Below are 72,089 nucleotides of genomic sequence, written 5' to 3' on the forward strand. Positions count from 1 at the left end.
GTAAATCTACTGTCTCTGTCTGAGATGATAGTCCGTGGAACTCTATGCAGTCTGACGATCTCCTTGAGATACAACTGAGCTAGCTGCTCCATGGGGTAGGATATCCTGATAGCTAAGAAGTGGGCTGATTTAGTTAACCTGTCAACTATTACCCAGATGGTATCAAAACCATTCATGGTTCTGGGTAATCCCACTATGAAATCCATGGAAATATCTTCCCACTTCCATTCTGGGATCTGGATAGGCTGCAGAACTCCTCCTGGTCTCTGATATTCTGCCTTGACTCTCTGGCAAGTCAGACAGGTGCTAACGTATCTAGCGATGTCTCTCTTCATCCCAGGCCACCAAAAATGTTTCCTTAGGTCCTGGTACATTTTGGTGGAACCAGGATGCATCGCATAGGGAGTCCTGTGAGCCTCATCTAAAGTCTTTCTTCGTAGTTCCTCCTGATCTGGAACATAAAGTCTGTCACTAAAGTACAATACCCCACTATTGGACATTCTGAACTCTCCACTTTCTGATTCTGCTATTCCTTGCTTGATTTTCTAAATTTCAGGGTCATGTTCCTGAGTTGTCTGAATGTCACCAAGCAGGTTAGGTGCTAATGTCATAGTAGAGAGTTGTCCCACTATAAGTTCGAGACCAAAATCTGTGATCTCCTTCTGTAGGGGCGGTGACATGGCTGCTAAGGATAGTAAGGTAGCATCGGACTTTCTGCTAAGTGCGTCTGCCACCTTATTGGCTTTTCCTGGGTGGTAGAGGATGTCTATATTGTAGTCCTTGACCAGCTCTAGCCATCTACGCTGTCGTATATTCAGATTCTTCTGAGTGAAGAAGTACTTCAGACTCTGGTGATCTGTATACACTCTGCACCGAGCTCCATACAAGTAATGTCTCCAAATTTTGAGAGCGAACACGACTGCTGCAAGCTCAAGATCATGAGTAGGATAATTCCTCTCATAGTCCTTGAGTTGTCTGGAGGCATAGGCGATCACCTTACCATCTTGCATCAGTACTGCTCCTAGTCCCAATTTAGAGGCGTCACTATAAATATCAAAGCTGTCTGTGTTTTCAGGTAGAGCCAGAATAGGTGCACTGTTCAATCTCCTCTTTAGCTCACTGAAGTTGTTCTCGCAGTTCTCTGTCCACTGAAATTTTCTGTTCTTCCTTGTGAGAGCTGTCAGTGGGGAGGCTATCCTGGAGAAATCCTCTACAAACTTTCTGTAATAACCTGCTAGTCCCAGAAAGCTTCTAATTTCACTGGCATTCTTAGATCTTTTCCAGTTACTCACAGCTTCTATTTTACTGGGGTCTACCATGATACCATCCTTTGAGATGATGTGACCCAGGAAGGACACCTGATCTAACCAAAATTCACATTTCGTGAACTTGGCGTATAACTGGTTCTGCTGAAGGGTCTGCAATACTATTCTCAGGTGCTCTACATGTTCTTCCTGAGTTCCTGAATAAATAAGAATGTCATCGATAAACACAATAACAAATCTATCTAGGTATTCCCTGAATACCCTGTTCATGAGGTCCATGAAAGTAGCTGGAGCATTTGTCACGCCAAAGGGCATGACTATGAACTCATAATGTCCGTATCTAGTCCTGAATGCTGTCTTGGGTATATCCCCTTCTTTAACTTTCACCTGATGATAACCTGATTTGAGGTCTATCTTAGAGAACACTGCTGCTCCCTTTAGCTGATCGAACAGGTCATCTATTTTGGGAAGAGGATACCTGTTCTTAATCGTGACCTGGTTTAATGCCCGGTAGTCTATGCACAGGCGCATGCTCCTGTCCTTCTTCTTCACGAACAATACAGGTGCTCCCCATGGTGAGTGACTAGGACGTATAAAGCCCTTGTCAAGTAGCTCCTGTAGTTGCTCATGAAGTTCCTTCAGTTCTGCTGGAGCCATGCGGTAAGGTGCTTTGGAGATAGGATTCGTACCGGGAATGAGTTCTATCTCAAATTCAATCTCCCTGTCTGGTGCTAGGCCTGGTAACTCTTCAGGGAAGACCACCGGGTAGTCGCATACAACTCGGACCTCTGCTAGCTGTTGGTCCTTGTTCTGACTGGTATTGACTACATGTGCTAGGAATCCCGTACATCCTGAATCCATTAATCTCTTTGCTTTTAGAGCTGAGAGGAACTTCCTGACCTTTCTCTTTGGTTCTCCGATGTACTCGAACTGTACTTCTACTTCAGGTTGGAATACGACTTTCTATTTACGGCACTCGATAGAGGTACCGTATCTGATCAGGAAGTCCATTCCAAAAATGACATCATAATCAGTCATATCTAGCACTATCAGATCACAAAAGAGTTCTCTGTCTGCTATAATGACTGGCACTGCTCTGAGCCAGTGCATGGATGCCATAATTTCTCCTGAAGGTAGCGTCGTCAGAAACTGACTACTGAGTACCTCTGGGGGTATCGCTAACTTTTCGAAAAACATCCTGGATACATAAGAATGGGTTGCCCCAGTATCGAACAAGACAGTTGTACTTTGCTGTAAAATACTAATCTGACCTGTAACAACTGTCGAGGCATTTGCTACGTCCTCTTTGGTGAGTGAGTAAATCCTCGCATTGGTCGTAGCTGGAGGGGCCTCTAATATTCCCTGGCTGATGTGTGGACCATCTAGAACGGCCTGCATCTTATGTAGCTATGCTGGCTGGCCTCCGTACTGAATCAGCTGTGGTTGAGGAAGAATTGTCTTGTTTGGGCACTGCTTAGCCATATGCCCTTCCTGTCCACATTCAAAGCATCCTCGTGTACCCTTGCGACAAACTCCAGGGTGGAATTTCCCACAAGTAGCACATTTGGGATAACTAGGCTGTTTACTAGCTGGTCCTCCTTTCGGGTAACTCCCTGGTTTGCGCTTACTGCTGGAGTTCCCTTTCCAGTTAGAGCTGTGGCCCTGTTGTTTCTGAGTACCTAAATCTCCTTGCCCTTTGGACTCTGAGAGGACTTGCTTCTGCTGTTTGATATTGTTCTGGTAGTGCTCGGTGGTCAGAGCACTGCTGACTAGTTCTTCGGTGGTTTGCGGCCTATGAACGCCGCCAGCCACGTTCATTGCTATTTCCGGCCTCAGCATCTTGAGCATCAACCGGACTCGTTCTTTTTCTGTGCTGACTAGCTCGGGGTATAGACGAGCCAGTCTATTGAATTTCTTCACGGTTTCCTCCACTGATAGGTTGCCCTGACGAAACTCAGTGAACTCGTCGTAGTGGCGGTTTGTGACCCGCATGTGAAAGAACTCCTCGAAGAATTCTTTCTCGAAGTCAACCCACGTCATCTGGTTCACTGGGCGCTTCGCTCTAATTCTCTCCCACCACATACGTGCATCTCCTGTCAAGCAGAAGGAGGCACATTTCACCTTCTCATGTTCTGGCCAGTCCAGAAGCTCCATCATACTTTCTAGTGTTTTGAACCAGGCTTGAGCATCCCATGGTTCACTAGTGCCTGAGAAGTTCTCGGGCTTGACTCTCTGCCACTGGATCAAATAGGCTTCTCTCTTTGCCTCTGCTGCCGGGGCTACTGGTGCTATAGGCTGGACTGGGGGAACCTCTATAATTACTGGGGTTGCTATGTTCGGTTCCGGGGTGACAGTGGGAGTATTCTGCTGATTAGCCTTTAAGGTGGCTATCTCTTGTTGCTGTTCGGCTAGCTGCTTCTGTAACTGAGCCACTACCACCGTAAGGTCTGGGGGAGGCACTGAACTGCCTGCCTCATGCTGGGGCTCAGTAGCTGGGGCCCTTCTAGCTGGGCGTCCTCGTGTCATCTCTAAAGGAACAAAGGACATACATAACTAAAGCATCATGTTTACATAGCTAATACTATCATGTTAGTTACTATCACAGATAAGCATACTTTAGTTATCTACAAACATGAAAGCAATAAACATAACAAAGTGAGAGGTATTCTTACTTGAAAGCTGCAGGTTCAATGCTGATGTGTGTGTAGGAAGTATAGAATTTTCTGCTCTGATACCACTCTGTAACGACCCGCCTTCTACTGGCTAGGCTGTAAGGCCGGACCGTCACATTATGCTGTGCTAAGCTATATCCATGACCATTACTAAGTCTAGGTACGGAAAACTGTACCAATTTAAAACTTTACCAAGCTAATACAAATTCTTGGTCCTACATGTGTTGAAGGATGCAATCTAAGGTATACATGACGTATCCTACATCCCTTATGGTCAAGGAACTGAATTACAAGGTCTCGGGGTCAAACCCAGCTTCCCAATCGATCCAGATTGAACTTGATCGATTGCAAGCCATTGGATCGATTCATGGATCGATTCAGATTGCTACTGTGCTCGGGATAATATTCTGGATCGATCGTCTGATCGATCCAGACTGGATAATCGATCCAGTGATCGATTCCAGAGCTCTCTGTTCGCGGGAGCGATTTCCCGATCAATCGAACGATCGATCCCTGAACTCTCTGTTTGCGACAGAATATGACTGGATCGATCGGCTGATCGATCCAGAAGCTTACTGTTCGCGGAACCAGGCTCCCAATCGATCCGCTGATCGATTGAGGGCCCCCAATCGATCAGCTGATCGATTGGGGTTTCTGATTTCACAGCAAACCTCTGATTTCAGCACTGTTTCGTGCCAAACTCACCTACAAGAGTTCTATAATAGCTGGAAACATACCAATACTACATAACTAAGAGTATGAGCATAAGTACTAACAATCTAAGCAAGTCGTTCACGATTCAAGGCATGGAAATAACTAGTAATGCGGAAAATAACATTATATAAAACTAAAGTCTTGGTTTGCTGATTTCTCCAAGATCTTTATTCCAGGTTCCTTCCACACACATCTTCATCTCATTGACCTCCAGCCTCCGCTAGTCCATCTTTCCCTTACCTTTATCTGCAGTATAAGGAAAGAGTATCTGTAAGTTTTACGCTTAGTAAGAAACCATCTATCTCACAAAACATGCATATGATGTAATTTATGCTTTTAAAACATGCTATTTGAAATATATGCTGAACAGGTGAGAGCATGACATAGTATCATACAACATGGAAACCAAAACTAATCATAGAACTATCACATGTATCAATAATGAAAACTACACTGATACCAAAAAGCTGAGCTAGGCTAATGCTAGACAAATGCTGAAGCTATACTGAATTCACATAACTATCTTGTCAGAGTTTGAAAACTATATATATATAATAGATGAAAATACTAATCATGCTGCTGATGGGCCCCGCAACTGTATTTTCTGTGCGCGCATCCCTAACTAAACCCGGGGTTGCAAATTCCGAATCTAGTAGAGTTTACTAGGTTAGCTGAACCTAGGGACGACTGTGGGAGCCCAACCCAATGGATATCTAATCCTGTACAGTTCCACTGGTAAAATAAAATACTGATTATAGCTGAATTTTGCTATTCTTGCTATTTCTAGGTTATCTGAGCATAGAGCTAGGTTATCTGAACCTAGAGGCGACTATGGGGGCCCACCCATTGGACCGTAGTCCCATATAAGCTGTACTAAAGCTAAACATACTGAATGAATGCTTCTATTGCATTTAGCTAAGCTAGTAAAATGCTTAAGTTACATTTTAACCGTGCTAATAATTTAATCGAACACTTGGTATGTACTAATTCGCATCCTTTGTGTCGAAAATCTACATACTACTAAACTGAAGCATAAAAATTCATACGGAAGCTACTTATACTGCAGGTGAGGGGTTTCTTACCTCTTGCGCTAGTTTTCTTACGAATCTAGTCGCTAGTTTTCCGGTGGAGACGATCTTCTCGACGATCTCCTTGCGTCTACGTGTTCCTCTCGCGGAGAGGAGCGTCCTTGCGCCTTTGACGTTGCCGGAAGATACTCCTATGGCCCTAGGGATGGAACGCTAGGCGTGCTTGTGGTTGGCGCCGAGAGAAGAAGAGGAGAAGGGGTCGGCGTGTAAGGGTTTAGGAGAGGAAAAGTTACGAATAAAATAAATAACTCCTCTCTCAATTTCCTATTTATATTAAGGAATTAATTCACCCAACTCTAACTTAAATAAAATTGCTTCCCTTTCCTTTCAGCACGGCCCTGCTGGGTTCTCCTGGTTACTAGAGTTCACCATAAGTTGTAGGACCCAATAGGTCTCGGGTTCAATTCCCGCGTAGGCTATTTTATGGTTCTATTTGTTTTTGCTACTTCCGCTACTCTAAAAATTCCGTAAAAATATCCTAAACTTCCAGAAAAATCATAGGATATTTCTAATAATTATTTTGAGAATTTTCGGGCGTTATAGATGCCGCTGCCTGTTGGTTAGTCCTAGGAAAAATGTACCGGTTCCACTGTACAAAAATTTTTTGTACAAGTGTCGAACCTTTCCTTAAATAACCTATTGTGTTCTTTAGAAGTTAAATTAGGAATCGCAGACGGAACTTAACATCATTGATTCCAAATTTAACTTATCTGTTCTTAATGATTTATATTTGAATCGCAAGCGGAACTTAACACTATTGATTCAAATCTACCTAAGTTATTAATTCCATAAATATTAATTTCCAAAATTGGCTTCCAGGACTGCATTGTGAGGCACATGACCTTCTTGGATATGGGAGCAACCACCACCGCCTAGGCAAAGCCTTTTAAGGAAAGCTAATATTTATTTCCTTAAATAACTCTAGGTTAATAAAAAAGAACAATCGAATCACAAATTTGAAAAAGAAGAAAACACAAACTCGAAAAACTATTTCAAAAAACTAGATCTAATTGACTCTTGTATTTAGAATTCTTACAAAGAAAATAACTAGTATGATGCGGAAGAAAATTACTAGTTATACCTTCTCTTTGTAAGCTAATGACCTCGAGATCTTCTGCCGTATTCCTCGCCTCGCCTTGGACGTTGTGTGGGCGACGATCCTCCAAAATGAACACCACCCAAAAGAACTTCTCCTCTAATTCTAATATCCGGCCACCACCACCACCAAGGAGAAGAGAGCAAAGGGAAAGGGAGAAGGGAGAGGGTCGACCACCAAGAGGTCTCCAAGCAAGAGAATAAGAGTTGTATCTCATGAAGCCCCCTCACCCCTTCTTTTATATTACATGCCCAAGGCAAATAAAGAAAAACTTTTTACAAAAAATAAAATCATCCAAGAGTTGTTCCTTTTCCCTTTTAATTTTTCCTTTTCTTTCCTCCTGATTGAATCAATCACCAAATTTAATTTTGTGATGATTTTAAATAATTTAATATGGCCGGCCACTTGCTTGGGCACCAAGCAAGGTGGCCGACCACCTCATCAAGGGGAAAAAGGAATTTTATTTTTATAAAATTTTACAAGAAAACTCTTATAAAATTTTACAAGCTCTATTTCCTAAAGTAGGAGTTAAAAAAGGAAAGTTCTAAAAATTAAAACCATGTTTTAAAATTTAAAACTTCTCTTTCAAAATTTCCTTTTTTAACATGATGATAGAAAATTTTAATTTTAAAACTTATCTTCCTTTTTTTTCTTAAACCATGAGGATGGTTAAAAAAGGAAAGTTTTAAAACTTTTAAAACTCTCTGTTAAAACATGTGGCCTAAATCAAATAAGGAAAGTTTAAAAAAATTAAAATCTCTCTTTTAAAACTTATAGTTTTTTACAAAGAGAAGATTTTAAAAATTCAAAACACCCCTCCTATTTGAATTAATCTTGGCCGACCCCTACAAGCTTGGTCACCAAGCAATAGGGCCGGCCCCTATAAGAGGATGTGGCCGGCCATTGCTTGGTCACCAAGTAATGGTCCGACCCCCTTCTTAGACACCAAGAAGAGCCTTACATTTGGATGAATTTGAGGCTATAATGAGGCTACGACAGGGACCTAGAGGAGAAATTGGTTTTGGCCTTCCGATGAGCTTGAGTATCCCGTGCTCGCCCCGAACACACAACTCAACTTCATCGATAATAACTCATTCCACTAGAGAGTTATTATCGCACTACCGCACCAATCCCAAATTACATTATGGGCTCCTTCTTATCATGAGTGTGTTAGTCTCCCTGTGTTTAAGATTACGAATGCCCACTAATTAAATAAGTTACTGACAACTCACTTAATTAATATCTAGCTCCAAGAGTAGTACCACTCAACTTCATTGTCATGTCTGACTAAGTCCACCTGCAGTGTTTAACATGGCAATCCTTATGAGCTCCTCTTGGGGACATTCTCAACCTAGATAACTAGGACACAGATTCCTTCTATAATCAATAACACACATTATAAGTAATATCATTTCCCAACTTATCGGGCATATTGATTTATCGAGCTAAACCTCACCCTTTGATAAGTCAAAGAAATAAATATTAAATATATGTGCTTGTTATTATATTAGGATTAAGAGCACACACTTTCATAATAACTAAGGTCTAGTTATTTTACTAAGTCAGTACAAAAAGAACATACCTAAATGGTCCTACTCAATACACTTTAAGTGTATCAGTGTAATTTATTAGTTAAGATAAACTAATACTTAATTGCACTACGACTATTCTGATGGTTTGTTCCTTTCCATCTTAGTCATGAGCAACTTGTTTATAATTTATAGAGAACCGACAACATGATCTTCTGAGTGTGACACCACACTCCATGTTATCTACTATATAAATTAATTGAACAATTACATTTAACAAATAAATGCAGATATTGACTAATGTGATTCTTTTATTTCAACAAATAAATGTTTACAAAAGCTAAGCTTTTAGTATACACTCTAACACTGCCAACATTGGTGAGCTACCTCTCGAGCGGTCCTCTTTGGTGCCTGTAACGGTGCCTTCGGAGTCGACGACTTCCGTGGAGTCGTTGATTCAACCCTAATGCTACAAAAGGCTCCGAACGGAGGCTCCTACCCGCTCGGCCACTTCTATCCCTAAAACTTTTACCACTGCGTCCGCCCATCGACTGCCTTTCGAATGGGAGAGAGCTCCACTTTTGCCTCCACCACAAAAACAACAGGCGGACCAACTCCCCCATCTTTCGACCAAACGCCTTCCCTCTCCGAGCTGTCGTTTAGTGCAATAGTCGTACGCCCCATATCTTATTTTCCACCAATGCTGGCTGGCTCTGAGGCCCATTTCTCCACCATCAGCTCTACTCCAATGCCGAAATCCAAGGGCAAGGCCAACTCGAAGCCGATCGCCTCTAGTTCACACAAGCATGTAACCATCATCCTTAGATTGCCAACAGACGAGTAGCGTTACCTGATCTAGAAGAGTCATACGCACCTTAGCATAAGATAAGGATTTAGGGTCCCTTGGCCCAGACCTGGGCGGAAGCCAGAGCTAGGGTGGCGACCATCCCTCTTGCCAAGTTGGTTGATCGGTTCAACCAAAATTCTATAGGGATAAGTTTGTGTAGTATTTTGAATGATTATATCTTCTGCTCAGATTAACCTAACCACTTTCTTTATGTAATAGTTTTGGGTGGACGATCGGACTCTTTACCAAAGGCTAGCCCAGTTAGACCATGAGCTCAAGTAGGCACAAACTACGAGCAGGGACGTGATGCTTCCTAAGTCTTAATCGAATGCTTAACTGCATATGCGACACAAGTAAAGGAAGACTTGAAGAAGCAATCTGAGTAGCTCCTCAGATCTGAGCCGGCCTTGACCGTGGAGCAGGATAAAAACCACAATAAAGCCATCGAGCTAGAGAAGCTTAGGAAATAAGCCCATAATTTTGAGGCAAAGATCAGCTCGGCCAACACTCGGAAGCTCAGGACCATCGAAGACCTCAACTTCAAGAACAAGGAGGCTCGGGCCTTAACGAAGAAGCTAGAGGAGGCAGAGGCAACCTTGGCTACAGAGCAAGTTAGCCGAACGACTGAGCAGGTGAGCCATGAACTCCAGCATGGCAAGCACAAAAGAATAATTGATGAGAAAGACATTGAGCTGCGAGCAATGAAGGCCAAACTTGTTAAATTTAAGGAGGAGGAGCTCGGCCGGTTGGAAGCTTACTGGGTGGAGTATCTCCGCTCCAAGGATTTCAATCAGTTGCTCATTGATCGAACCATCAAGCTGTTTGGCTATGACATTGATGGGACTATCAAGCATCTAAAGAAGATGACTATCTCTCCACTGAGGTTCCTCCATCCTTTATTAAAAGGCAGAAGATCTTGGAGGTGCTCCCTGATGATGTGATTGCAGACCTGGCATAATTTTCTATAAAGTCTATTGATAGTTCTTGTAGCAGCCAAGTAATTTTGTAAAATTCTTCTAAGTTTGGTTCAATGCATGCCCGTTCTGCGTCTTAGGGTTCTCGTTCTGTGGATACACTAACTTATAGCTTACCTCTTTTCTTCTTTGAGACATAGCTTTCCCAATCTACTCGAGCAATACTATAAAGAACTTCTACCGTAGTGGTCTCCTATGTCCCTAGGATAGTTTTCACACTTAATGGTAAGAGCAAGTTTACTCATAACTTAGCTGCTCAGTCTAACTCTCCTTAGATGGCCAATCGGCTCGCTTGAGTGCAAGAGCTAAGCTCCCTTATAACTTGGTCGAATGACGCAAGAGTTTGAGACACTTGGTGCGAGAGCTTAACTCACTTATAACTCAGCCGAATGACGTGAGAATTTGGGAAACTTGGCGCAAGAGCTTAGCTCTCTTATAACTTGGCCGAACGGGGTAAGAGTTACGTTTGAGACACTTGGCGCGAGAGCTTAGCTTGCTTATAACTCGGTCGAACGACGCGAGAGTCTGGGACACTTGGTGCGAGAGCTTAGCTCGCTTATAACTCGGCTAAACAATGCAAGAGTCTGGGACACTTGGCATAAGAGCTTAGCTCGCTTATAACTCGGTCGAACAACTCGAGAGTCTGGGACACTTGGCACGAGAGCTAAGCTTGCTTATAACTCGATCAAACGGTACGAGAGTTTCGGACACTTGGCACGAAAGCTTTGCTCGCTTATAACTCGGCCAAATAATGCAAGAGTCTCGGACACTTGGAGTAAGAAATAAGATTGCTTATGACTCGGTCGAATGGTGAGAGAGTCTGAGACAGTTGGTGTAAGAGTTTTGCTCGCTTATAACTTGACTGAGCGACACAAGAGTCTGGGACACTTAGTGATTTTTCATTTAAATTTTTCTACATTCATGGAACAATAATTTTCACAATTTACATAAATTTAACACAAACTTACTACACAGCTCGATAGCGATGTAGATAGTTTACCCTCCATGACCGGTCCAGGTTTCTTTCATTTTCATCTTGCAGATAATAAGATCTTGAGCTGATATTTTGTATCATTTTATATTGTCCACACTATGGAGCCTCTAACTTGCTGACGACGCCAATTAATTTTATTCTCTTCCACACTAAGTTGCCGACTTGAAAAGATCTTGGGATAATCCTTCTATTATAATTTTGCTTTATCTTCTGCCAATATGCCATCAGCCAAGCGGTTGCTTTATCTTTGATTTTTTCTATTAAGTCCAACTCCATAAGACGTCGCTTGAAGTTTTCTTAGTCGTATAGCTATCTCCGATCGGACCCCTCACCTATTTTGATCGGCACTACTTCTTCTCCTCCATACACAAGGTGGAACGGGGTTATGTTAGCGGCTTCTAGAGGTGTGGTGTGATACACCCATAACACACTCAACAATTCGTCGACCCAACTTCCTCCAAGGTGGTTGAGCTGGGTTCTAAGTTCTCTGATAATTTCTCTATTGGTGACATCCACCTAGCAAATACTCTGGGGATATGCTACTGAAGTGAATGCCTGCAGAATACCATAGCTTGCACACCATTCTTTAAGCCTCCGTCCTTGAAATTACCTTATGTTGTTAGAAACGAGCTTGTGAGGAATGCCAAACCGACGCACAATATTTTTCCATAAGAATTTGATAACCATCTTCTTGGTTATCTTAGCGAGCGACACAACTTCCATTCACTTAGAGAAGTAGTCCACAACTATGAGGAGAAATTTTCTTTGACGGATCACCATGAAAAAAAGTCCAAAATATCCATGCTCAACTGGTTGAACAGGCAAGAGACAATTGATGTCTTCAGCTATTCTGTAGGTCGGTGTGGTATGTTTTGGTCTCTTTTACACCATAAGCAAGTGACTACTATTTAAGCTACATTTTCTTGCAGGGTAGGCTAAAAATATCTAGCCAATAAGATTTTTCGAGCCAATGAATGACCGGCCGATGACTACTAGAAGAGTCTTGATGTACTTCTTGCAAGATGTATTGGACGTCCTCCGATCCGACGTATTTAAGCAATGGCCTAGAAAAGACTCTTTTGTTAAATGATCCCCTATAAGCGTGAACTGTCTGACTCTCTTCTTTATCAACCGGACTTGCTCTTGATCGGTGGAACTCTATCAAAAACATCCTCCAATCATTTTACACTTCTATTTCCGCCGATCTCTTGATATGAGCCACCAACAATACCTGCTCGATCAGCTTGTCCAATGCCACTAGGCTTAAAGAGCTTGCTAGCTTGTCCAACTCGTCTGCATATTGGTTTTCTGCCAACGGATCTTATGCAATGCTACTTTTTGAAATCCTACCTTTAATCTGTCGAACGCCTTGGCATATAATTTCAACCTCGCATTATTTATTTCAAAGTTGCCCCAGAGTTGCTGGGCTGCTAGCTGCAAATCAGAATAAATAAGATCTTGAGTAGCTCTCACATACTTAGCTGTCTTTAGATCGACGATCAGTACTTCATACTCTACTTCATTATTGGTGGCTCGATAGTCTAGCCGAGCGGACAACTGCATCCTGTCTTCATGTGATAATATCAGAGTATCTCTACTCCACTACCTTGTCGAGTGGACGATCCATCCAAAGAGACTCCCACATTTCATCCAGCTTGGGATTCTGAATTTCTGTCACAAAATTAGGTAAGACTTGTGGTTTGATGGTCGCTTGGGGCTAGTACTATATATCAAATTCACTCAATTCCATTATTTATTTGATTAGCCGCCTGGATGCCTTAGGGTTGAAGAGAACTCGGCCTAGTGTGTTGTTAGTTAACACAATGATAGGATGAGAGAGAAAATAAGGACGTAAACTTTGAACGACTAAAACTAACCTATAAGCCAACTTCTCGAGATAGGTGTAGCGACATTTAGCATCTTTTAATAAATAATTTAGAAAGTATGTCAACTGTTGTTCGTTGCTATCCTGTCGCGCCAACATTGATCCGACAACCCACTTGGTAGAACACAAATAAATCTAGAGTGACTCACCAATGATGGGCTTTGCAAGTACATGTAAAGAGGATAAGTAGTTCTTGAGTTCTTCGAGCACTTTATCGCATTCGGCATCCCACTGGAACTTGGTGACTCGACATAGGATTTTGAAGAATGACATGCTCCAATATGATGATGTTGAGATGAATCTTGACAGAGTCATAATTCGCCAGGTCAACCGTTGATCTTCCTTCAAGTTGCACGGCGGGGGCATGTCTTGGAGTGCCTTCACCTTGTTGGGATTGACCTCTATTCCTCGCTTAGTCATGATGTAGCCGAGGAAGAGTCCACTCTTAGCTCCAAACAAGTATTTGTTGGGGTTAAGCTTGACTGCATATCTTCTTAAGGTTTGACATGTTTCCTAGATATCTGCACACAAGTTGACAGTTCGGAAGGATTTTATTAATATATTGTCGACTATACCTTCATATTTCTGCTAATTTGCCACTGGAACACCATGTTCATAAACCTCTGATATGTGACCCCAGCGTTCTTCAATTTGAACGGTATGACATTGTAACAGTAAGTCTCATCTGTTGTGATGAAGCTGACTTTTTCTTGGTCCTTCCTAGTGAGCGAGACTTAATGATATCCTTGATATACATCCAACATACATATCAAATCGCATCCGGCTATAGAGTCCACCATCTGGTTGATGTGCGGTAGAGGGTAATAGTCTTTTGGGCAGACTTTGTTTAGGTCTCTGAAATCGATGCAAACCTGCCACTTGTTTCCTAGTTTAGATACCAACACCACATTGACAAGGCAGGTCGAGACTGTACTTCTCGAATGTGTCCAGCCTCGAGTAGCTTTTTTACCTCCGCTCGGATAATCTGATTCTACTCTGAGCCGAAGTCTCTTTTCTTTTATTTTACTAGTCGGGCATCCGATCGGATGTGCAACTCATGTTACATTATTGTTGGAGAGATGACCGGGAGTTCGTGGGTAGCCTACGCAAATACATCATGATTCTACAGTAGGCAAGCAACCGGCTCGACTTTTTTCTCAGGGCTTATATCGACCGCGATGAATGTGATGGCCTCCGGTCAGTTAGGGTGAACTTGGACTTCCTCCTTTTCTTCATAAATCATAGTGGGAGGCACCTCCTGAATTGTGTTGACCTTAAGTCATTGAGCCTTTCGAGCGGCTCGAGACTCGGCTCTGATCACCTCCACGTAACATTTGTGTGCCACAAGCTGGTCACCTTTAACCTCGTAGGCTGAGTCGTTTACTGGAAACTTGATCTTCTGATAGAATATTGAGATGATAGCTCAGAACTCATTTGATATCGGTCGGCTAAGTATCACGTTGTAGGCCGAAGGTGCGTCCACCATAATGAAATTCGTGCAGCGAGTCCTCATAAGTGGTTCCTCTCCTAGAGATATGACCAACCAAACTTGGCTGATCGGTAAAAACCTCGTTGTTGGTAAAACCATATAATAGAGTCGTCATGGGTTGGAGCTCACTTCTCTCTATTTGCAACTAGTCAAATGCCTTCTTGAATATAATGTTGACTGAGCTGCCTGTGTCAGTAAAAATACGGTGGATATTATAGTTAGCAATTACAACTTTAATGATTAAGGTGTCATCGTAAGGAATTTCAACACCCTCCAAATCTCGAGGGCTGAAACTGATTTCTAGCCCTTGTGCCTTTTCCGCGCTGCATGGATCTCCAACCTCCGTGGCTGTTGTTGGAATGTATACTAAAAGCCTAGTTTTTTGTATAAACATTTATTTAGAAATAAAGAATCACATTGGTCAAATGTCTACATGCTAAGTGTAGTTGTTCAATTAATTTATATTATAAATAACATGGTGTGTGTGGTGTCACACACAGAAGATCATGTTATTAGTTCTTTATAAATTATAAACAGTTGCTCATGACTAAGATGGAAAGGAACAAACCATTGGAATAATCGTAGTGTAATTAGGTATTAGTTTATCTTGACTAATAAACTACACTAGTACACTTTAAGTGTATTGAGTAGGACCATTTTAGGTAAGTTCTTTTTATACTGACTTAATAAAAGAACTAGACCTTAGTTATTATGGAAGTGTGCGCTCTTAATCCTAATATAATAACAAACATATATATTTAGTATTTATTTCTTTAACTTATCAAAGGGTGAGATTTAGCTCGATAATTCAATAGGCCCGATAAGTTGGGAAATGATATTACTTATAGTATGTGTTGTTGATTATAGAAGGAAACTGTGTCCTAGTAATCTAGGTTGAGAATGCCCCCAAGAGGAGCTCATAAGGATTGTCATGTTAAACCCTGCAGGTGGACTTAGTCCGACATGACAATGAGATTGAGTGGTACTACTCTTGGAATAAGACATTAATTAAAATGAGTTGTCAGTAACTCAGTTAATTAGTGGGCATTCGATATCTTAAACACAGGGAGACTAACACACTCATGATAAGAAGGAGCCCATAATGTAATTTGGGATTAGTGCGATAGTACAATAATAACTCTATAGTGGAATGAGTTATTATTAATGAACTTGAGTTGTGTGTTCGGGGCGAACACGAGATGCTCAAGCTCATCGGAAGGCCAAAACCAATTTCTCCTCTAGGTCCCTGTCGTAGCCTCATTAAAGCCTCAAGTCCATCCAAATAAAATCCCATCTTGGTGTCCAAGAAGGGGGTTGACCCAAGGCTTGGTGACCAAGCCAAGGGCCGGCACCATCTCCTCAAGAGGGTCGGCCCTACGCTTGGTGCCCAAGCAAAGGAGGGGTCGGGCACAATAATTCAAAATAGGAGGGGTGTTTTGAATTTTTAAATTCTTCTCTTTGTAGACATCTACAAGTTTTAAAAGAGAGATTTTAAAATTAAAAACTTTCCTTATTTGAATTAGGCCACATGGTTTAAAAGAGAGTTTTAAAAGTTTTAAAACTTTCCTTATTTAACCATCCTCGTGGTTTTTTAAAAGAGAGTTTTAAATTTAAAACTTTCCCTTTTTGAAACCATGTTAAAAAAAGAAAATTTTAGAAGAGATGTTTTAAATTTTAAAACTTTCCTTTTTTAACATCCACTTTAGGGAATTAAAAGAGAGCTTGTAAAATTTTATAAGAACTTTCCTTCTTTGCTTATAAAATTTTTACAAGATAATTTTTCCTTCTTTTAAGGGGTCGGCCACCCTTGCTTGGTGCCCAAGCAAGGGGCCGACCAATCAATCTATTAAAAGGAGATAAGGAAAATTAAAAGGAGAAAAGGAAAAACAAGAGGAAGATTTTAATTTTTGTAAAAATCTTTCCTTATTTGCCTTGGGCAAGTATTATAAAGAAGGGGAGGAGAGGCCTCATGGTGCAATCTATTCTTTTCTCTCTTCTCTCTAGTCTTCTTCTAACGGTCGGCCCTTGCTTCTCTTCATGCTAGGGCCGGCCACCTCTATGTGGTTGCTTTGTGTGGCCGGATACAAAGAGAAGGAGAAGAAGAGGAGAAGTAGGGTAGACATCAATTCTTATTCTCTTGTTGGACACTACAACAAAAACTGCAAACGACAACTGATATTATCCGTTGTCGTAGGGTCAAAAAATCGTTGTAACTGAGGGTGTTGTAGAATGTATTGCCCTACGACAATGGTTTTGAATCCGTTGTCTTTGTAGACATTTGACAACGGTTTTTATCCGTTGTTGTTTATATGCTCAAAATGTGTTTACGAAGGATACAACAACGTTTTAAAACCGTTGTGGTAGACTTTTTTTACAATAGATATAAACCGTTGTGGTAGATAATATTTACTCGTTTTGTTTTTTTTAATATAAGCAAACCATCAATACAAAACTAAATATTTACTACATTAAATTCAAAATAAACATCCATATATAATTCATCTTGTAGCCACACATATACAAAAATATAAAAAAATGAGTTGTTACTCATCAAAATACACATGTTTTCCATTATTGTTCTCCATATACATTAAATCACATGTTTTCCATTTGCTGTTCTCCATATGACTTTTAATTTACAAATTAGCAAGGCAAGCTACATCCTAACAAAGCTCACTTCTTGCATAAAAAAAACTCAAGCCTCACGAATTGCCTGACCTGCAAGAGAAAAATTTAACAAAACTTATCAAATATCAGAATTCCATATTATAGTCTACATGACAACACGAATTTATGAAAAACAAGCAATACAAGATAGAACAGATATTAGGTGTTGTATCATGCTACACAAGTCAAACAAAACGATACAAATCAGTGTGTATCAAGAAACAATCGGCAACATCCATTCATGCGGGACAAAATTCCATTATACTCAACACAAAAGAAGGAATGATATTTTCTTCCTTGAGAATTATACCTCCTTGTCACTCGTTTGACGAAACTAACATGCAGTATATAGAGCGAACTATTCAGAAATCAAACTGCAGTATATAGATGTTTTCTATATCAATATACTATGGATCATACACGAAATGCCTTTACAAGCTCTTCATTTCATTCTCAATCAATCACTAACATGCATAGGGCAAGCTCATAGGGTAAATCAAGGTTTCACATCTGCCTCAGAATATGCTTGTTTAGTGAAAGGTATTTCATTTGGTAAAGCATACTTGCTATAAATCTCTATGAATAATAATATTTTAATATTATCATACAGAACACTGTGAAATGCAGATCTCAGTATTAGTGGAGAGAGAAAAATGACAATCCAAGTCATATTCATGCCACATGAACAAAATGACATTTAGTATTATAACACTATGATTCTCTATATAGGTTCCATCGGATTTGAAATTCTTTGTTCAAATCAAAATATTTTTTTAAAAAATACTATTTATCTTACATGGAGTATATACAATCAAATCCAGCATAAATATGCACAAGTACAGGTAAGATCACCTTAAGAAGAAATGAATCAAGTTTAAATGACATCCAGATAAAAATGAAATAAACTTACTTGTGGTATTAGACTCTTAAGATGCACTTCCCAAATTTCTTCTCCTTGTGCAGTCCATGCTGCAACATTTCAATGAGTGTCAACTGTCACTATTTCAATTTTGCCATTATCATTAATATCAGCTGCCACAGCTGGTGCTTGAATCTCAGCCATCTCAAGAGAAAATTTGTTTCTCACTTAGCCTACACGAAATTGCTTTCAAAAATAAAATCAAGAAATTGAAGCTTTGTGCTCGGTTCTGATAATTTAAGATTACATAATTGCATATTTGAGATAGAGAAAGAGCAAGAGACATGTTAATAATATCCTTTAAATTTACATTGTCTTCTCTTTTTGAAAATGAAATACAAGAGATATTAATGTCACATAAGTGCCACATATAGGAAAGTCTTAAGTAAATAAAGGCACGAGTTTGCCATTAGACCTAGTCCATTTCAGTTCAAGATTAGTGAAACTTGGTGAGGACCCCAATTCCCAAACATATACCACAAACTCTGATGTCAGCAACTAAACTAAATCCACCCTTAGGATACACAATCACAAAATTTGATCTCATGTTAAATTCCTATTTCTGCTAAATAATTCACTGGCTTCTATTCAGAGAGGTTTCAGTTTGTATTCTAAATTTCTACAAGTTCTAACAGAAAATCCTACTCAAACTGCAAAATTTACCACAATAGTAAAGATGCAATTCCTCCAATATATATTGGGTAAATTACAGTATATAAACATGAAGATGTTGCAGTTAATAACATTACAAAGAACACATTGACTTACCAAAGATAATAATTACAACTATAAAATGAAACCAAAAAAAATTACCATGATGATCCAAAATATAAAACAAGCCATAGGAAGTGCCAACAAGAATGCCCAATTTTCCATCACCATCCAAGTCAACCACAGTAGGAGAAGAATAAACATATGCACGGAAATTCTCCGAATCGACACTTAAATCAAGATCTTGAATCCATTTGACTTGCTTTGTATCAAGGTTGAAAACTACAATCCCACTTGCTACATATTTTTCAATGTTGATAACCCCTAACTCAGCTGAATGCTCTGGATTATCATAATACCTGCCAACTTATCAACTGTAATAAGAAAGAATTGAATGCACAAACAACCTTAGATATATATGTCATTCACCAAAAAAACCAGTACAAATGCATTAAATATACAAGAACAAAATGATAGTAGTATCTCAGTTGAATACAACCATAGTTTGGGCGGATGAAGAATCAATTAGACAAGCCAACATTGTGAGAATCATGACCTAAGACTAAGACCAGTAAGAATAATTACACACGGTTCGCATACAACCATTAAATTTCTGAAAATTGCATGAAAAGCAGTGTAAAAAAGTATGTTGATTCTTCTTGTAATAAACTTCCATCAATATTGAGTTGTTATTGTAACATTGTAACCTACATAAGATTAATATATCATATGTCAGATGTATAAAGTATCAAATTAGTCTATGACTTTGGCACCAATTTTCATTTCAAGAAACAGAATGTCTAGGAAGATGATATCATCGTACAAGAAAACTTTTTAAACAAAAAGCAGAGAAGTTGCTTACCACAAACTTTTCCACAGAATAATTACATCCAAAAGAAAGTACCAGAAATAGTTTTCGTATCATTATAGGAAATTTTTCATGTAAAAATACCACAAATGTATAAAGTAAAAATTCTTACTCGCGGTCAAAGAAGTATGAAACAGCCACAACCATTTCTTTAGTACCATCATTATCTATGTCAGCAATTACCTTCATAGAATATTAAAAATGTGGGTCAAGCTTTTAGGAATTAAATTCCCTGATTTTTTCCTTTTTCTGTATGATCAACTCCAATGGAACTTACTGGAGTGCAAAGTATGTGTGAATCTATGCTAACATAATCTTCTGCTGTCTCATGGCTCTCTTCTGTCCAATTTTCATCCCCCCACATTGATTCATCAATATAATCATCATAGTCATAATTATACTCATCAGCTAACTCATCTATATCTCTAAACAAATCAAAAGATGAATCAGCTTCTTCTTCCAGTTCTTGGTCATTTTCCACAGTTGCTCCTTGCACTCCATCACCAGTGTTATGGTCTTTCGAATGTCCATCGTGGGCCCCTTGATTATCAATTTCTTCAAGAAGCCTTCTTTGCGTTTGTGTTTGATTTTCCTCTGTACCATTTTCCAATGAAGCGCCCCTTTTGATTGTGTCATTAAGATTGCTTGACACTCCATTGTATTGACTAGTTTGGGCAAAATCAAGTTTTCCTCTGTCCTCAAGCTTGGATGTATTCATTGAGAGGTTGTTCACAATGTTTGTAGAATCATAATTATTTGACCCATTCATGCTCCCATTTATATCTGGATAAAAAGCAACAGAATTTTCCTAATTTGATTCATAATCAGAATTTCAAAAAGGAATATGTGATACTTGGAATATTAGTTTATAAACTCATATGCTAATTTCTCAATCATCGTATAACATACTTACAAAATTTGACATGTTAATCCTAATATATTTACCATAGCAAAGCTATTTAAGACATCTTAAATATGTTATAGGAGTTGCAAAACACAATGTTTCACATTTAAATATGTATAAAAATGCAAACGCAAAAAGTTCACGAACAACAACAATCAGCACAATTATAATATGGCTAATTGGCCAACATCCTCAGGAAATAGAAATAAAAGCAAAGGTGATTGCAGTTGGGTTGTGATCACATATGAGATATTGAGTTCTTAGCAGAAGCCTCCTTGGAAATTGAATCATCATGGACATCTGGATGTGAACGATCCACTGGATCTGGATCCAAGCCAGCATACCAGTTTTTACGAACCTTTCTACGAGGTACTTCTAGTTTATCCATAATTAGATGGCCAGAGACCCTATTATAGCCACCAGATTTATGTCAACGTGCAGCAATCCACCAAACAATTGTTGAAGCTACTTACTTGAAAAAATTTACAACTCCATCATAGGTAGCTAACACTATTTCTCTTGTACCATCCTTGTCTATATCATATAAGAGAGGGCTGGAATGGACTGTCGATTGGTGAAAAGCAGGCCATCCTGATGAATTTGGAATTTTCACATCAATGGAAACTATATGCTATTATGTGTTGAGTAACTACAAAAAGCATGCAAAGGAGCTACCAACAAGATATTGAAATTTATTGATAAATGACTAGATAACAGAAATAACATTAAAGAGATACCTGACATTTTATCACCATCAGAACCCTACAATACTTCGAGGTAATGGACAAATGATGGTACCACTATCTCTAGCTTGCCATCACTGGAGTTGCAAGAATACAACAATAAGTCAACCTCTCAGTTAGCACAGATACGACTGTGCCCACTATTCCAATAAAAGTGGCGAGCCGTGCAAGACCTAGGAAACCTATCCGAACACACTATTTCGACCAATAAAAGTGAATAATAAACAGAAATCGATGCTTAAAACTGACACCTTCAGAGATCAAACACCACAAACTTTGACATATGAGAAGGTAAAGAGCATGATGAAACAAATCAAAAGCTAAAAATAAGAAGAAAAGAGAATGTTGCGCTTGCAAATATAAGCATAGTGGAATCAAAAGTAGGTTTCGTTTTTTGAGACAAAATTTATGAACGAAGACAAGACCTAGGTTATAAATCTACCTTGACTATGGCTCTAGCACAAATCCAAAGAAGACAAGACCTAAGTTATGAATCGACGGAGTAGGAGTGCCACCTTTGGCGAAGAAATACACCTCGTCCGATCAAAAGGTTCCACGAGTGAAAGAAGTAGCAGTGGAAGGTCAGAGGGCCTCATTGAACTCAGAAACCCGCTCACCAAGAAACGAGAGGAGCACACCGTCGTGGAGGAAGATCCAGCGGAGGCTTGAAGAGATTGTATGAGGAGAGGGAAAGAAAATTGCCTTAGGTTCGGGAGCGCGAAGGAAAAACACAACACCGAAAAGAAAACAGCTAGGGAAAGGAAAACAACGAGGGGGGAAAATGACCAAATTCAATTACAACGGTTTTTTCAAAACTGTTGTCGTAGCCGCTAAAAACGCGGATAAAGATAACGGTTTATAAAACCATTGTAAAAAGTGTTGTCGTTTAAAAAAAAAAATCGCTCAATGACAACAGTTTTGCCAAAACCGTTGTCTTTTATATTTAATGGGGAGCTCAAAGACAACGGTTTTGGCAAAAACCGTTGTCTTTGAGCAAATACGCAACGCTTTCTCTTAAAACCGTTGTCGTAGGGGTGTTGTCGTTTGCAGTTTTTGTTGTAGTGGGAGCTCTTCATTGTGGCGGGCCCCTCTCCCTATTCCTTTCCCCCTGCTCTCTTTTCCTTGGTGGTGGTGGTGGCCGAATATTAGAGAAAGAGGAAGAAGACTTTTGGGTGGTGTTAATCTTGGAGGATTGTCGCCCACACGACGTCCAAGAGGAGGCGAGGAATACGACAGAAGATCTCGAGGTTATTAGCTTACAAAGAAGAAGTATAACTAGTAATTATTTTTTGCATCATACTAGTTCTTCTTTGTTGGAATTCCAAACACAAGAGGCATATGATTCTAGAGTTTCAGATTTGTTTCGAAGTTGTATTTCTTTTGTTTTGTTTTTTGGATTTGTGATTCGATTGTTCTTTTCGATTAAACCTAATGTTATTTTAGGAAATTAAATATTGAATTTCTATTAAAGGCTTTGTCGAGGCAGTGGTCGATGATCCCATACCCAAGAAGGCCTAGTGCCTCGCCATGTTTGACTTGGGAGCCGATTTTAGAAATAAACATTTAATCAACTTTATAACATAGGTGGATTTGGATCAATAGTGTTAAGTTCCGTTTGTGATCCAAATCTAAACCATTAAGAACAGATAAGTTAAATTTGGAATCAATAATGTTAAGTTCTGTTTGTGATTCCTAATTTAATTTCTAAAGAACACAATAGGTTGTTTAGGAAAGGTTCGACACGTGTACAAAATTTTTGTACAGTGGAACCGATACGATCTTCCTAGGACCAATCAACAATTGGTATCAGAGCTAGGATTTGACTCTGTGTGTTTGGTTTTCAATTTACTTATGCACATGTCATACATAATTTAGGCAGGATAATAGTAGGATGTGCTAACTTTGTGGTTATAGACTCCAACTATTATGACTTATAGATGTTGTGTGTGATTGGACCCTTGGACATGTCAAGGGTATTATTTTGTGTGTGTATGATTGTATGTATCAAATACAGCAGGAGCTGTATTATTTTTAGAATTTTACTTTTTTGTTCGATCTAGAATACATGTACATTCCTTTGTGGAATATAGGATCGATATATGTAAAATTCTATTTTTATCACGGATTGTATCCTTGCGAGGCGTGGTGCTATTGGAGGACCAGAGGCGCAGCAGAAAAGGAAGCTCGATGGACCCGACGACATGGACCCGATGGCGGTGGCTAAAGATGGCAGCAGCCAGGGTTGGAGCACACGGAGAACAGTGATAGAAGAAGCCATAATAGTTGGAAAATTAATTTCCATATTTATTGCTTTTATTTACTATGATGTGTGTGTGCATGTGATGTATGCTTGATAGGTTAAAATTCCTCACCTTAGATAACTAAGTGGGAGAGGGATTAGTAGATAGATTCCACGGTCTCCATTGCTGGTTTGTAAGTGATGCAAATAAACTTGCATGTTGGCTCTCAGTGCCTTCCTCCATATCGGATGAGTTTGTTTGCGGATCACTAGATCAAACTTCCTTTATGGATGGTTATAGGAAATTATTTAGGAGCGTGTGATCTTCCCCATCGGAAGGGGCACAATCCTACTTAATGGACTTAGTATCAAGTAATGGTATACACTTAGACGCATTTAATAGTATCTTCCCCATCGGAGTCACTGCTATTATTTGTGTGACCAAAGGAAAACCAACTATTAATTTGTCATAAAAATAGGTTGACAAGATAATAAAATTAAAACCCCTCTTACAAATGTTTGAATTTGTATACGTCCACACTATCGTGGCATACAAAATTCACGGTATTTGAGATAATTTTATTTGTCATAAAGATTTATTAACAAGATAATTAATTGGTAAAACTCTCCTCTTACAAATGTTTGAATTTGTATACGTCCACACTATCGTGACATGCATAATTCCCGTTGTTTGAGGTGTTGGTGAATTTAAATGATATTGTTTTGAGGAATCAATATTATTTTAAATTCAAAGTTTTGACCAAATATTTGATCAAAGATAGACAAACTATTAATTTTGTTTGTCATAAAGTTAGGTTGACGAGATAATAAAATTAATAGATAAAATCTCCTCTTTGATTTTGTATACATCCACACTATCGTGCCATGCAAAATTCATGGGGGTTTTAAGGTGTTGGTCTTGACCAAATATTTTGTGATTCTTAGGATTTTAAATATTTGTCAATCCCCTAGCTGTTATACTATAGAATAGACTTAGTAGTCCTAATTATGATTGGAAACAAAACTTGGACTTTAAGGTGGACTGTCCTCTCAGAAATGAGAACAATAAAAGTGTATTTAATTCATTAGTTGTTGAAACATGTTTAATGGTGTTATCTACTGGTACCTGGTGTGTAGATATAAGAGCCACTGATCATGTCTAAAATTCATTGTAAGAGTTCCAGGAAACCTGACAACTATATGAAAGGGAAAATACCGTCTACATGGGCACTGCTGCAAACATAACAGTTGGATTTTGAGAAATTATCTTTACGTACTAAGTTTAGAAAGATTTTGATTTCTGTTTCTAAACTATTAAAGAATAGATATTCTGTCTATTTTGGTAACAAAGTTGTTATCAAGAAAATAGGAAAGTTATCTGTTCTGGTACATTGGTTGGCAATTTAAAATCCAATAACTCCCACGATGCAACAAATGAAAATTAATAACTCATCTTCTAACTCTAATAAGAGAAAGCAACCTTCGGAAATGGACCAATCATATCTTTGGTATTTAAGGCTAGGTCATATTGACTTGAATAGGATTCAAAGGATAATAGCCGATGAACTTTTGGGTTCATTGGTAGTGGAAACCTTTTCAACCTGCGAGTCTTACTTGGAAGGAAAAATAACCAAGAAGTTTTTTAAGTCTAAGGGGTATAGAGCCAAAGATGTGTTGGAATTGGTTCATTCTGATTTGTGTGGATCTATGACTATCCAGGAAAGAGGTCGTTTCGAATATTTCGTCTATTTTATAGATAACTATTCAAGATACAGGTACATTTACTTGATGTGTCACAAGTCTAAGTACTTTGATAAGTTCAAAGAGTACAGGGCTGATGCGGAGAAACATCAAGGTAAAAGGATCAAAACACTACGGTGAGATCGTAGTGGCAAGTACCTCTTAGGAGAGTTTAAGAGACATTTATCAGAAGTCGGGATTAAATCCCAACTGACTGCACCTGTTACATCCCAACAGAATGGTGTGGCAGAAAGAAGGTATAGAACTCTTATAGAAATAATTAGATCGATGATGAATTATTACCAAATTCGTTTTGAGGATAAACTCTGGAAACGAAAGTGAACATAGTACCTTCTAAATCAGAACCCTCTACTCCCATAGAATTGTAGAATGGGCATAAGCCTAGTCTAAAGCATATTCAGATTTGGAGTAGTCCAGCACATGTGCTGAAGGGAGACACTGATAAGTAGGAATTAAGAATAAGAGTTCAGTTGTTTATGGATTATCCTAGAGAAACGAAAGGAGGTTTATAGTCCTAAAAATTAGAAGGTCATTGTTAGCATTAATGCCCGATTTTTAGAAAAGGACTATGTAATGAACCACATGTCCATAAGTAAATTTGTTCTTAAGGAAATAATAAAGGACACGTCTAATCTAGTACCAACTGTACAAGATGAGATATCACAAGAAACTGCAACACGTATCATAAATGATACACAATTGGACAAAGTGCTTAGTCATAGTGGGAGGGTTGTTAGGCAACCTAAAAGATTCATGTTTTGGGAGAGTCTTTGGACTAGATCCCTGGTAAACATAAACCTGATCCCTGAACATATGACGAACCACTCCAAGATAAAGATGCAGTATCTTGGCAAAGAGCAATGAATACAGAATTAGAATATATGTATTATAATAAAGTTTGGGAGCTTGTAGAATAACCAAATGGTGTAAAAGCCATTAGGTCCACAATAGAAAAAGAAGGACAGACAGGAAGGTTGAAACTTTCAAAGCAAGACTTGTTGAAAAAGAAAACTTTTCACTGGTAGCCATGCTTAAGTCTATCCGGATTCTTTTATCTATTGATGCTCATATGGATTATGAGATTTGACAAATGGATGTCAAGACAGCTTTCCTTAATGGAAGTTTTGAAGAAAGCATCCATATAAAGCAACCAGAAGAGTTTATTGCAAAGGGCTAAGAGCATCTAGTATGTAAGCTCAATCGGTCTATGGACTGAAGCAAAAGCTTTAAGATCTTGGAACATCCGGTTTAATGAAGTAATCCATACCTATGGATTTATTCAATGTTCAGATGAGTTTTTGTGTATACAAGAAGTGTGATGGAAATATGGTGGTATTTCTTGTACTATATGTAGATGACATTTTTGATAGTTGAAAACAATATCAAAGTGTTGTCAGAAGTAAGGGTATGGTTGTCCAAGCAATTTGATATGAAGGACTTGGAAGAATGCACACATATTCTAGAGATCAAGGGATCACAAGAAAAGAATGTTGTGCTTATCCCGAGCTTCATACAATCCTAGCTTGTTTTAGCATGCAAGACTCCATGAAGATTTTCTACCTTTTAGACATGGAGTAACTTTATCTAAAAAGATGTCTCCGAAGACATCAAAGGAGATAGAGGGCATGAAGGTAGTTCCTTATACTTCGGCTATCGAAAGCCTAATGTATGCTATGCACGAGACCGGATATCTGCTTTGTCGTAGGTATGGTTAGCAGATATCAAAGTAATCCAAGATCGGGACGTTGGACTGTCGTAAAGCATATATTAAAGTACCTTAGAGGGACTAGAAATTATATGCTAGTTTATAAGACAGATGATTTGTTCCCTATGAGTTACATGGATTCAGACTTTCAATCAGACAGGGATAATAGTAAGTCAACCTCGGAGTTTTGTGTTTGCTTTAGAAGGTGAAGCCATAACAATGGAGGAGTGTTAAGCATAGGTGCTTTTTCAGACTCCACAATGGAAGCTAAGTATATGACAACCTCTAAGGCAGTCATAAAAGCTGAATGACTCAGTAACTTCATGATGGACTTAGATGTGATTCCTGGTTTGCCGGAAATTATTTGATGCAATAGCAAACTCGAAGGAACTACGAGCCCATAAGATAAGTAAACACAATAGAGCGCAAGTACCACCCAATACAAGACATTGTATAACAAGGAGAAGTTGTTGCCGCCTATATTGCATCAGATGATAACCTGAGAGATCTTTTGACTAAGGTCCTTAAGGACATGTTGAAGGGTTAGGAATCATATGTATGACAGGATATATGACAGGATAGTCTTTTAGTATAAGTGGGAGATTGTTGGAATGTATACTAAAAGCCTAGCTTTTGTATAAACATTTATTTAGAAATAAAGAATCACATTGGTCAAATATCTACATACTAAGTGTAGTTGTTCAATTATTTATATTATAGATAATATGGCGTGTGGTGTCACACACAGAAGATCATGTTATTAGTTCTTTATAAATTATAAATAGTTGCTCATGACTAAGATAGAAAGGAAAAAACTATTGGAATAGTCGTAGCGTAATTAGGTATTAGTTTATATTGACTAATAAATTATACTAGTACACTTTAAATGTATTGAGTAGGACCATTTTAGGTAAGTTCTTTTTATACTGACTTAATAAAAGAACTAGACCTTAGTTATTATGGAAGCGTGCGCTCTTAATCCTAATATAATAACAAGTATATATATTTAGTATTTATTTCTTTAACTTATCAAAGAGTGAGATTTAGCTCGATAATTTAATAGGCCCGATAAGTTGGGAAATGATATTACTTATAGTATGTGTTGTTGATTATAGAAGGAAACTGTGTCCTAGTAATCTAGGTTGAGAATGCCCCCAAGAGGAGCTCATAAGGATTGTCATGTTAAACCCTGCAGGTGGACTTAGTCCGACATGACAATGAGGTTAAGTGGTACTACTCTTGGACTAAGACATTAATTAAAATGAGTTGTTAGTAACTCAGTTAATTAGTGGGCATTCGATATCTTAAACACAGGAAGACTAACACACTCATGATAAGAAGGAGCCCATAATGTAATTTGGGATTGGTACGGTAGTGCAATAATAACTCTCTAGTGGAATGAGTTATTATTGATGAACTTGAGTTGTGTGTTCAGGGCGAACACGGGATGCTCAAGCTCATCGGAAGGCCAAAACCAATTTCTCCTCTAGGTCCCTGTCGTAGCCTCATTAAAGCCTCAAGTCCATCCAAATAAAAGCTCATCTTGGTATCCAAGAAGGGGGCCGACCCAAGGCTTGGTGACCAAGCCAAGGGCCGGCCACCATCTCCTCAAGAGGGTCGGCCCTACGCTTGGTGCCCAAGCAAAGGAGGGGCCGACCACAATAATTCAAAATAGGAGGGGTGTTTTGAATTTTTAAAATCTTCTCTTTGTAGACATCTACAACTTTTAAAAGAAAGATTTTTAAATTAAAAACTTTCCTTATTTGAATTAGGTCACATGGTTTAAAAGAGAGTTTTAAAAGTTTTAAAACTTTCCTTATTTAACCATCCTCATGGTTTTTTAAAAGAGAGTTTTAAATTTAAAACTTTCCCTTTTTGAAACCATGTTAAAAAAGAAAATTTTAGAAGAGATGTTTTAAATTTTAAAACTTGATTTTAATTTTTAAAACTTTCTTTTTTTAACATCCACTTTAGAAAATTAAAAGAGAGCTTGTAAAATTTTATAAGAACTTTTCTTCTTTGCTTATAAAATTTTTATAAGATAATTTTTCCTTCTTTTAAGGGGTCGACCACCCTTGCTTGGTGCCAAGCAAGGGGCCGACCAATCAATCTATTAAAAGGAGATAAGGAAAATTAAAAGGAGAAAAGGAAAAACAAGAGGAAGATTTTAATTTTTATAAAAATCTTTCCTTATTTACCTTGGGCAAGTATTATAAAAGAAGGGGAGGAGAGGCCTCATGGTGCAATCTATTCATTTCTCTCTTCTCTCTAGTCTTCTTCTAAGGGCCGACCCTTGCTTCTCTTCATGCTAGGGCCAGCCACCTCTATGTGGTTGCTTTGTGTGGCCGGATACAAAGAGAAGGAGAAGAAGAGGAGAAGTAGGGTAGACATCAATTCTTATTCTCTTGTTGGAGCTCTTCATTGTGGTCGGCCCCTCTCCCTATTCCTTTCCCCTTGCTCTCTTTTCCTTGGTGGTGGTGGTGGCCGAATATTAGAGAAAGAGGAAGAAGACTTTTGGGTGGTGTTCATCTTGGAGGATCGTCGCCCACACGACGTCCAAGAGGAGGCGAGGAATACGGCAGAAGATCTTGAGGTTATTAGCTTACAAAGAAGAAGTATAACTAGTAATTATTTTTCGCATCATACTAGTTCTTCTTTGTTAGAATTCCAAACACAAGAGGCATATGATTCTAGAGTTTCAGATTTGTTTCGAAGTTGTGTTTTTTTTGTTTTGTTTTTCAGATTTGTGATTCGATTGTTCTTTTCGGTTAAACATAATGTTATTTTAGGAAATTAGATATTTAATTTCTATTAAAGGCTTTGTCGAGGCAGTGGTGGATGATCCCATACCCAAGAAGGCCTAGTGCCTCGCCATATTTGACCTGGGAGCCGATTTTAGAAATAAATATTTAATCAACTTTATAACATAGGTGGATTTGGATCAATAGTGTTAAGTTCCGTTTGTGATCCAAATCTAAACCATTAAGAACAGATAAGTTAAATTTGGAATCAATAATGCTAAGTTTCGTTTGCGATTCCTAATTTAATTTCTAAAGAACACAATAGGTTGTTTATGAAAGGTTCGACACGTATATAAAATTTTTTTACAGTGGAGCCTGTACGATCTTCCTAGGGCCAACCAACAGCTTTGACTTTCTAGCACGGTTGGAGTCATCATTGGTCAGGTCGCATACTATCATGCTGATGTCACCCTAAGCTGCATTACCACAATTTTCTTCTTCGCGATCCGAACGGCAAGCTGGCTGCTCGGTTGATGCCCGGTTGGGCCTTTGATTATTCCTTTATTGGGGTTGTCACTGATTCTGCTCGGCTGGTATGTTGACTTGATTTGGGGCTCCCAGTCGGCAGTGGTGCTGATGGGTCAGAGAGGGAGATCATCGATGATATCCTTGAAGGGCTGGTCAGCGAGACCTCATACTAAAGTGATAGCAGTCCTTGGTGTTGTGAGTCGTCGAGCGGTGGTAGGAGCAGAACATTAGGGTCCATGGTCGAGGCTCGATGGTTCTTGTCTGTTCAACTTTCACATGCTGGATGATATGCGATCGAGAGTCCTAATGTTGTTGATGGCCAGCTCAGGGCCCTTTTGGGGGCACATTGCTATTGGCAGATCGACGCTCGTGAATAGCAACCGGCTCGGGGATTACTTCTTTCTTTCGAGCTGACTGAGTTTCCTTCACATTGATATATTTTGTGACCCATCCGAGCATATGATCAAAGTCCCTCAGAGACTTCCTAATGAGGGATCGGAAGAAGTCATTATCCACAAGTTCTTGTGACACTTACCAGAATTTCTTGAGTGACTGATGGGACATTCATGACCACTTGGTTGAATCTTTTGATGATGACCCATAATGTCTCCTTGGGTCCTTACTTGAGTGAGAACAAATTTACAATTGTCTTCTGATACCGACAATTGATGGCAAAATATTGGAGAATTGCCGTTCGGAAATCCTTAAAGCTACAGATGGATCTAATCGACAGTCGTTTGAACCATCTTTACTCCGAGCTAGACAACATGGTGAGAAACACTCGTCACTTGACTCTATCAGTTTACTGGTAGAGTGTGGCCATGTTATCAAACTTAAGTATATGATCTTCGGGATCCATCGATCCTCTGTACTCTCCAATCGATAAGGAGCACAAGTGAGCGGCCAGCTACTCGTCCAGAATTTTTTGGGAGAACTGTAGATTTATCCACTCGGGGGAGCTGTCTGTCTGGGGCGCTTTTCCCTTACATGCATCTGGGGTGGGAGCATTTTTGGAGGACGAACCTTGTGTTCTCTTCAATCGGTTGTGTTCTTCTAAAGACGTCCTGAATAATGCCCTGTGGTAAGGGATCGATGCATTGGGCGCTGGTGATAAGTGGATTAGCAGAATCGATGCATTGGGCGCTGGTGGTAAGTGGATTAGCAGAATCGATGCTTGGTGGAAAGTCCCCGTGGTTGGTGGTTGGTGTTTGGTGAGATCCTCCACTCGGATCCCACGTTCAGTATGCTAGCTAGTAGCGGACACGGCCAGGTCGTTCAGTGTTAGACACTCGGCTGCTAATTCCTACTATTGTTGCACTATCTTTGCAGCTCGGGCATTTATCAGTATCTCTAATTCTTCTGGAGTTAATGCCATTGTGGTGAGTCATCTAGCGTCCTCTATCCTCACATCACGGATGCAGATGAAGTTCTCACAGACAACACCAAATATGATCTTGTCCAAAATCAATAAAGGTTGTGAGCTGGACGTAGCTATGCTGTTGACTCGATGAAGACTCTGCGCTGTCCTGCAACACAAGGAGCGTTAGTGTCGAACCAGGGACGGGGTCTCTAACGTTAGTTCTCCAACGCTCAAGTTAGTGCTTGATCTCAGAGAAGAAAGTACTGAACTGCAATGAATGACGTGTGCAAATAAGAAGCATCGTATACCTCCACCTATAGATGGAGACCCCTTTTATAATGTCTTTGTTGTGTTGTGCACGTATCTCAAAGTATTAACACGTTTTCCAAAGTCTTCCTGAGAAAGGACAAATCATAAAGTACCTCTAACACATTTTCTCAAATGAGTCCGCAAATCACTGTGAATTGACAGGCTGGAAGCTTCTACAGGACGATTTGCCGACGGGACATTCTCTGTCCTTTCTGATATAAGCTTCCAAAAGAGTACGATATGACATATATGTCGGTCCTATTGTAGGCCGACTGGCCTCCACTCGGTCGAGATATCGGCAGCTCGACCATACAAAGTGAAGCTATTGACTTGTTCTTCACTTGACTTTCCTGTTGTCGGATAGGTACATTGTATCTGATCGGACCTAAGGCAAGGACGGTAGATCGGGTAACTTAGTATTTGACTCTTAACCTCAACTAGCTGGAAGTTGAGAAGGACAACTATTCGGACGGTCTGGCTGGCCTTTCATGTCCAATCTGTTCTGAAAGTCCACTCGACCAACCTTGCCTGCTCCACAGTTTGCAGTCTCGTGGTTCATCCGACCTTACGATTTTACCTGTTTGATTTTAACCTCCACGTAAACCGATCTTTACTAATTTGACTATATTTTAGACCCATCTTTATCCCCGTATCACAATCATTCCAATAAAAAATTGTGAATATTTGCTACTGTGGACTCAAAATTCATTCGCCTAGATGCAGCACCAAGTCTCTTCATAAGACTTTTAATCATGTTACTTCCTCTGACAAACGAAACGAAACGAAATAGAGAAGCTAGCAATTAATTGTACATGAAAACATGCATGCGTATGGCTAGCTAGCTAGCTAGCTACCATGCGTTCATTGTTGCTGCAGCCAAACGCATCTCATCTTCACTCCCAAATCCCTCAGACTTCCTGCGACGACCGCATTTCTCCATGCCGACCCTCTGCGTGCTGCCGCTCGCCGCAGAGAATTCCATGGCCATGGCCTCCACCTTCATCTCCACCAAGAGACCCGGAGTACTCTTGACTCCTCCGCGGCTCCACTCCGAACTCAACGACCCGAACCTGACGCATCGCCGCATCGACATCTTGGGCGAGGCCAGCACCTCCTTCCAAGCAATCTCCGCCCTTCCCAAGAGCTTAGACCCAGAGGAGATCAAGCTCCCAGCCCTCGGCCGCCGCCGCAGCTCGAACACCGCCGTGTGCGGCTCCAGCACTTCTCCCACTGATCGGCCCCGGCACTCCATGGCGGCGATCTCATCCCAAACCGGGATGACGGACGGGGAGACCTCTCGAGTATCCACCCGAATTCTCTCCCCGTTCCCCGCGACGATGTAGTACCGAATGAAGATCAGGTTGTCGCAGGGAAGGTCGAGGCTGAAGTCGGACAGTCGATCGACTCTGATCTCCAATTTGAGATGAGAGAGATCGCCATTGGACTTGTCCATCTCCATGATAATATATCAATGGGAAACTAAACTTCAAGAAGAGATTGGAGATTGTGTATATATGTAGGAATGTAATGAGAGGGGAGTTTAGTTGGTGTTATATATATACACACCCGATGACAAAAGGTGACTATACTCAAAGCCTCTGCATGTGTGTTATAGGTTGACTCGTGGACTGTGGACAGTGGAATAGTTGGCTAATGGACTCGTTAGAAGGGGGAGCCATTAACAGGCCAGGTGTATCTGGGGATGAGGATCGAATTATGTGGCAACAAGTGGTGGTGGTGGTGGATTCGCTAGCTAGCTAATTTGAGGAGTTTGACTACTGTTTGAGGATTGAGGACGACGTGCATGAACACGCTGATAATAATTAATGGTGATCCACTGAAGAGATTCAGTGCGCGCGCCGTATGGCAACGTTAGATGATTGGCCGCTTCCTGTTTGACTTGGATAGCCATTTGCCTAGTGGAGCCTCGATCAGCATCAAAATGAGTGCCGTTGGTGATTTTCTTTTAAAAAAATTGTGAATCGGGACCAATTGACTGAGTGGTCTAACAGAGGTCAATTTACCCGCTTTCGTAATAGATTTGGTCAACTGCACAATTTTTCCATGCATTCCACATGCTATGTCTGCCTCCTTAGAGTCAACTATTCAGATAAATCTTGGGATTCGGCGGGCCAAATGGCTTTAATTTAATCCGACACACTGAGTAGGTGGGTTTTGACTTTTGACCAGAGATGAAGGTGTTCGACCCAAGCCCATTCTAGAATGTGGATTGGGTCCAATAAGCAAATTATGGGGAAAATTATCTACCTTCGTAGTGCATGTGAGATCATGTATTATGTTTTCTCAGGATGATCTAGTGATTAGTACATAAAATATTATCATCATGATGTATGAGTTTCGAATATCAATAAAGTCGAAATAAATATCTCTCTTATATACTAATCACTATTCTAAAGATTAATAATTATCCGTGATTTACCTCCTCTGTATTGGTCTGGGACAGATTGACGGGAGCACTGAGGATGAACATATTCATCTTTTGCCGCCATGAGATCATGCATTACGTTCGAACATAGCTAAATTAAATCTCATTTTCTATGAGACACTTATGCAGATATACAGTTGAATTAAATAAAGTCATTTAATTAAAATGGAGGCAAAATTAAAAGATGATTAATAAGACTTATAAATGGTATAATAAAACTTGAGTTAACTCATTTACCATTCAATTAATATTATATATATATATAATAAAATTTATTTGATTTAGATAATAAATTATTTTTAAGTAATAATGCATGTCCACATAAGGAGTATGTGATTCGGAATATGATTTCTTTTGAAAAGTGAATTTTCTTAATTAAGAAATTAATGCTTTTTTTTTATAAATTATCCTATAATATTTATCCTGACAAAAATACCTTAGATTTACCAAATCTCAATCCTCCATAAGAGCATATATTACGAGATATTTATCCTCTTGAGATGATCTAATGGTTAGTATATGAGGTGTTGTCATCATAAGGTTTGAGGTTCAAATTTCGACATAGCCGAGGTAAATATCTCTCTTATGTGTTAGTCATTATTCCCAAGGCTAGTAGTCGTTCGTGATTTATCTCCTCCGTATTGGCCTGAGACGGGTTGGCGGGAATGCTGGGGATGAGCGTATTCACCTTTTGCCACCATATATTACGAGATATTTAGAGAGAATATTTCTCTAAATATCTTCCCTCTTAAATAGCCCCATTGGAGGGAGAGCAGATCTCCTGGTCCATAACAAAAGTAGATCAAGGGATGCACCACTCACAATTACGATCGAATTGTGGTCGTGATCCAGTCGCATTTAGTTGCGATCTCTCTCTGTGTTCACTACTCCCACCAAGTTATAGTTTAAGTTAGAGCGGGAGGTCGGAGACTGCCCAGAGGTCGTCCCCTGCTCAGCGCCCGACAACCTAGCCACTTGCCTACTTCCGGTCGCCTTTGGATGGCCTCCGACCGCCCTCCCAGACCCAAAATATAACCTAGGGAGACGGTGAACTCAAGGAGGGATCACAACCGCACTACCCGGCCACAAGTGTGAGTGGTTCATCCCCTGATTCACTTTTTTGTGTATTAGGAGATCTGATCTCCATTGGAGGGGATATTTGAAAGGTATTAGAAAAAATTACCGGCCACAAGTTTGTGTTTGATGATTTCTCTTTTGTGGCATGCAATATATATATATATATATATATAAAGGATTTGTTCTACTCTTGAAGTATCGAAAATCATAGTGAAAAAAATTCTCAAGTTTGTCCTAATCTTCTCTATTCTCAATTTTCATCTCTCACTTAACACTCACCTAATTTCCAATCTCTTCCATATCCCTACATATTATCATAATTTCTAAAGTTATCCTCTCGGGATGGACAGTTAGTTAGCACATGGTGATATTGCCACCATGAGATTTGGGGGTCAAATCTTGACTAGTAGCTGGGTGTCTGTCCTCCCCCATGCGCTATTCAACTATCCAAGGCTAGTAGTCACTCGTGATTTATCTCTTCCGTGTTGGCCTAGGGACGGACTGGCTGAGGCGCTGGGGCGAGTGAATCACCTTTTGCCACCTTAATTTTCAAAGTTATCCAAATTCTTTGAGTGACCATAAAGCTTCGTTTTATATACGCCCGCAGAATATTGATAGAGTAGTCAACATTTCATATAAGCTCAATCTCATGGACTTAATCCACTTCAATCACAAAGGATTCAATCAAATGAATCAAGAAAAGCTAGTGTTGATGCAACTGACAGTGATAAAGCTATAGAAACACATCATGCAACCTGATTCACAATTTCTGCTATTTTCATTTGAAATGGGACTTGATGGTATTATTGTCGATGAAGCAACAGAGACAACAATGAATCAGATAGAGATCATAGCAAGCGAATAGTGTGGACAATAGTAGATGATAAATTCCTTGTAGTGGCCTACACAATCATAAGCGAAGATTCAGTAGTTGGTAATACCCAGAAGAGTAGGTCTTTTTGGAAACAAATGGTGACATACTATAATACCAATCGAGATAAGGGAGCTAAAAAGATAACTACGAATAAAGCAAAATCAAATTGGGCTTCAGTGAAAAAAATCATGAATAAATATAATGGAATCTACAATAAATGTTACAATGATTGACCCAACGGATGAAGTGACAATGATTTGATGGTGTGGGCTCATGAAGAATATAAGAGTACTTTTAAATCTACTTTTCAATGTGAACATGTATAGAAGATTGTGAAAGATAATCTGATGTACGCTCCTCAATCTTCAGAGTAATGGGCTACAAAGAAATCAAGAATATCGAAGTCATCAGATACACATACTGACTCTTCTAATCCTAACACAATTGTTGATGTGGATGATAGAGAATCCCGATTTCGTTCAATGGGACAACATGCAGCAAAAAGGAAAGACAAAGAAAGAGTAGACCTAATTGATGAATTGAATCAGACTATACAATAATCAGTAGCATATTTGACGGAGTATAATAATAGTAAGAAAGTGAATCAACTCATTCAAACATATCAATTCCTCGTAATAGACACACAAGGAATGACAGAAGAACAACTTCAGAACCATCTATCGATATGTAAACCGCTGAAGAAAAGATTAAACATGTAATAAAGTTATTTATTTTTTCAATTCTTTTTCTATTTTATTAATTATGATTTGTAATTTCTATAGTTTATCATTATGTGTTTTATTAATTTAATATGATTTGCAACTCTTTATTTTAATTTAAAATTTGTAAAATATTTGTATTCCTATGATAAGCTATTTTTTTTTAAAAAAAATTGTATGTCTTGTATTGCCTCTTTTTAAATAAAATATTAATATTAAAATAATTATATTAGAAAATTATTGTATTATATTAAATAATATGTAAAAGATATTTAAAATAAATAATAGATGAAATATATGAAATTGAAAAATTGAAAATATAATTAATTTTATTTAAATATAAAATTTGATATAAATTAATAAAATTATTGGAACTTATGAATATTTGGTTGATGAGATATTTGATTGTAAGATTGAAGATATTTAATAAGTGGAATTTATAAATATTTGATTGGTAAAATATTTAATTGTGGAATTTGAAATATTTGAAGAGTGAGATATTTGAAGAGTGACATGGAAATTGTGGGACCACAAATATCTATAGAAATATTCTCAACTATTATGGATGCTCATAACCAAATTCCAGCCGTGTTCCCGACTAGCGAAGAACCTTAGTGTTCCCCACTCGTGAAACCGTCCCCACTCGTGACGTGAACAACCCTAGCGGCATTCCCCACTCATGAAGGTGTCCCACTGGCAAAGGCATTCTCCACTTGCGACAGAAGGGGGAATCATGAAGTGCATGCCTATCACCTATGCTGGCCGACTAGTTGAAGAAGCAAGGTGAGCAATGGATATAGAACTAGTATTAGATGCTAAAATTGCATAAGCTTTTGAAAACCTATCAAGTTCTGAAAATAACTACTATTTTTTTTTCTTCAGATTCCACAATGGCTTCAATTATGACATCTGCACTTTTAAGATCTTCTAAACTTGATGTGTATCTCAAGTGGTTCAACAAATTAGTACCTACAAGCCATAACACAGATGCAACAAGTGCTGGAAAATGGAAGCCTATAAGCTCTCATTTGCAGCAGCAGAATATCAAGCTTCAAGCCATTAGTGGCTAGGCAGCATGAAGGAGAGGGACTATCTAATGCATACGTGTTTAATAAGACTGAGAAAAGAGGGACAATGGCGGAGTCATTACAGATTAGTATGGAGAATAATAGGTTTCTCAATTTTTGCACTGCAGTTCAGATGTACAGTTTCAGAAATCAAATTACTGTCCTGGCAAATTCTGAAGCAGTAGATGTTTTCAGCAACCAGTGAATAGGGACTGATGAGACCATTTATAGCAGCAAATTGGAGGGAAGACCTTCAATGGTGCATACAAATTCTCGAACATCATTCCCAAGGAGTATGAAAGATCCCCCCCCCCCCCCCCCATTACTGTCGCAAATTCTGAATCAGCAGATGTTTTCAGCAACCAGTGAATAGGGACTGATGAGACCATTTATAGCAGCAAATTGGAGGGAAGACCTTCAATGGTGCATACAAATTCTCGAACACCATTCCCAAGGAGTATGAAAGAAACCACCACCCCCCTTTTTTTTTTTTAAAATTCTGATCTCTACATCTGATACTCTACAATATCTAATAACTGAAGCTGATCTCTACATCTGATACTCTATAATATCTAATAACTGAAGCTGCCTTGAGTTATCATAATCAGCAACCATCAACTGACTTAACTTGCCTTGCTGTTTTTAAAGAAAACCAAGAGAGGATTAAAAAAGACTAGCAACCATCGTTCATGAAATTTTCTTCAATTATGTTCAAAGGGAAACGAGTGATTTCGCTACACAAGGCTTGTTGATTTTGGACTATGTTGCTGAAGCGCGAAGTCAGTATGTCAGAAATGTCAATTACACTTGCAGCTAGCAATTCATTTGGGTTTGGCTGCTTCTTCCATGGATAGCACAATTCTGTTCCTGGAAATGATGTGCTTGTAGGGAAATCCAGAAACAAGTCACCTTTGGAGCTGTTAGAACTTAGAAATGAGCTCTATAAAAGACTGCATGGTGCTGCTCTTATCAGATAAACATGAATACACTGTTTTAGGACTGAAGCAAGTTGCATCATTGTCTACAAAGTTTGTGTTGGAGAAACAATGTTTCGGAGATTTTAGAATTAGCTAAATTTAAACTATATAGAATTAAATTTAATTTATCTGTCGCGATGATCATAGCTGATAATCTTAGACTGCCAACAGAGATTAGTTTCTGCTACGTACCGAAAATAGACGACACAATGGCTGAGCAAAACCAATCGCAGATCTGGACGAGTGTCCGACCGGGCAGAGTAGCCGACCGGATAGTGAGGCCGAGTCGCCGAGCGAGCAGAGCAAGCATACGACCTGACGGGCATGTAGTCGGGCGGGTGAGCAGCCGGACGGGCGAGTAGCCGAGCAGATGAGCAGCCGATCGAGTGAACGACCGAGGGAGTGTGCGGCTGGACGAGCGAGTGAAGAAGCAGAGTGAATGAGCGGCCGAGCAAGCAAGCGGTCGAGCGAGTATTCGGCTGACTGGGCAGAAAAATCAAGCGGCCGAGTGAGTAAGCGATCGGGCGAGCGAAGCAGCCAAATGGTCGGTCGGGCAGAGTGGTTGAGCAGACGGTCGAGTGAGTGTGTGGCGACCAAGCGGCCGTGCAACTGAGCGAGTATTTGGCCGGCCAGGGAAAGATCCCGAGCGGGTGAATGAACCGAGACCTGCAATAGTCGCAGTTTTCTTGAAACAGATTCACTTCACCTCCGGTTGTGATTCGAGGTCTACTCGGGTCATTTGTTTCCCAAAATACGACGGTTAACCGTGATTTCCACCAAGCGCTGGTGGTCACGGTGAACTGAGTGGTACCCAACTGCTATCACAGACACTCCACCGAGCAAGAAATGCACGACAGAGGAAGAGGGGAATCGTAGGTGGAGAACTCCAACTTTTTGTGTGCGTAACCTCTTTTACTAATGATCGCAACCTCCTTATATAGGAGCTCAGACCAATGACAACGCCAATACTCATTACTCGCCGAGTGACCATTTAAATTCTACATTAATCTTAATTTAATTTATCCGTTATTGTTCTAATTGGGCAAACTTTGCCTCGATCGGTCAAGCATTCTGCGCGCACAGATCGTATTCGCACATAAGTCAACATGCTTCAGTACAATCCGAGCCCTAGATTTATCCCCCTTGCATGTGAAAGAGAACCTTTTCCCATACATTTATTGACAACATCAATGTATACATCATAATTTAAACAACAATAAAACAAAACAACTTCTAATATAGGACTAATAATTATGCACAATAAAACTTCTTCATCTCCATCTTTTTATTTCATTCACATGTCCAAACGTTTTCTGCCTCATCAGTTACTTGGTTGACTATATTGGAACCAAACAAAGTTGAGCATTTTGAAGGAGCATTCATGCCCCCTAGTCTGCAGATTCATGGTAAATGAAAGCATTTTAGTTCCAATCATACAGGAGCAGCAAATTCTAGTGACAAATTATACTCGAACTTAGGTATCGAAGAGGAGGGCTTCACCTTTCAATTTGATATTTTAATTATTTTGATTCTAGAGTTAAGTTGAATTAGTATGCGATGTAACTTGAGTTAAGATATTTTGATTTTGTGCACCATCTATTTTGATTTATAGGAAAGTTTTCGTCTCAAGTTTGTAAACTTCAAATATAAATCGTAAATATGCATACTGTAAAAATTATCTTATAATATGCCTGAAGTTCTTCACATTAAAAGATTATACTAATCTTTATAATATGTCTAGAATTTCAAAAAGTTAAACTATTTTTTCTTAAATTAATATAATAAAAAATAGAGACATTATAATAAAAATGCTTAAGTTGAGTCCGGATAATATAATAAAATATTAAATTATGTTATAAAATAAAACTTATAAATACATAAGTTTTTATTACATTATTTAAAATTCAATTAAATAAATAAATTTTTATTACATTAATTAGGATTAATTATTTAACATTAAATTATATTTTATATCTCATAATTTTAATTCTGTGATTATAAATTAGGTATGATAATTTGATGTTAATTTGAATCACCCCTAAAATAATAGGGTTGGTTGATTATTTTGAAAATAGATGATAATATTACTATTTTATTATTCATTTTCTTCCGTGCTTTTATATTTGCCTGGTGATTTATCTGTGGGGTCAGACCGTTTATTTGCAGGACTAATTGGACCACCTGGAGTATTAAAAAAAAATCACTCAGCTCAGTTATATATCTGATTAAAGTCCTCGAAAGGGACAATTTCTTATTTAATAGTTGGCATCATAGTTTGCTCTTCCGTTTTCTTCTCCAGATTTTTTTTTCCCATCAAATTTGTCTTCTTCCTATCGATGAAAATCTTTCTTGGATTTCATGTTTCATACTATTCTAGATTCTCAGATTATTAGCGCCAGATCGATGCCCGTCCGGAGCATCCAAGTTCATCCCAGCTGTAAAGTAATACTTTTGAGCGACGACAATTCACATAAAATTTTCAATGTTTTCTTGGTCGACAACAATTCTCGCCGAGTGCATGGAAGACTCTTCAACAGTGTTTGTGGGGCATTTCTACATCTGTAATCTTAGCTTCATTGAAAATTTCGACGCAGGCAGAGAAAAGAAAATTGGGGCCTGTAGGGAGGGGAGCATCTCTTTCAAGGCACTCAATTTCCAAGCAATTAAACCATCTAAAAAGCTAAAGGAATCGATTCCAATTGCAGGAGTAAGAACAAAGAGATGAGCTGTGGCAGGTTGGGCGGTTTGGTGGAAGGCCAGTCAAATGTTCCTTTTCTTCAGTGATGGGGATATCTCTGCAGTAATGAGGACAGGTATGGTTGAAGTTGAGGCTTGGTTGCTTCCTCAAGACGACAGGTCTTTTTCACCAAGGTAAGTTGGATTCCATTTCCGTTTGCTTGTGCTCAGCATCGTTCATATGTTCTTTGAATGAACAGGAGAAGAGAAACCTCAAACATCGATGAATTCAGCACTCTGTGGGATGTGAATGCTAACAAGAACAAAATCCTTTTCTTCAGAGATTATGCTGTAAGTTCCACAGCCAGAACAAGCTGCATAATATGACAGTGCATGAGAAACCAAGATTGACACTATAAACATAACACTTACAGCTGCAAAATATGACAATACTCTTCCTCACTAGCACTGCTGAGAAAAAAACAACCAGCAGAAACTAGCAGGCCGTAGAAACTAGAGAAGACACTACAGACTCACACAGATCCTGAATGACTCTTGTGGACTTGTACTGCAGAAGACTAAGAACATCTGTTGCAGCCCTGCAAATGTCTAAAACCCCATTTGCAGCAGCCATCGGAAATGACTACAAGACTAGAACCGACACAAAGGACTAATAGCTTGAGGAGAGGATGGAATCCCAGTCTATCTCCCAAGATGGATACTTTTTCAGCATAAAGTTCTCGGATTCGTCCCAAGGCACCTCGTTAAAATCCAAATGCTGCATTTCAGGCACCGGCAACGACCCCAACGAAGAGCCCTCGCCCTCTGACGAGACGTCTGACTTGTCTTCCAAGGGCGAGCTGCCCAAGTCGCCCTTAGCAGCCGCCGCCGCCGCCATAGGTGCCTCATCTGCGGTGTCAACTGTGACGGCCTCCGGACTGGGTTTGAGGGCGGTGGTATTGCTAGGAGGCACACAGTTACCTTTTTTGGATGAATTGGCCAAACTTTGATATAGCGTTTGAAGCTTGGAAACGACGGTGGAATGCAGGGGGCTGGGGGTTGTGGCAGCGGCGGCGTGGCAGATGTTGGGGAAGTTAAGCCTGGCTAGGTCCCCGCGGAGCTTGTAGGCAGCCATGTCGTATGCCAGCGCAGCCTCGTCGGCGGTGTCGAAGGTTCCTAGCCAGAGGCGCGTCCGGTTCTTGGGCAACCGAATCTCAGCCACCCACTTGCCCCAGTGTCGCTGCCGCACCCCACGGTAGAGCTTAGTGGGCTTAGACGCGGCGGTGGAACCGGCGTACTTCATCGGCTGGGCCCGAGGGCCGAGAAAGCTCGCAGCTTGCTGGTGGTGGGGGTGATGCGGCAACGACCTCGCTGCAAGGAGGCTCTGCTGCTGCTGGAGAAATAATTGGACCTGGATCTGCTGGATCTGGGCAGGAGTGATGTGGGTGAGCCCGATCGGGCCGGTACTACCGACGCCAAGCCGGTCCAAAGGAAGGAAGCTTTCGGGGACCATCTCGGCGACTGATGACGATGACGAGAAGCCATCCGAGGCCGTACTTTGTGAGGCAGGACTTAGATAAGAGCAGCAGTTTAAGCTCGGACTCTGAAGCGAGGAGCTTGAGAGAAGAGAGGAGGAAAGTAAAGGAGTAGGAGAAAGAGAGGAAGGGAGGTGAGAGGGAGAGGAGTGGCTGAGAATGGAAGAAGACGGGGAAGAAGACGGGGAGAGGGAGGAGGAAGACGCACTCGTCATAAAAGGCTCAAGCGCCGTCATGAGCTCCTCCTCGTCAAGAAATTCTGCGGAGGTAACTGGAAGTCTATCGTACAAATCTATAGCACTAGCCATACAAAATCAATAGAAAAAAAACTAGAAACAGAAGTAGAAAAACAAGAGAGAAATTGAAAACAGGAAGAAGAACAAGATCTTTCAACAATAACCAGAAGAGGGAAGATCTAAAAAGAATCCAATATCATAGAACAAGCAAATGGGCTTCCAGAGACATAGTTCAAAATGCTGACCTCTCTTAGATCTACAAAGAAGGGCGAGATAAAACCTAAAAACAACCACAGGGCACTGAAAAACAACCCTCCCGGTCGATTAAAACCCAAAATCCAGAAGAAAAAAGTCTCCGGATCTCTTTTCTGGAACCTCCGGCACCCAAAGAAGCAAAAGGAGGAAAGATCTCCCAAGGCTTCACTCTTTTTTTTGGCTGAATCAACCAAAAGAGGAGAACAAGACGAGATTTCTGGCTTCCTTCTTCTTCTTACGGAGACAGGAGATTACAGCGAGGGATTCAGAGAGGCGGGAAGAAGAGATCAGATAACAAACCTTTCTTCTTCTTCGGACGGGAATCTCTCAGCCTGACCGAAAGGTGGAAGGGAAAGGGAGGAAGGAAATCAACGGTGGGTGGATCGATCGTTCGTCTCTCTCTAGGGAGAAATAACAAAGGGCGTGTTATTGCGGTATTTAAAGCCGCCTCTTGTTCGCTGGTTTGGTTAACTACCTTGATTAGTCTTCTAAACTATTGTTAAATTAAGCTCGTGATTGCACGCGCCTTGGCCTCGCGTCACCCGACGTCACCACGCGCCCTGACAACCCCCTTCGACCGATGACAGAGCGACACGTGCAGTGGCAAATGAACGGCAGGGATGCTCCTCTTCAAAGCCGTCAGACTTGGTGAAAAAAAAACTTCTTAATAATCAAAAGAGTTAATTTCAAATGTATTATTATCATTATTATTATTTGTTTTTCGTAGTGTATTTTTTTCCCCTTCTAATGGCCTATTGTAACTTGAACGGCCAACGGCCAACGGGCATCATACTGAATGGTCGCTTATCTTCTTTGCTAGATCATTTGATGACGACACTGTTCACGCGCCCACAAAAAGAAGACTAATTTATCACTAGATTGCATCGATCCAACATCACGAGGATGCTCGTCTCTCTTCTCATCGGCTCATGATGGTAAAAAATAAATACGCTCGTTCTCATAGTCTTTGTCAATCTGTCTCAGAAGAGGAGGTAAATCACGGTCTGACTATTAACCTTTAGAATAATGACTAACACATAAAGTAGATATTTATCTCGACTTTGTCGAAATTCAAATCCTAGATTTTATGATGATAATATCTTATATATTAACCACTAGATCCATCCGAGGATGTTCATCTCTGTTCTCATCAGCTCATAAACTTTATCGATGTTGATCACACAGCCTAAATCCGATCAATCAGCTCTATCATGTAGATCTCCATAATTAAGCCTCCACCATTTCAGCAAACAGTAAGTAAATTATTGTTGGTGATGCAAGATGATAATGAATTTCAATCAATGAAGCTGATAAGAAAGCTAAAATGATTGGCCTTTCAATCAATAAATTTAGAAGAAAAAAATTAAGAATGTTGAATAAATCAAACTTTCGAAATTGAAAAAGTATTTTTAATTCCCACGTTGCATTCAAACGTAACGTGGAGTCAAAAGTGCCTCGTTGGCGAAAGCCAAAAGTTCCTGCTTTAATGCGCGAAACTCGATCGTAATGTTGCAGTCAAGCCTCGATATGAGTCTTTGAATCACATTTGTTCTTCATGTCTATATATCTTATATACTACTATTCAAATAGGATCAAGAAGAGTTTGGAATCGATAAGAATGAAGAAAATTGCCCGGTAGCAATCGATCTTGACAACCACTTAATATTTTTTTTTTCCTTATGAACGCCAATGGATACTATAGGTGATGGTCAAGGTGAAAGTGACAATTAGACGAACACTTTGTGGTTGATGGATATTAATTTTGGCCAAAGATCCTAATCACTAAAGGTAAAAACTATCGAAAGAGCGCGCTTTTGTTAAAGTTAAACTAAAAGTATTCTAGCTTTTATTCATTCAATTAGAAGAAAACGAGCCAAGGTTAATGGTAGTTCATCCTGTTGAATCCAGTGTGCATGCTTAATTACCAAGTTTTGACCGAAGGGAAAAGAAATATGGTTAGTTTTTTGATCGACTTATTGCTAAATGAAAATTAATATTCACGTGTGTTAGAAGACTAATAAAAGGTGCTGTGAAGATAAACACAATGGGTTTGGGTTTAGTTTGATGACTAGGATTGAAGAAATTGTCATGCTAAAAGAATGTAGTTGAGTTGGAATGTGATGATTTCTAGAGTTTGGTCCAATCTTGCTTAACATGGTTAGTCTATCTCACTTAGTTTTGTAATTTGAAGTAACCTATTTACGTATTAGCTTGATTCCTATTCACTCAACTAATCATACCAAAAAATAGTAATATTCTATTTGTTATTTAAATATATTTTATTATATTAAAATCATTAAAAACTTTAAAAAAATTATATTTGTTAAATCATATAATGTATAATCTAGCTAACATTACTATTGCAACAGTAGCTAACATTACGCTAAAATTATAATCTAGCTAACATTATAATCTAGCTTGATTCCTATTCACTCAACTAATCATACTATTGCAACAGTAGCTAACATTACGCTAAAAAAAAAAATGTGGAACCGCTACATCAGTGGCTCCCCTAGAGCCGGTGGGACTGGCTCTAGGGGGGCTGCTGATGTGGCGGTTCCACATTTTTTTTTTTAGCGTAATGTTAGCTACTGTTGCAATAGTGTACTATTAGCTATATGTTTTAGATAAATTTAATTATCTTAATATAATTACTCACATTTAAAAGGGTTTAAGTTTATATAATTATCCTTTAATTATTTCAAATGCATGCCTCGTAGATGTCGAGGATGATAACTCAGGTGGATTCGATAACCTCCATCCTCCATATATATATATATATATATATATATATATATATATATATATATATATATATATTAGGTGTCCCTACGGGCTGGATCAGCTGGTAAGTTGCCTAGTTGTTTGCTGAAATAGTCAAAGGTCGAGGGTCGCCAGTTGCACACGGAAATAATATTCTTGGTCTGTTGGTCAAAAACTCCTAAGACCCCAGTCAACTTTCCAGCCCAGCACTCACCGTGATTTACTCTCTCTGAAATCCTGAGGGGCCAGGCTCAGGGGGCCGCTAGGGTGGCGATTCCACCTTTTTTTTTTTTTTCAAATATATATATATTAGGTATCATGAAGTCGTGGGGTCAAAAGTCGTCAATTGTACTCGGGGATAAAATCCTGATCTGCTGCGCTAAAAATTCCTTCGACCCCCAGTCACCTATCCTGCCCAGCATTAACCGTGATTTACTCCCTCTTGAATCTTGTGGGGTCGAGACCAGGGGGCCCCTAGGGTGACGGTTCCACTTTTTACCAATATTAGGTATCATGAAGTCTAGTAGTTAGCATATAAAATGTTAGTATCATGAGATCTAGGGTTAAATGACTCCTTCATGTGTCAGTTACTATTTTAAAAGTTAGTAGTCATCCGTGATTTACCTCCTCCGTATTAGTCTGAGACGGATTGATCGAAGCGCTCACTACAAGAAATTTGAGATTTCCCAACACTTAAAAGACAACGATTATTGTTTAAAAAAAACATTATCTTTTTTTTTTAGGACGTTTTTAAATAGAAGCGTTGTTTATTGATGATTTTTTTTTTTCAAATATTGAAAAGTGTTGTCTATTCATATTTTTTATTTTTTTTTATTAATGACAACACTTTTAAATCTAGAAAGATCTGAACCGTTGGATGCCACACTATAGAATGCCACACTATAGAAGAGAGAAGTCTAAGCTCTCTCTAAAAACAACGCACATCTCTTCAAGCGTCTCCTCTCTCACGTCTCACGCCGAATGCCACAACCCCTCTTATGCCGAACGCCGACCTCAATCCGCCGGTCGACGTCCATCCTCCTCCATCTTCACCGTCGGCCTGCCTTCGATCCACTTCAGCTGCAGCTGGTTGTTGATGTCCACGCTATCGATCTTCACCGCGCCAACGTCCGCATTGTAGAATTGTTGCAGCAGCACAACAGTCGTCGACTTCCCGCTCCAGCTAGTGCCCACCAGTGCCACTGTTTGCCCTGTTGAGACCCGGAGGCTGAAGTTCCTCAACACAGACACCTCCAACCGCGAAGGGTACGCGAACTGGACTGATTCGAATGCCACCTCACCACACATTTCCTCCATTTTCAATCCTTTGGGATCCTCTGCATCAATTCACGGACTCCTGTTGATCCAAACGAGATTACAAAGAAAATAAGCTCCTTTTCCTATCTTTCTTCGCTTAAAGTTTTGATTTTTCACTTAATTTCAGCATTTTTTTCTGTTGGAGATTTGGTTCCCCTTTTCTGTAGCTCCTTTTTCGCATTCAGTTCCATGTAATGCTCAAATAATCGTAGAAAGATTAGTCATTTTTGCTGTTCCGTGTAGGAATCTTCCCTATTTGTATTGGCTCGACGGTCATGGTTAACACTGCTGGTTTTGGCTGGATGACTTGCTGTTTCCGGTGGAAGAGGTAAGATAACTCTTTTTTATGTCGTAGGAAATTTATAGTTTTTTCTCTGATAGAGTTGAGGAATTAGGTATGATTTACTTATTTGCAAACCTCTGAATGTCTGGAAAGGCTAGGGTCCTGTTACCTCTGTTGGGCATTTTGTGTGAAAATTGGTATGCTTCTCTTTACATGCTTTTGATTCAAGATTTGTAATACTTACTCATGGTGGTGAACAGAAATTGCGATCGAGCATGAAAATAACTATCCTTGCTACAATCAAACTATTGACAAGATACTTGTGGAATATGCTTCTGCTGTGAGTATCAATGATTATGTCAACACATTCAGATGTTTTCATTTGGGAAACCTTAAGTTCTTGTCTATGCAAGTAAATTATATGCTTATACACTCAGACATAAAGATTTTCTAAACTCTTTGTTGTTCTCAAGCTGATCTATTATGATTATATGATTTTTTTCTTGAAGTTAATTCCTGTGTTTCACATCCTTACTGCATATCTAATATGTTTGCCAAATAATCCTCCTATTATAGCTTCTTATCTTCATGATCCCTTTGTTAAAATCATATTAATTTTTGAATTGTTGTTAAGCATAGTGGTAGTAGAAAAGACAATATGCTTCTTTTGTTGTTATGTAGGAATAACATATGAGAAAGAAAGCTTTACACATTTAGTATTGCAAAAAAAAAAAAAAAAAAATCAATGTCGTCAGCCCTATAAATTGGCACTTTGGACTTAGTATCGATGTGGGCATAGAGTGGAAAAGAAAATTATGCTTGTGCATTCTTCTTGATGCAATTGCGGTGGCTTGTTTGTTTAAGAATTAATATCTAAGTTGACTCAATAATGACTGTTTGTGTTTAATTGTGGAAGAAAAAAGTTTGACATCCTATATCTTCCAATTAAGTAGCTATGGTAAATATTTTCAAATTACAACTCTCATGGTGTTGCTTCATTTTGTGCACTCTCTTTTCAGATATTTTGAACGTGAATGGAGGTATTAAGAAACTCTAGCTAAACAGCTCGAGTATGGATGATTATAGGAGCAGCAAATACATGCTATGTGACACTGCATCCGAATCTCAAGGGTGTGACTAGAAAGTACTTCGACGGAAAACTATTAAGTAGACTTTGGGATTTAAGCGAGAAAATGGTTAAAGCCAATGAATAAAGAACATTCAAGGCAAGTGGATAAGTAGCATCTATCAAGATCCTTTAAGTTCATGCAATAAGATATAGTCAATAGAAGTAATTTTGAGTGTCTCCTATTTAAAATTTCTTTGTATGCAAGTAATTATGTTTATTATAAAAGTGTAAGGATGGTAATTTGTATATTTATCTTAGTTGTTTATTTAATAATATGTTGTTAATTAAAATAGATTTATTTTCATATATATTTTATTTGTTTTTGGTATTAAAAGACAACAGTTTAAAACTTCCTATCTTTTGCTAAAAAAACAAAGTTTTTTTATGCATTGTGAAACTGTTGCCTTTGTTAAAAAAGACGACACTTTTTATGTGTTGTCCTTAAAAAAGACAATACTTTTTATGTGTTGTTTTTAACAAAGACAACACATAAGCGTTGTCTTTGTAAAAAATGACAACGCTTTTAAAGCGTTTCAAAAACGTTGTCTTTGCTATAAACAACAACGCTTTTAAAGCATTATCTTTGAGCAGACTTTTAACAACATGTACTTTTAACAATACTTTTTCAATCACATGGACAATACTTTTAAAGCGTTATCTATTAATTTTTTTATTATAATGACTGAAGATTAATATAATCATCTTTTTACCACCAACAGATACCAAATATTTATCCTTATATCTATACCTATTAAAAAAAATCAAATATCTTTCCTATTATATGTATATATAATCCTTAGTACCCTCCATTTAAATCGGATATACAATCCTCATCAGGTTTGACGGATATTATCATGCATTCATGCCGGTCGACGTCCCTTCACCCCAATCACAAATTGCTAACATTAAAAATTCTATTATTTTCTTTGTAATGTATTGCACTCGCAGGCATGATGACGCTGCGAAGATCATGCTTCTTTCTTACACTCTTCTTCTTTAATTATTCAAATGTTAGCTGTCCTATCACTTCCTGCTCTTGCAAAGAAATTGGTTAATGTCATTATTAAATGCTATATTTTCATTAATTTTTTTATAATACATATAATAAGTTAGATACGAATAATATATTGATATTTGTTGGTGTAATATTATCCCGGTTGACAAAGTTTACTCCAGTTGAAATTTTAATATTTTGATCAATATATTATTTGGTCAAGTATTTCATAGTCAATCAATATGGCAACTTGGCTACTTAAAAAGTTAAGTAGATTAAGATTGATTATTGGATACTTGATAAGATATAAAAAAATCTAAATGGATCATAATTGACTAGATACCTAGAGGTCAGAAGTCTAACATGGAGTTGGTCCGAGATGAAAAGTTCAAGTGGGTCACGGTTGACCAGACACTTGGTGATAAAAAATCTAATAAGTAGTTGACAATAAAAAAAATCCAAGTGTGTGTTAGGATTGATCTGACACTTGGTGGTCGGAAGTCCAACAGGGAATTAGCATAAGGCGTAAAGTCTCGGCAGGTCAAGATTGACTAGATGTCAGACAACAAAGAAGTCTTCGTATATCAAGATTGATCAGATGCTAGACAACGAGGAAGTCCTGATAAAACAAACTTATGAAGGTCATATCTTTTGACTTGAATATAAGAATGACGTGATCTAAAATGCGAAATGGAGCTTGTTCAAAAATCTATGTTTTACTCAATATCCGTCAATTGGTTTTAACAGAACCAAATAGAAGCAAGTCGATTCGATTGTTCGACTCAACTAATAATATTAATCAACTGATAGTCCATATCAATCGACTGATGACTTCAAAAATCGAACATTAGCAAGTTAATTCTACCATTTAACTCGACTGATGACATCAATTGACTAATAATTGATATCAGTTGACCAATGTCGATCAAGAGTTGAACAAAAATTGATTGATTCGATTGTGAGATTCGATTGATTGCTATTAGTCAATTGATCGGATGAATCAATCAACTGATGTTTAAATAATCAACAAAATTAGATAGATTATAGAAGGTTTAGAGGTCGTTCAATTGTAATAACAATGTCAGAGACCATCAATCGATTGATGGTAAGATGAGTCAACTGATAGATATAAATCAGCCTTGGCCTAAAAGTTTTAAAAGAGAGATTTCGAGGAGATTTTTACAACTAGCTCTTGAAGGTTTGAGGATATATAAAGTGTTGTTACATTTCTATACCAACAAGAAGCATTCTCAAGTAATCAACAATAATCAAAAGTGAGATTCTTCTAAAATTATTTACATTCTTGTATTTTGCTTTTATATCTTGTATTGTTGTTATATTATTGTGAAATCTATTGTAAGAGATTTCTATGCCTCCATAAGATTTCTAAGAAGGAAAAGGTTTAGTGAAGGTGGATCTTTAGGACTAACCTTTGATTAGTCACCTTAAAAGATAAATACTAAGTAAAATCAAGTATTGTGCAAGTGTAGTTAAGTTTGATTTAAGTATTCCATTGCATATTCAAACAATGAGCTCATAATCAAGCTGAAGTTGTAAGTACCTCAGGTTGGATTTGATATGATCAACCGAGTTAAGTTAGACTCTGTGGTTTTGATTCCTTGTGTCTAAGTGTCCAAGGACTTAGAAATACAAGAAGTCGAGCGGAAGATGTAGTGAACGTGAATGATGACACGGGAAGCAAGTCGACGTGCTCCGTGTATCTAAGGGACGAGGAGCTACAGAAGAGTACACCGGCGGATGAGAAGGGCACGTGCGACACTTCCGAGAGACAAAAAGTTTGGGGGGGGGACTGCTCAAGGAGAAGGTTGGAGTTGAGTTCGAGTGAGCTCAACTTTGGAAGACTGGAGTATCACCCAAGCTATTGTGCAAGTCAACTGCTAAGTTGACTTTGTCCAAGCTCGTGGATCAGGTCCAAGCTCCTAGACTCCAAGTGCTCAGACCAGGTCCAGACGCTCGAACTAGGTCCAAGATGTCTTGGCCAAGTTAGCAAGAAGTTGCAGCTAACAACACTAGAGTACACATCAGTCGACTCCATGTGCCTAGACTGGGTCCATGATCCTGGGAAGCTGATAACCTTTGGAAAGAAGGCGTTGTGGAATGTGTTGGTGCGGGTAGCATCAGACGATTGAAAGTTGACCAGATGCTAGGCCGAAGGAATCCCAACAGGTCACGGATGACTGGATATTGGGTTTGGGAACCTTGGACTTGAGTTTAGGCAAGTCAAGGTTGGGGCAATCAATCGGCTGATCGATTGCCCCAAGCCCAATCGATCAACCGATCAGTTGGGAGAGTGCTGTGACAAGCAACGACCCAATCGATCAGCCGATCGATTGGGAGCAAGTGTCGCAAGCACATAGAGTTGCCCAATTGATCAGGCACTTCCAATCGATCAACCGATCGATTGGCAGTTGGTTTTCTCTGTGATCACGAGAAAGTCTAAATCGATCGGTCAATCGATTTAGGCAGCTTCTAGCGAGTACAGAGGCATTCTGAATTGATCAACCAATCGATTCAAGCCTCCCCAATTGATTGGTCAATCGATTGGACTATGACCGTTGCGCAGGATTAAAGTCGTTGGCGAGCGATCACTTCGGCAATTCTTTGCGAGCTTCTTCCCGATTTTCACATGAGCTTCTCCACAACTCTTCGCCAGTTCTTGAAGCTTCTTGGACCAAAGTGTTGCTGCACTTCCAAGGTTAAGAGGCGTTCCACAAGGAGAAGAAGAAGCTAGAGTTTCAGTTTCATGTTATAAATCTTGTAAGATTTTACTTGTATTTGCTTCCCTCTTCTTTCTTCTTGTATTGAGAGTTTGTATAGGGCTTCTCCACCTTTGGTAGTTACCGTAAAAGAGTGTTTTCATAGTGGATGAGCATGTTATGTGTGAATCCTTGGATTAGTCACCTCTTCTTGAGGTGGATACCAAGTAAATCCTCGCGTTAGCGTTGTGAGTCTTGTTTCGAGTCTTTCCGCTGCATATCAACAACAACGAAGCAAGCCAATGAAGCGTGACGAGCTATTCATGCCCCCTCTAGCTACAAATCGACCCTGACAAGTGGTATCTGTTAAAGTGTATACTAAAAGCCTACTTTTTGTAAACATTTATTTTAAAATAAAGAATCACATTGGTCAAAAATATCTACATTTATAAGCTAAGTGTAGTTGTTCAATTAATTTATATTGTAGATAACATGGTGTGTGGTGTCACACACAGAAGATCATATTATCAATTCCTTATAAATTATAAACAGTAGCTCACGACTGAGATGGAAAGGAATAAACCATCAAAACAGTCGTAGTGTAATTAGGTATTAGTTTATCTTGACTATATAATTATACTAGTATACTTAGAGTGTATTGAGTAGGACCATTGAGGTAGTTTCTTTTTATACTGACTAAATAAAAGAACAAGACCTCGGTTATTATGAAAGTGTGTGCTCTTAATCCTAATATAATGACAAACACATATATTTAATATTTATTTCTTTGACTTATCAAAGGGTGAGATTTAGTTCGATAAATCAAAAGGCCCGATAAGTTGGGAAATGATATTACTTATAGTGTGTGTTGTTGATTATAGAAGGAAACTGTGTCCTAGTAATCTAGGTTGATAATGTCCCCAAGAGGAGCTCATAAGAATTGTCATGTTAAACCCTGCAGATGTACTTAGTCCGACATGACGATAAGGTTGAGTGGTACTACTCTTGGACTAAGACATTAATTAAAATGAGTTGTCAGTAACTCAATTAATTAGTGGACATCCGATATCTAAAACACAGGGAGATTAACACACTCATGATAAGAAGGAACCTATAATGTAATTTGGGATTGGTGCGGTAGTGCAATAATAACTCTCTAATGGAATGAGTTATTATTGATGAACTTGAGTTGTGTGTTCGGGGCGAACACGGGATACTCAAGCTCGTCGGGAGGCCAAAACCAATTTCTCCTCTAGGTTCCTGTCGTAGCCTCATTAATGTCTCATATCCACTCATGAAAAGTCCATCTTGGTGTCCAAGAGGGGGCCGACCCATGGCTTGGTGACCAAGCAAGAAGGGGGCCGGCCACATAATTCAAAGTATGAGGGGTATTTTGAATTTTTAAAATCTTCTCTTTGTAGATATCTACAAGTTTTAAAAAGAAAGATTTTAAAATTATAAAACTTTCCTTATTTGAATTATGCCACATGGTTTAAAAGAAAGTTTTAAAAGTTTTAAAAGAAAGTTTTAAAATTTTTAAAACTTCCCTTTTTTAACCATCCACATGGTTTTTAAAAAGAGAGTTTTAAATTTAAAACTTTCCATTTTTGTAACCATGTTAAAAAAGGAAATTTAAATCTTAAAACTTGTTTTAAAATTTTCCTTTTTTAAAACATCCACATTAGGAAATTAAAAGAGAGCTTGTAAAATTTTATAAGAGCTTTCCTTCTTTGCTTATAAATTTTTTTTACAAGATATATTTCTTCTTTTAAGGGCCGGCCACCCTTGCTTAGTGCCCAAGCAAGGGGTCGACCATTCAATCAATTAAGAGGAGAAAAAGGAATTAAAAAGGAGGAAAGGAAAATAAGAGGAAGATTTTAATTTTTTGTAAAAATCTTTCCTTATTTGCCATGAGCAAGTATTATAAAAGAAGGGGAGGAGAGGCCTCATGATGGATCAATTCTTATTCTCTTGCTTATGCTCTCTCTTATGGCCGACCCTCTCCCCTTTCCTTTCCCCTTGCTCTTTTTTGTTCCTTGGTGGTGGTTGTGGCCGAAACTTAGAGAAGGAGGAGGAGCTTTTGGGTGGTGTTCATCTTGGAGGTTCGTCGCCCACACGACGTCCAAGAGGAGGCGAGGAATACGGCAGAAGATCAAGAGGTCGTTGCATATAAAGAAAGGTATAACTAGTAATTATTTTCCGCATCATGCTAGTTTTTCTTTGTATGAATTCCAAACCCAAGAGGCATATGATTCTAGAATTTTGAATTTGTGATTCGAGTTTGTGTTTTTTTTTTGTTTTTCGAATTTGTGATTTGATTGTTCTTTTTTGTTAAACCCAGAGTTATATAAGGAAATTAAATATTAGATTTCCTTAAAAGGCTTTGTCTAGGTGCTGGTGGATGATCTCATACCCAAGAAGGACTAGTGCCTCGCCATGCAGTCCTGGAAGCCAATTTTGGAAATTAATATTTAATTAAATTTATAACATAGGTGGATTTGGATCAATAATGTTAAGCATCGTTTGCGATCCAAATCTAAACTATTAAGAACAGATAAGTTAAATTTGGAATCAATAATGTTAAGTTCCGTTTGCGATTCCTAATTTAATTTCTAAAGAACACAATGAGTTATTTAGGAAAAGTTTGACACTTGTACAAAATTTTTGTACAGTGGAACCGGTATGATCTTTCTAGGACCAACCAACAATTGGTATCAGAGCTAAGATTTGCCTCTGTGTGTTTGGTTTTCAGTTTTAATTATGCACATGTCATACATAATTTAGGCAGGATAATAGTAGGATGTGCTAACTCTGTGGTTGCAGGCTCCAACTATTATGGCTTACAGATATTGTGTGTGATTGGACCCTTAAACATGTCAAGGGCATTTTATTGTGTGTGCATGATTGTAATATTAAATACAGCAGGAGCTGTATTAGTTATTAGGAATTTATATTTTTGTTTCGATCTAGATTATATGTACATTCCTTTGTGGAATATAGGATCGATATATGTAAAATTCTATTTTTGTCACAGATTGTATCCTTGCAAGGCGTGGTACTATTGGAGGACCAGAAGCGCAATGGAAAAGGGAAGCTCGATGGACCTGACGACATGAACCCTAGGGCAGCATACGAAGGACAGTGATGGAAAATGCCATAATAGTTGGAAAATAATTTTCATATTTATTGCTTTTATTTACTGTTATGTGTGTGATGTGTGCTTACTAGATTAAAATTCCTCACCTTAAATAACTAAGTGGGAGAGGGATTTTTAAATAAATTTCACGGTCTCCATTACTGGTTTATAAGTGATGTAAACAAACTTGCGCGTTGGCTCTGAGTGCCTTCCTCCATATCGGATGAGTTTGTTTGTGGATCACTAGATCAAACTTCCATTTTTGGATGACTATAGGAAATTAATTAGGAGCGTGTGATCTTCCCCATCGGAAGGGGCACAATCTTATTTAATGGACTAAGTGTCAAGTAATGGTATACACTTAGGCATGTCTAATAGTATCCTCCCCATCGGAGTCACTGCTATTATTTGTGTGACCGAAGGAAAACCAACTATTAATTTTATTTGTCATAAAGTTAGGTTGACAAGAATAAAATTAATGGGTAAAACCTCCTTTTACAAATGTTTGATTTTGTATACGTCCACACTATCATGACATGCAAAATTCATGGTGATTTGAGGTGTTGGTGAATTTAAATAGTATTATTTGAGGAATCAATATTATTTTAAATTTAGAGTCTTGACCCAAGTTTATTTTGTGATTCTTAGGATGACTTTCAACACACTGGCTATCATACTGAAAGAGAACAAAACTTACTGGTCCCAATTATATAGATTGGAAAAGAAACCTGGACATTGTCCTAACTGCTGAGGGCTATAAGTTTGTATTGTCAGAAGAGTGCCCTAATGTGCCTAATGGTGAGTCTACCCAAGAGGAGATTGAGAATTATAGGAAATGGGTAAAGGCAGATGAGATGGCGCGGTGTTACATTTTGGCTTCAATGTCAAATGTGCTACAACATCAGCATCAGGATTTACCAACAACTTATGATATAATGAACAATCTCAAGGATCTCTTTGGTCACCAGGATCGGGCCGCTAGGAAAGAAGCTATGAGAAAGTTAATGACTACCACATGACAGAGGGGACTCCCATAAGGGATCATATCCTAAAGATGATGGTTTATTTGAATGAAATACAAATCCTTGGAGGAGAAATCGATGGGGAAATCCAGATCGATATCATTCTCCAAACGCTACCCAGAAATTTTGAGCATTTCCGCCTGAACTATAATATGAATAAAAAGATGTATTCATTGGCAGAACTATTGACAGAACTTTAGGCAGCAGAAGGGCTATTTGGTCATAATTCTCAGATTTATTATGCTGAAAATGGTTCTACTTCTAAGTCGAAAGGCAAGAAGAAGAAGAAACAGGTTGTTTCAGTAAAGAAGGTGAATAAACCTCAAGGTACAGGACAAAAAGTTGGAATGAAGAAGCTGAAGGGCAAGTGATTCATCTGCAAGCAGTCAAGATATTGGAAGGCAGACTATCCTCATAGGAAAGAGAACAATAAAAGTATATCTCATTCTCTAGTAGTTGAAACATGTTTAGCGGTGTTATCTACCAACACCTAGTGTGTAGATACGGGAGCCACTGATCATGTCTGCAACTCTTTACAGGGGTTCCAGGAAACCCGACGACTATTTGAAGGAGAAATAACTGTCTACATGGGCAATGCTACTAAGGTGGCGGCTGTTGCAGTGGGAGACGTCTACTTATCTTTTGATAGGAATAGAAGTTTGGTTTTAAGAAATTGTCTTTATGTACCCAGTTTCAGAAAGAATTTAATTTCAGTTTCTAAACTGTATTTGGATGGATATTCTGTTTCTTTTAATAGCAATGTGGTTATAAAGAGAAATAGGGTTATTATCTGTTCTGGTGCATTGGTTGGCAATTTATATACTTTAAATCCAATTTCTTCCACAAAGCAACAGATGGAAATCAATAACACATCTTCTAATTCCAATAAGAGAAAGGAACCTTCGGAGATGAACCAAACATATCTTTGGCATCTAAGATTTGGTCATATTAACTTAAGTAGGATTCAAAGGCTTATAGCTGATGGACTCTTGGGTTCATTAGTGGTGGAAAACTTTCCAACCTGTGAATCTTGCTCGGAAGATAAAATGACCAAAAGACCTTTTAAGGCCAAGGGGTATAGAACCAAAGATGTGTTAGAACTGGTTCATTCTGATTTGTGTGGTCCTATGTCTATCCAGGCAAGAGGTGGTTTCGAATACTTTGTCTCTTTTATAAACGATTATTTGAGATACAGATACATTTACTTGATGCGCTGTAAGCCTGAGTGTTTTGATAAGTTAAAAGAGTACACGACTGATGTGAAGAAATGTTTTGGTAAAAGTATCAAGACACTACGGTCTGATCGTGGTGGCGAATAACTCTTAGGAGAGTTTAGGAATTACTTATCAGAAGCTAGGATTCAATCCCAATTATCCACACCTGGTACACCCCAACAAAATGGTGTGGCAGAACGAAAGAATATGACTCTTATGGAGATAGTTAGATCGATGATGAGTTATTCAGAATTACCAAATTCGTTTTGGGGATACACTCTGGAAACAACAGCGCACATTCTGAACTTGGTACTTTCTAAATCAGTACCCTCTACTCCCACAAAATTGTGGAATGGGTGAAAACCTAGTCTGAGACATATTCGGATTTGGGGTAGTCTAGCACATGTGCTGAAAGCAGATGCTGATAAGTTGGAATCTCGTACAGAAGTTTGCGTGTTTGTGGGGTATCCTAGAGGAACGAAAGGTGGTCTATTTTATAGTCCTAAAGATCAGAAGGTCATTGTTAGCACCAATGCCCAGTTTTTAGAAGAAGACTATATAATGGACCACAAGTCCAAAAGTAAAATTGTTCTAGAAGAAATGAGAGAGGACACGTCTACTTTAGTACCAATAGTACAAGATGAAGTACCACAAGAAATTGAACATGTGTTACAAATGATGCACAGTTACAGACAGTGTCTCGTCGTAGTGGGAGGGTTGTTAGGCAACCTGAGAGATTCATGTTTTTGGGAGAATCTTCGGACTTGATTCCGGGTAAACATGACCTAATCCCCGGACGTATGACGAAGCACTCCAAGATAAGGATGCAGTATCTTGGCAAAAAGTGATGAATTCTGAAATAGAATCTACGTATTCTAATAAGGTCTGGGAGCTTGTAGAACCACCAAATGGTATAAAAGCCGTTGGATGTAAGTGGATCTACAAAAGGAAAAGAGGGACAGATGGGAAGGTAGAAACCTTTAAAGTAAGGCTTGTTGCGAAAGGGTACACTCAGAAAGAGGAAATCGATTATGAGGAGACCTTTTCACCGGTAGCTATGCTTAAGTCTATCCAGATACTCTTATCAATTGCTGCTCATATGGATTATGAGGTTTGGCAAATGGATGTCAAGACAGCTTTCCTTAATGGAAGTCTTGAAGAAAACATCCATATGAAGCAACCAGAGGGGTTCATTGAAAAAGGCAAAGAGCATCTAGTGTGCAAGCTCAATCAGTCTATTTATGGACTGAAGCAAGCTTCAAGATCTTGGAACATCCGGTTTAATGAAGTAATCTAGTCATATGGATTTATTCAGTGTCCGGATGAGTCTTGTGTATACAAGAAGTGTAACAGAAACGTGGTGGTATTTCTTGTACTATACATAGATGACATTTTGTTAATTGACAACAATGTCAAAGTGTTATCGGACGTAAGAGTATGGTTGTCCAAACAATTCGATATGGAGGACTTAGGAGAATGTGCACACATTCTTGGGATCAAAGTTATAAGGGATCGCAAGAAAAGGATGTTGTGCCTATCTCAAGCTTCTTATATACATACAATCCTTGATCATTTTAGCATGCAAAACTCCAAGAAATGTTTCTTATCTTTTAGGCATGGAGTAGCTTTATCTAAAGAGATGTCTCCGAAGACATCAAAGGAGATAGAGGACATGAAGTCAGTTCCTTATGCTTCGGCTATGGGAAGCCTAATGTATGCGATGCTGTGTACGAGACCGGATATCTATTTTACCGTGGGCATGGTTAGCAGATATCAAAGTAACCCTGGACAAGGACATTGGACTGCTGTAAAGTATATATATTGAAGTACCTGAGAAGGACTAGAGATTATATGCTAGTTTACTAAGCAGATGATTTGCTCCCTGTGAGTTACACGGATTCAGATTTCCAATCAGATAGGGACAATAGTAAGTCTACATCAGGCTATGTGTTTACTTTAGGAGATGGAACCATTGCATGGAGGAGTGTTAAGCAGAAATGCGTTTCAGACTCAACTATGGAAGCTAAGTATGTGGCAGCCTCTGAGGCAGCCAAAGAAGCTGTATGGCTTAGGAACTTCCTAATGGACTTAGATGTGATTCCTGGTTTGCCCAAAATCATCATAATTTATAGTGATAATAGCGGTACAGTTGCAAACTCAAAGGAACCACGAGCCCATAAGACGAGTAAACATATAGAGTACAAGTACCACCTGATACGAGACATCGTCAAGCGAGGAGAAGTTGTTATCGCCAAGATTGCATCAACAAATAACCTGGCAGATCCTTTCACTAAGGCCCTTCCGGCGAAAGCTTTTGATCGGCATGTGGAGGGGATGAGAATTAGAAGTATGACAGCGGATATGACAGCTTAGTCTTTTAGTATAAGTGGGAGATTATTAGAGTGTATACTAAAAGCCTAGCTTTTGTAAACATTTATTTTAAAATAAAGAATCACATTGGACAAAAATGTCTACATTTATATGTTAAGTGTAGTTGTTCAATTAATTTATATTGTAGATAACATGGTGTGTGGTGTCACACACAGAAGATCATGTTATTAGTTCCTTATAAATTATAAACAGTAACTCACGACTGAGATGGAAAGGAACAAACCATCAGAACAGTCGTAGTGTAATTAGGTATTAGTTTATCTTGACTATATAATTACACTAGTACACTTAGAGTGTATCGAGTAGGACCATTGAGGCAGTTCCTTTTTATACTGACTAAATAAAAGAACAAGACCTCGGTTATTATGGAAGTGTGTGCTCTTAATCCTAATATAATGACAAGCACATATATTTAATATTTATTTCTTTGACTTATCAAAGGGTGAGATTTAGTTCGATAAATCAAAAGGCCCGATAAGTTGGGAAATGATATTACTTATAGTGTGTGTTGTTGATTATAGAAGGAAACTGTGTCCTAGTAATCTAAGTTGATAATGTCCCCAAGAGGAGCTCATAAGGATTGTCATGTTAAACCCTGTAGGTGAATTTAGTCCGACATGACGATAAGGTTGAGTGGTACTACTCTTGGACTAAGACATTAATTAAAATGAGTTGCCAGTAACTCAATTAATTAGTGGACATCCGATATCTTAAACACAGGGAGATTAACACACTCATGATAAGAAGGAACCCATAATGTAATTCGGGATTGGTGCAGTAGTGCAATAATAACTCTCTAGTGGAATGAGTTATTATTGATGAACTTGAGTTGTGTGTTCGGGGGGAACACGGGATATTCGAGCTCGTCGGGAGGCCAAAACCAATTTCTCCTCTAGGTTCCTGTCGTAGCCTCATTAATGCCTCATATCCACTCATGAAAAGTCCATCTTGGTGTCCAAGAGGGGGCCAACCCATGGCTTGGTGACCAAGCCATGGGGCCGGCCACTTCCTTCTGAAAGGGGTCGGCCTCTTACTTGGTGCCCAAGCAAGAAGGGGGCTGGCCACATAATTCAAAGTATGAGGGGTGTTTTGAATTTTTAAAATCTTCTCTTTGTAGATATCTACAAGTTTTAAAAAGAGAGATTTTAAAATTATTAAATTTTCCTTATTTGAATTAGGCCACATGGTTTAAAAGAAAGTTTTAAAAGTTTTAAAACTTTCCTTTTTTAACCATCCACATGGTTTTTAAAAAGAGAGTTTTAAATTTAAAACTTTCCTTTTTTGTAATCATGTTAAAAAAGGAAATTTTAAATGAGAAGTTTTAAATCTTAAAACTTGTTTTAAAATTTTCCTTTTTTAAAACATCCACATTAGAAAATTAAAAGAGAGCTTGTAAAATTTTATAAGAGCTTTCCTTCTTTGCTTATAAAATTTTTTACAAGATATATTTCTTCTTTTAAGGGCCGGCCACCCTTGCTTGGTGCCCAAGCAAGGGGCCAACCATTCAATCAATTAAGAGGAGAAAAAGGAATTAAAAATGAGGAAAAAAAAACAAGAGGAAGATTTTAATTTTTTGTAAAAATCTTTCTTTATTTGCCTTGGACAAGTATTATAAAAGAAGGGGAGGAGATGTCTTATGATGGATCAATTCTTATTCTCTTGCTTGTGCTCTCTCTTGTAGACTCTCCCCTTTCCTTTCCCCTTGCTCTCTTTTGTTCCTTGGTGGTGGTTGTGGCCGAAACATAGAGAAGGAGGAGGAGCTTTTGGGTGGTGTTCATCTTGGAGGTTCGTCGCCCACACGACGTCCAAGAGGAGGCAAGGAATATGACAGAAGATCAAGAGGTCATTGCATACAAAGAAAGGTATAACTAGTAATTATTTTCTACATCATGCTAGTTTTGCTTTGTATGCATTCCAAACACAAGAGGCATATGATTCTAGAGTTTCGAATTTGTGATTCGAGTTTGTGTTTTTTTTTTATTTTTCGAATTTATGATTTGATTGTTTTTTTGGTTAAACCTAGAGTTATATAAGGAAATTAAATATTAGATTTCCTTAAAAGACTTTGTCTAAGCGGTGGTGGATGACCCCATACCCAAGAAGGATTAGTGCCTCGCCATGCAGTCCTGGAAGCCAATTTTGAAAATTAATATTTAATTGAATTTATAACATAGGTGGATTTAGATCAATAATGTTAAGCATCGTTTGCGATCCAAATCTAAACCATTAAGAACAGATAAGTTAAATTTGGAATCAATAATGTTAAGTTCCGTTTGCGATTCCTAATTTAATTTCTAAAGAACACAATGTGTTGTTTAAGAAAGGTTCGATACTTGTACAAAATTTTTGTACAGTGAAACCGGTACGATCTTCCTAGGACCAACCAACAGTATCAGAGCGAGGTTGTTTTTCACCAGAATCATCACCGGAAGGGGCAACGAGCTAGAGGGAGAAGAAGTTGAAGCAAATTTCAACAAGTCAAAGACTTCAACAAAGGCTCAACTTTAAATGGAATTCCAAGATGGATTTGGATTCGACACGAGGGTGCCTCCACCATTCATATCAATGAGCTTCGATTCTTGGAAATCAAGGATCGAAAATTTTCTCGTGATGGAGATAGAGCAATGGTTTGCTCTAATGGAAGACTTTAAAGCTCCCAAAGATTCAAAGGTAAAATTCTTAAGAGGAGCAAGTGAAGCCAAGAGCAAATCCAAAGATGTGATGTCAATGATAAAGTGACCAAGTTATTGGTCAATCTATTGCCTAGCAACATCTTGAAGCAAGTGGGAGAATTTAAAGATACCAAGGAGCTTTGGAGTAAATTAGAAAGATCCTTGAGATCCCCTCCACTGCACCAAGTCAAGAAGGATCCAAAGAGGGGGACTCATTGAATCACGATCAAGAGGAAGAGGACTCCGAAGTTAAGAGATGCTCAACATTCGAAGAATAAGTCTAAGAAACTTCATCTTCAAAAGAATGCAACGAAAAGGGAAAAGAGGGAGCATACTCTTTGTTCCATGTACAAGATGAAGATGAAAATGCCTCCACCTCTAGGATTGAGGGGGAGTAACGTTCGATGACACCGGACCAAGAAGAAGGAGAAGCTTCTACTTCTGGGTCAAGTGAAAAAGAAGAAGATGGGGCATCCTCCAAAAATCAAGAGACATCAAATGGAGGATTAAGTGTCATCCCTACATGCGAAGGTATAAGTAGTTCAACTAAAAATAAAAATTATATTATATATTTTGAGTATAGGGAACATGGGTACTACAAGAGTAAGTGCCCTAAATTGGTTAAGAAGAAGGGTCAAATGGCACCAAAGTGCAAGGAGAAGCCCATGGAGACCACCCCTACAACAAAGAAGAGCAAGGAGCACATTGTGTGCTCTTCTTGCAACCAAAAAGGACATTACCAGAGCCAATCTCCAAAAGGAAAGAAATCGATCAAGCCTAAAGGAGGAAGCTCAAGTCAAGGGGGAGCTTGTAAGAGCAAACCCAATGTATCATTTATTGAACCAACTCCTTTAAGTAATGGTAACAAGCATGCTAGTTCTAACTTATATCATTTTAATGTAATTTACCATAAAAATAGGAGGCATGATAGAAATGATGAAAATCATGTGGCTCTTCATGCCAAGACTACCTCACCTAAGGTTAGGAAGGTTGATAAACTAGGCAAGAACACTAAGGACCTTAGTTATAAGCCTAGAAATAGAAATGCTCAAGAATTAATGATAAATCAAAATCTAGGGATTTATGGAAAGAAAATCAAGTCTTGAGGTCAAGGCTTGACAAAATTGAAAAGACCCTAAAAAGGATGGAAGGTATCCTTAAGGGGCAAAAAAAGCATAACCTAGGTTTAGGAAACCAAAAATCCTCCAATGACCACAGATGTTTGGGATACAAACCTAAGGTTAAGAAGGATGTAACTTCATATCATAGGATTCTATATACCTATGGAACCAATCCTAAGTCTAGGAGTCAAGTCAAGGATACAAGGAAAGTTATCCCTAGGATTATCTTTGCAACAACAAATGTGACTAAGACTTTTAAGAAGTCAAAGAAAGCCATCAAGAAGATCACAAGGGAAGTTATCCCTAGAGTTGACTTAGAAAAAGTTACCAAGACTTCTAAGAAGACTAGAAAGGTTATTAGAAAGGTATCTAGGGAAGTTATTTTTAGTGAGTACCTAGAATATCCAAGGAACACCAATAGATGTTGGGTTTCTAGGAGCATTTTCTCTATTCCTTAGATGGGTTAGAGAGTGTCAACTCCAATTGGAAGGGTAGTTAACCCAACCTTGATGTAGTTGGCACTTGGAGAGCATTTTCAAAGTTTTTGTTAACCTTTGAAAATGAAATGAATTAATTGTTTACTCTTTGGAAGAGTAAAATGTGCCAAACCTTGAGAAATTATACATAATTTAAATTGACACAACTAAGGAAAGACCAAAGAAATGCCAAGTTTGGGGTTGGCATTTTCTTGAGAAAATATAGGTAAATCTAGGATCAATTTTAGGTTTAGCTAAGGATTAAGAATACTTAGATAGAGTGTCTAGATATATTTTATTTATGCTAAATTAACATGTTTTATTTGCTCATCATATGTCATGGCATCATATTTTGTATTCATGTTTATTATAAAAATTACAATAAAAATACCATGTCATGTCATACATACATCATATAGCAATAGTATATTTTCTTTTGAAAATTATTTCTTTATGATGTATGCTATAAATCATCATGCATTATTTTTAATTTTCTTGTGATTAAGGACAATGACATTTACTAACAAGTGACATCCTAGATGGATGTTTAATATTCAAAATCCCTAGATAGATATGCATGATCCCTAACTTAGGGAAAAACCAAAATATACATCTCATAGACTATAAGATGACTTTTATGTATTTTAGTACACATTAAATACAAGTGAAATGTTAAGGTGATGAACAAGATTCAAGATATTGATTTAGTGCATCTAGTTGAGTTTTGATTTAATCAAAACACATAGTTATGCGTACTCCAATCATTGGGAAAGCTAATGTGCAAGTCATCTGCATTGAGCCCAAATAACATGGTTGGAAATTGATTTTGAATTTTTTTTTTAAATATACTTTGGAAACTCTGGTGGTGAAGGCTATCTTTTGATAGTAATCATCATTGAAAAGTTAGGCACAAACTTGAAAGAAATATTAAAATTTTTGTAAGTTTTTAAGTTTGTGTTAATCTTTGAAAATAAGATGTATTTTCTTAGAAATCTATTTTTCTTTGATAGTATATACCTTAAATAATGTTTACAATAATTTTCATGTTTTTTAGAATTTTGTAAAATTTTTAGGGTATTTATAAATTTTACTGAAATTGAATTTCTGGAAATCAGAGTCCCAATCGATCAGCCAATCGATGTGTTTCCCGTGAGCAGTAGCTCATAGAATCGATCAGCCGATCGATCCATTCACACCTGGATCGATTGGGTCAATCGATTCAGAGGCAATTTTTGCGAACAGAACCTCTCTGAATCGATCAGTGGATCGATTGAGCAAGTGTCAATCGATTGAGTCCCAACCCAATCGATTGAAAAGGCTGATTTTGGCTGGGAAATGCCGCTCGAAAGACACAGCGATTGGAGGTAAACATGATTCTAAAAGAGCCTCCTGTGCTAGTTGATAACTAGTAATTTTATCTATTATTTTGGCTCTTGGACTTTATATTTTTACTTTCTCGTATGCTTAATTTTATGTTCATATTATGTTTTATGAGTGTGATCTATTTTGGATCTAGTTATAATTTTTCTACAATTATGATGCTTAATCTCATATTTTTAATATGGTTTTATAAAAAATTCAAAGCGTCATGGATTAGGGTCAAGCCAGATCGAATTTGGTTTGATTTGGATGTCAAATGGAGGAGATCAAGTAGAATCAGTGTGAACCATTGATCTAGATCAAGAGAAATCTTTTTCCTTCATTTAGATCTAAGCATCCTACCCTTGATCCAGATCTGAAATGATATGGATCATTGGATCCAAGCAAGAAGGTAACTTGATCCAGACCACTCATCTCTTCATCAACTAGATCAAATGGCTTGATCTTCATCCATCTCCCTCATAAAGATGGGCGAGTTAGATCAAAGGAAAAAAAAACCTTTCCTTTTCTTTTATTTTTGCGACGACATAGTGCACGCGAATTCTAGATCACAGCTTCTTCTTCTCTTCGGCTAGGGCACACGAACATAGCACCGCCCACTTCTCCCCTTCTTCTGCCTCCCTCACCATCGGCGGGCGGATTTCCCCTTTCCTTCACTGCCACCGGTCGGCCATCCCTTTCTACTTTTCTCTGCTTACTAATTCCAGGTGGCAATGACAGCAAGCATTCTTCCAGGCTACAGGGAGCTTCAACGATGACTCAGTTCAAGCTTAGCTCACCAGAGAGGTTTCTTCGGTGTTCCCATCTACTTCCCTTGCTCTCTGGAGTCCTTGCCATGGTGACAGTGGTAGAATATTGGTGCAGGGAGTACCAAACAATCAAACATGTATTTTGATAATAACAAAGGATTCAAAGTTAAGTTATCTTACTGTTTAAAAAGTGTGACTGAGCTTGCAAGAAAGTTCTAAGTTGTCTTAGGTAAAAGTTCTAGTGGATTCTAGGCAGGTGGAAAGTCCTAACTACAGTTAGTCAACGAAGTCCTGGTCCGAGGGACTGGGCAAAGCCTTGGCAGTCGAGGACGTTGGGTGAAATCCTAGTATCGAAGACATTAGGTGAAAATCCTGGGGGTCGCGGACACCAGGTGGAAGACAAAACGGGTCAGGATCGGATGTTCATCTCAGACGTTGAGCAAAAGTCCAGACGATCTGGAGGACCGATCTGGTAAAAGGTAATTTATCCTGAGAGAAGTAGATGAGGACACGTTCTCCATTGATGGAACAGTAGGCGTCGGTTCGACCTAAGATTTCCAAGAAATCTAAAAATCAGAATCGGACAGTCTAAAGACTGTCAATAAGTTATATTATTCATATTTTATTGTGCTAACTTTGTTTTACAGGGTACATTTGGTGTTTTGGACTAACATATCTTGCAGAGAGTGAAAAACATTAGATAAGCTCGGATGAACAGTATTCAAGGCACATCCGGGGCTGTTGGAGGCGCCTCGGGTGGCTTGGCCGAAGGATCGGGCGGAGAGGCGCGGAGGCGCCTTCCATGTGCTTGAAGAGACCTTGGATGCTGGATGGAAGGCACCTTCCATGAGCTTAAAGGCGCCTTTGAAGGGATAAACTTCCTAGAAAGTGGAAGTTATCGAGACCGAAGCTGTGGTGGGGATAAGTTTCATAGCTAGAGGCGCCTTCCATGGGGTTGAAGGCGCCTTCATCAGTCCATAAAAGGTTGGTTTGAGTAGATGCAAGAATAGAACTTGAATTTGAGATTCTTCTCCTACGTGTTGCTCTAAAGACGATCCGACGAAATCATAATGTTGATCCAATAACCAAAAGCTCTACTTTCATAATTCTAAGTTGTTGGTATAATTTTAATTATTATAGTTAAATTATTATACTTGTAATTCTCTGATTTATTAGTGAATTTTTCAAAGTAAACACTCAACGAGTGTGAGCCTTAGAGTAGGAGTCGTCACAGGCTCTAAACCAAGTAAAACCTGTTGGAACCCCAAGGTTGTTTTGGTGTGATCAACAAGTTAAGTTAGGTCATGTGTGTTTCTAACCTAGTGTCTAAGTGTGCAGGAGCCTAGGAGCACAGGTAGTCGAGCGGAAGACGCAGCCAGCGAGAAGGACAGCACGCGGTGCGTCCGAGGGACGAGGCGCTGCGGAAGAGTACACCGGCGGACGAGAAGGAAGCGCGCGGTGGTTCCGAGGGATGAAAGCCGGAGCGGAAGATTGCTTAGGAAGAAAGAGACGCAGCTAGCGAGAAGGACGGCATGCGGTGCGTCCGAGGGACGAAGACTGCGGATGAGTACGCCAGCGGACGAGAAGGAAACACGCGGCGATTCCGAGGGACGAGAAGCCGGAGGGAAGCCCGCTCGAGAAGGCCGGAAGTTGGGTTCGGGTAAGCCCTTTTCCGGATGGTAGAGATCACCCAAGCGAGCAGATCCTGAGGAGAAGAACCAGACCGAGGCGGGACTGAACCAGAGAAGAGGTCCCGGACGAAAAAGTCAACACCTGTTGACTTTGGGCTCCGGGGCGCCCGGAGCCCTTCCGGGCGCCCGGACCTTAATTTTGACCAGGATCACGATTTACGCGATCTGAATGTTGGGCGATAAAATTTTATCCCCCCAGGGCGCCTGGAACTCTTCCAGACGCCCCGACCAAGGCTATAAATATAGCCTTGGTCCAGAAGCTTTTCATCAATTCAGAACAACTCATTGTAACAACACTTGTACGCTCTCTCTAATTTAGCTTCTCTAGTTGTGAACTTCACTGTTGTAAAAAGGCTTCTCCGCCAGAAGGAGATAATAGTACGACATCTTCCTTGGATTAACAACCTCCCCGGTTGTAACCAAGTCAACTCTCTGTGAGCCTTTTACTTTCTGTTTTCTGTTTACTTTATTTGATGCAAGTGTTCTGTTAAAAGTTCAAGAAGGGTTTTTTTGTTTTATTTTACAGGGCTATTCAACCCCCCCTTCTAGCCGGCCCAACGGTCCTACAAGTGGTATCAGAGCCGAGACGCTTCAGGAGGACTAACCGCCGAACGAAGCAACAAGATAGTCGGACCAAGCATCCACTAGCCAAAATTCGAGGGGGACTTTGCAAGCTGGAAGAACCACATGGAGGTATTTTTCGGTACCGATTTCGATTTATTACTAACAATGGAACTCGGTTTTGAAGCTCCCGAGGGCAAAGCGAAAAATCAATGGACAAAGAAAGAGCAGGCCGAGTACGTGGCAAACAAGAAAGCAGAATTCCATCTGCTAACCGTACTTCCGTCACAAGAAGTCAACGGTGTCGGCACCTACAACTCGGCAAAAGAGCTTTGGGAGAAGTTCCTTGAATTACACGAAGGAACATCCGAAGCCAAGCTTGCGAAACGGGACTTACTTCGCAACCAGCTCACCAACCTCCGTCTTGAAGAAGGTGAAACAATTGCACATCTACACTCGAGGATACAGGAGCTCATCACCGGACTTTCGAATCTCGGAGAAGAGGTAAGTAACCGAGATTCGCTCAGGTACGCTTTAAATTCCTTCCCTAGAAATTCAAAATGGGCATCACTAGTAGATGTTTTTTACATTTCGAAGGACTTAGAAAAAATTTCATTAGAAGATTTTTTTTCAACATTTGAAGTGCATGAGTCAAGATGTGCAGGAATGAGGGAGCCCAAGAACAACGTCGCCCTCAAAGCTTCGAGAGACGAACCTGAATCGGAATCTTCTCTCGACAACGAGGAAATGGTAATGATGGTAAGAAGATTCAAAAAACTTTGTAAATCTAGATCTACTAACCATTCGCAGGGGAAAAAGAAAAGGACAATCCGCTGCTACCACTGCGACAAAGAAGGGCATGTCAAGGACAACTGCCCCAAGCTGAAGAACAAAGACAAGGAGAAGGGTAAGAAGTCTATCCAAAAACGAAAGGCCCTGAAGGCGACGTGGGACGATACGTCGTCCGAATCGAAAGTCGAAGCATTCTTCGGACTCGCACTGATGGCGAGTCATCAAGATGACGATTGCGATTCAAGCTCTTCCGAAATGAGCATCGAGAGCATCAATGAAGGGGGAGACACCTCAGAAGAAAGCAACAGCTCAGGGGGAGAAACGAACAACGAGATCGACAAGGTATGTCAGGTACGATCTCTTCCTCCCAATAAAATGTTTAAGTTCGTTAAACTTTTAACAAAAGATTCCTACAAATTATAAAATGAAAATAAAAATTTAAAAGTAATTCTAGCTAAGTCTTGTCCCTTAGAAGAATTAGATAAATTAAAACTAGCAAATGAAAAATTGAAACTTGAAAATGATGATTTAAAAATTCAAGTAGATAACTTGAAAAACTATGCATGTTCATCTAAAACTAATTTTAGAAGATTTAATAATTTAAATTGGTACTTTAAATATTACCCGGGACAAATTAAGAACATTTCAAGAAAATATGTCCCTAAAAATTTTTTGGTTAATCCAGTAGGCTGGAACCTATATTGGGTTCCGAAGTCATGCTTAAATTAATTTTAAAATTAAAATTAGCGCTTTAAGTAAGAAAATTAAACAAAGAATTTCTTTATGAGATTTTGTCAAGGAAGTGGTTGTTGCTCCAATAACCAAGAAGGCCTAGTGTCTCGCCACGACCTGGAAGTCAAAATATTGAAATAAATGTTTAATTAACTTACTAATAAAGTATTAATGCAAGAATTAATTAATGCTTTAAAAAGGTTATTCAAAATATTTTTTTCAATTTAGAAATTTACTTACTTAAATTTTTTTAATTGACTAAGTCATTTTTTTTAAAAAAAAATTTCTTAAAAATTCTCAAATGATTAAGTTAGAAATTATTTTTTCAAAAATAATCTTTACTTAGAATTTTTTTTTATTTTTCTTAAGTTAAAAGATTTTCTGAAATTAGCAATTTATGCTCAAATTACTTAGAAATTTTTTAAAAAAATTGCCTAAGTCAGATTTTTAAAACTTTACTTAGAAACTTTACTTAAAATTGTTTTTAACTTAGAATTTCTTTTAAATTTACTAAATTTTTAACTCTTAGATTGTTTTTCTTGGAACCTCATTTTTTTGTGATCAAAGGGGGAGAAGGGAAAGTATAAGTTTAGGGGGAGGTAAATAGATTTATTTTTTTCTTGTCTATCTTTTTGCCCTTAAATTGCAAATTAAGTTAATTTACTTAATTTTATTTAATGTCTATTTTAACCCTAGCTTAACTGGGTTGATCACACCAAAAAGGAGGAGATTGTTGGAACTCCAAGGTTGTTTTGGTGTGATCAACAAGTTAAGTTAGGTCCTGTATGTTTCTAACCTAGTGTCTAAGTGTGCAGGAGCCTAGGAGCACAGGTAGTCGAGCGGAAGACGCAACCAGTGAGAAGGACGGCACGCGGTGCGTCCGAGGGACGAGGTGCTGTGGAAGAGTACACCGGCGGACGAGAAGGAAGCGCGCGGTGGTTCCGAGGGATGAAAGCCGGAGCGGAAGATTGCTCGGAGAGCAAGAGACGTAGCTAGCGAGAAGGACGGCACGCGGTGCGTCCGAGGGACAAAGACTGCGGATGAGTACGCCGGCGGACGAGAAGGAAACACGCGGCGAT

At 38.9% G+C, this 72,089-nt stretch overlaps 2 protein-coding genes and 1 pseudogene across 2 annotated transcripts; all 3 read right to left on the reverse strand.

Annotated features, from left to right (window-relative positions):
* Positions 1 to 18,012: 18,012 nt before the first annotated feature.
* LOC122008570 lies at positions 18,013 to 30,903 on the reverse strand (annotated as a pseudogene).
* Positions 30,904 to 32,726: 1,823 nt separating this feature from the next.
* LOC122013663 lies at positions 32,727 to 33,557 on the reverse strand. Its single transcript, XM_042569906.1, has one exon. It carries the CDS (start codon positions 33,465 to 33,467, stop codon positions 32,859 to 32,861), a length of 609 nt encoding a protein of 202 aa, XP_042425840.1. The 5' UTR covers positions 33,468 to 33,557; the 3' UTR covers positions 32,727 to 32,858.
* An 8,681-nt stretch (positions 33,558 to 42,238) lies between these two features.
* Positions 42,239 to 44,295, reverse strand: LOC122038819 (ethylene-responsive transcription factor ERF056-like). Its single transcript, XM_042598762.1, has one exon. It carries the CDS (start codon positions 43,685 to 43,687, stop codon positions 42,515 to 42,517), a length of 1,173 nt encoding a protein of 390 aa, XP_042454696.1. The 5' UTR covers positions 43,688 to 44,295; the 3' UTR covers positions 42,239 to 42,514.
* Positions 44,296 to 72,089: the final 27,794 nt, after the last annotated feature.

The sequence above is a fragment of the Zingiber officinale genome, chromosome 1A (genome assembly GCF_018446385.1).
Source record: "Zingiber officinale cultivar Zhangliang chromosome 1A, Zo_v1.1, whole genome shotgun sequence".
In the NCBI taxonomy this organism is placed as follows: Eukaryota; Viridiplantae; Streptophyta; class Magnoliopsida; order Zingiberales; family Zingiberaceae; genus Zingiber; species Zingiber officinale.

Excerpts from the sequence above, each read along its gene's own strand:
- LOC122013663 (XM_042569906.1), bottom strand. The coding sequence starts at position 33,467 with ATGGAGATGGACAAGTCCAATGGCGATCTCTCTCATCTCAAATTGGAG.
- LOC122038819 (XM_042598762.1), bottom strand. The coding sequence starts at position 43,687 with ATGGCTAGTGCTATAGATTTGTACGATAGACTTCCAGTTACCTCCGCA.